This window comes from Panthera tigris, chromosome B3 (genome assembly GCF_018350195.1).
Source record: "Panthera tigris isolate Pti1 chromosome B3, P.tigris_Pti1_mat1.1, whole genome shotgun sequence".
Classification (NCBI taxonomy): domain Eukaryota; kingdom Metazoa; phylum Chordata; class Mammalia; order Carnivora; family Felidae; genus Panthera; species Panthera tigris.
Window position 1 is genome coordinate 70,060,688 of NC_056665.1, and position 72,089 is coordinate 70,132,776.

Sequence of the window (72,089 nt, forward strand, 5' to 3'; positions counted from 1 at the left end):
ATGCCAATTTACACTCTCACCAATAATACATAGGGAGGGTTCTTTTTTCTCCACATCCTTGCCCAAACTTGTTATTTCTTGTTGTTTTGATTCTAGCTATTCCAACAGGTGTGAGTTGATATCTCATAATTTTGATTTGCACTTCCCTGACGATTAGTGAGTGAGCATCTTTTTACTTGTCTTTTGGCCATTTGTAGGTCTTTTTTTCAAAAATATCTATTTGGGTACTTTGGTGATTTTTTAAAATTATTTGTTTTTTTGGTATGAGTTTTATAAGTTCTTTGATATTTTTTGATATTTTTTGATATTAACCACTTGTCAGATATATTATTTACAGATATCTTCTCCCATTCATAGGTTGCCTTTTTTGTTTTGTTGATGGTTTCCTTCATTGTGCCAAAGCCTTTTAGATTGATGTAGTCCCAATAGTTCATTTTTGCTCTTATTTCCCTTGCCTGAGGAGACATATCCATATGCATGTTGCTAAGGCCAATGTCCAAGAGATTACTGCCTATCTTTTATTTTAGGAATTTTATAATTTCAGGTCTCACATTTAGGTCTTTAATGCATTTTGGGTTTATTTTTATGTATAGTGTAAGAAAATGGTCCAGTTTCATTCTTTTGTATGTAGATGTCCAGTTTTCCCAACACCACTTATCGAAAAGATTGCCTTTTCCTTATTATCGCCTCCTTTGTCAGAGATAAATTGATCATATAATTATGGGATTATTTCTGGGCTCTTTATTATGTTCCATTGACCTAATATGTCTATTTTTGTTCCAGTTCCATAATATTTGATTATAAATGATAGCTTTGTAGGATATCTTGAAATCAAGGCTTGTGATAATTCCAACTTTGTCCTTTTCTCGAGATTGTTTTGGCTATTTGGAGTCTTTTGTGTTCCATACAAAGATTAGGTTTATTGGTTTTAGATCTGTGAAAAATGCTATTTGTATTTTGATAGGCATTGCTTGAAATCTGTAGGTTTCTTTGGGTAGTATGGACATTTTAATGATATTAATTCTTCCAGTGCATGAGCATGGTATATCTTTCCATTTCTGCATGTTGTTTTCAATATCTTTCTTCAATGTCTTATAGTTTTCAGAGCACACTTCTTTTATCTTCTTTGTTACATTTATTCTTAGATATTTTTTCTTTTGGGTGCAATTGTAACTGGTGTTTGTGACTTAATTTCTCTTTGTTACTTCATTATTAGTGTATACAAATGCAACAGATTTCTGTATATTAATTTTGTTTCCTGTTACCTTACTGAATTGATTTACCAGTTCTAGTAGTTTTTTTGTTTTTGTTTTTTTTTTGAGTCTTGAGGATTGCCAATGTAAAGTATTATGTATCTGCAAATAGTGACAGTTTTACTTCTTTCTTATCAATTTGGATGTCTTTAATTTTGTTGTTATTGTTATTGTTGTCTGATTGCTGTGGCCATGACTTCCAGTGCTATGTTGAATAAAGGTAGCACTAAGGGACATCCTTGTCTTGGTCCTGTTGCTAGAGGAAAAGCTCTCAGTTTTTTTTTTTAATCATGGAATATGCTGTTAGCTGTGTGTTTGTCATATGTGGCTTCTATTATGTTGAGGTATATTCTATCTAAACCCACATTGTTGAGAGTTTTTATCAGGAACAGATGTTCAATTTTGTCAAATGCTTTTTCTGTATGTTTTTATATGATTATATAGTTTTAATTCATTTTGTTAATATGATGTATTATGTTGATTTACTTGTGAATATAGAACCATCCTTGCTTCTGTGGCATAAATCCCACTTGATTGTGGTGAGTGATCCCTTTAATATATTGTTGAACTCAGTTTGCTAATATTTTATTGAGTAATTTTGCATGTCTATTCATAAGGAATATTGGCCTATAGTTTTCCTTTTTAGTAGTGTCTTTGGTTTTGATATTGGGGTAATGCTGGCCTAATAGAATGATTTGGAAACCTTCCTTCCTCTTGTATTTTTTGAAATAGTTTGAAAGAAATTGGGATTAAATCTTTAATTGTTTGATAGAATTCACTTGTAAATCCTCTGGTCCTGGACGTTTGTTTGTTGAGAGTCCCCCCCCCCCCCAACTCAGTTTCATTACTAGTAATTGGTCTATTCAGATTTTCTATTTCTTCCTGATTCCATTTTGAAAGGTTGTATGTTTCTAGGAATTTATCCATTTCTTTTAGCTTGTCTAATTTGTTGGCCTCTTTCTATCTATTTTGAATGTACCTTCTGGAGAATTGTATTAGTTTGTACTACCATTATCAGTGTATGAGTGTGTCTGATTCCTCACAGCCTCATCCATGACAATCATCATTTTTTTTAAACTTAGACGATTTGTTAGAACTAAATAGCACTCTAGTGTAATCTTATTTACATTTATCTGATTACTGAGTGTTTTATTTTTCATGATTATGATTAATGGGCATTTTGCTTTTGTCAATAGTCTTCATATGTTCTACTCATTTTAAAATTGATATATTACATTTTGAAATGTATTTGGAAGAGGTAATTTCATATTACAAATATTAATCATCTGGGAGTGCCTGGGTAGCTCAGTCAGTTGAGTGTCTGAGTCTTGATTTCAGCTCAGGTCATGATCCCAGGCTAGCGAGACTGGGTCCTGTGTTGGGCTCTGAACTGAGTGTGGAGCCTCCTTAAGATTCTCTGTGTCTCCCTCTACCCCTTACCCTGCTCGCATGCACATACTCTCTCTCTAAAAAAACAAACAAACAAACAAACAAATCTATTTTCCACAGTGTTTTTACTTTTATTTTTATAGCACTTTTATCTTCATGTAAAAATACCTATGTGTATATCTATATATACTGTCCTTCTATATCTGTGTATATTGACATATAATGTGATTTTGATTTCAATGTCTCGGTTACTGTCAACTATTTCCTCCTTGTTTTGTTAATGAAGGGTGTTAAGAATGAATTTTCCATCTTAATGTTTGTTTTTAGTATTTATATATTTCTTTTGTTTTTTTCTTAACATTTAAGTATTCATTAAACATTTCCTTATGTTTATGTTAAAAGGCAAAGATCTCCATTTATCCAAGTTCCATCTGCTGTTCCAATCTTGTTGGTTGAATACTTCACCCTGTCCACACTGATATGATTCTTCAGTAGTCTCACTAAGTTTACTTTAGGCCTTTCATTCAATTCCTTACATTGAAGCCTTGTGACTGTTTGACAGCAGAAATATATCAAGCTACTCCTTAAAATCCCTAATAATTCTCTATTGCTCATAGGATATAAAGCAAAGTTCAATTTATGGATACAAACTTTCATCCTATCTGGCCTGTTACTCCAGCCTGATCTCAATTGTTTATCCCTTTGCCCTGCTAACCTTCCTGTTTCATGATCTTTGAACTTGGCATTTACATAGTGTGGGCTCTACTTTTCAGTAGTAACTCCCTGTTAAGCAGAATCTGATCAATCACCACTTGGATGAGCCACATTGTCTTATGGTACTCTGTTCTTTAAAGGAAAAGAGGGCTCTATCTGTCTCTAAAGCTATTTAATGTCTAGATCCACCATTAGCCTGTAAGCCTCCTAAAGTCAGGGTCAGTGTTTTACCTCAAAACTGGACATATGGTAGCTTTCAATAGGAATATTAGTTATACTATGTGTGTATATTAGCTGAACAGATAAATTAACATGATATTTTAAAAACACCTGTTGCCTGTTACTAAAGATTTCTTCTTAAAACCAGATTTAATGAAAGCTTAAATCTGTGTTTTAAAATAATAATTTTTGGTAAATTCCTTACTTATTGTTTTGTTTTTGCTCTTTTAGGTATCACCAGGTAAAGCCAATGTTTGAAACAAATTACTCTGAAGTGTCTCAATTTGTGTTGCTGGGACTTTCTACCTATAGACCAGTGCAGCATTTTCTCCTTGCTTTCTCTACCGTGTTTTATGTAACAATTGTTCTGGGAAACCTTTTTGTTGTGTTTACAGTGACTTTTGACCCATACTTACATTCCCCCATGTACTTCCTTTTAGCCAATCTCTCATTTATTGATTTGTGCCTTTCTACCTTAACAGTTCCTAAGATGATTCATAACCTATGCTCTGGGTACAAAACCATATCCTTTCAGGGCTGTGTCATCCAAATATTTGCCCTTCATGTCCTGGGTGGATCTGAGATGGTCCTGCTCATCACCATGGCCTTGGACAGATATGTGGCCATATGCAAGCCCCTCCACTACCTGACTACCATGAGCCCACAGATGTGCATTTTGCTTCTGTCCGGTGCTTGGGTTATTGGCCTCATTCATGCAGTGGTCCAGGTAGCTTTTGTTGTCCATTTGCCTTTTTGTGGTCCTAATGAGATAGATAGCTTTTACTGTGACCTTCCTTGGTTTATCAAACTTGCCTGCACAGACACCTACAGAATGGAATTCATGGTTACTGCCAACAGTGGGTTCATTTCCATGGGCACCTTCTTCTTATTGCTCATGTCCTATATCTTCATCCTGGTCACTGTATGGAAACGTTCCTCAGGTGGTTTGTCTAAAGCCTTTTCTACTCTGTCAGCTCACATCACTGTGGTGGTTTTGTTCTTCGGACCGTGCATCTTTGTTTATGTGTGGCCATTTCCCACAGTGCCAGTGGATAAGTTTCTTGCCATTTTGGACTTTATGATCACACCCATTCTGAATCCCATTATCTACACATTGAGGAACAAGGACATGAAGATGGCAATGAAAAGACTGAGTAGTCAATTCCTGAGTTTGAGAATGATCTCCTAAATAGCTCATGGGAAAACAAGTGGTGCCTTCTGCAAGCAATACTGTATGGATAAGTGTTGAAGGGTTATATACTATCTTAAGACAATTTATTTTTCAGTAGAACAAAAATCTCAGATAGTTTATTCCATGTTAATGGTCAGTGGTGTGATTATATGCATATTTATTTATCTAAGACCATTTTGCCTATTTTAAAATGTTAAAATACCGAAAACCTGCATTTTGTGTGGCTCATGAATTTGAAGTCACCATGCTGTATTTGCAGAGCAATGGTGTAAACAAAGTTTTCTGTGTTACTGGATTGGAATATATTCTCATGTAGACAGAATGATTGATTCTTACAACTTTTTTTTTTTTTTGGGGTGAACAAAGCATTTAAGTTGGTTCAGGTGTGCTGCTACTTTTTTCTTTTCTTTGTTACTTAGGTTAACAGATATACTCCATTACATGAATATAATTTTTGTCATAGATTATATATTGTCTGATATTCACATAAGCAGAAAACAACAAAGTGGGCAAAAAACAACAACAACAAAAAACAGTCAAACAGCTCTTAGTATTTGCAATCATATTAAGATCTGGTTTCCAAGTGGGCAAAGTTATAACTTCTTCCTCTCAACTCTGCTTTTAACTATTCCCTTTAAATGTGTACTGGTGTTAGAAAGATGTGAATTAAGAAATAACATACATTAAAGAGAATAGAACTAGGATGGGGTTTAGAAAACGTTAAAGACAAGGAACTCCTATGTAGTATTGCTACATACCTTTATGTAGCCTGGATACAATGCAATACTGAATACCACTCCATGCTCAAGCATTATGTCTGTGCTGTTTAGACTTACAGGCCTGACAGTTCACCACCCCACGAAGCAAAACGATGTGTTTTGAAAATGCTTACGTGTTGAAATTTTATTGTTTCATTTTGTTTTTAAAGTTTATTTATTTTGAAAGAGAGAGAAGGAGGAGCAGAGAGGGAGGGAGAGACAGAATCCCAAGCAGGCTCCGCATTGTTAGCACAGAGCCTGATCCTGCAGATAATGAGATCCTGACCTGAGTGGAAATCAAGAATGGGATGCTTAATTGACTGAGCCACCCAGGCACCCCTGACCTTTTATACTGATATTGAGATGGAATTTGCTTCCTTATGTATTTCATATTGTATTTCTTATTTGTAATCTAGAATTGTGCCTAATGAAATATCTTCCATAATGTCTCCTCCTTTTATGTCTGAAAATAAAAATGGCAATATAATATCTTCTACCGTTAAGATAAACATTCCTTCTGAGGCTACACATCTTAAGTCTTTTTAAGCAAAATTCCTCATTTAGAAATTTTCATGAGGGGTATGTATGTATGTATGTATGTATTTATGAGGCAGCCTGAAATGTCAACTTAATTTTCTGTTAAAATTTATTTCTTTTGGAATCTGGGCATAAGCTGATACTGATTCTAGCCACAAAACAGAGAAAAATTATATGATAATATTATATCATAAATGAAATGTCATTAAACCTGTAACACAAGATATATAAGAACATTTGGATCAGAAATTCAAAATCTCTCTGGGGCGCCTGGGTGGCTCAGTTGGTTGGGCGGCCGACTTCGGCTCAGGTCATGATCTTGCGGTCTGTGAGTTCGAGCCCCGCGTCGGGCTCTGTGCTGACAGCTCAGAGCCTGGATCCTGTTTCAGATTCTGTGTCTCCCTCTCTCTGACCCTCCCCCGTTCATGCTCTGTCTCTCTCTGTCTCAAAAATAAATAAACGTTAAAAAAAAATTAAAAAAAAAAAGAAATTCAAAATCTCTAACTGGAAATGAATAATTTGGAAATAAAAAGTAAGAGCCAACTTATACTCAGAACAAAATTTGAACAAGACAAAATCATTTCAGAAATGAGAAATAAACTACTAGGTACTCAAAAGAGACCAGAATGGCCAAAATTACAATGAAGGATACAGGAAACAAAGATGAAAAGAACCAAGAAAATAAAACACAGTTAAAGACAAAAGTAAAAAATTTTCAGAGAGAAAGTTGTATAGAAGTAGGCAAATGATATTCAATGTTTGTATAATTTGAAAATGAGACAATATAATAGAATTAACATTTCATACTGTTATTAATGTGTCAGAAATAAAAGACCAGAATCTGTATAATGAAATACCTTATAGTCTTCTTGGGAAATCTGATCCAAGATGGTCAATTTCAAGATGTATACTAATAAAATTATTGCTATTTAAAGTATTGTATCTTCTGAGCCTCCTTTCAAAGTAACTGAAGTAACCTAAATAGGACAGAAAATCAGGTTGGCGGCAATGTATAGTTGCCCTTAAGGTATAGTTAGTCCATCCTTCAAATCTATCAGTATTAAAGAAAAATGATGTTAAGAAAGTAACATTTTGTACAATGTTGGATGTATAGCAAAACAACAAAATAGGACAGATTTATTGACAGTCGTTGATAAACAGTGTTCAATCTAAGACAGGTCAAGTGGGAAATACAATAATTGAAAATTAAAATTATCAGAAATATGATCACACTAAGCTAGATGTTTTGGGTCTGTGGATATATATCAGATTTTTTAACCTAATTATAATGAATACACTTTTCAGGTGTACATGTAACATGTAACTGGATACACCAGTGAATGGTTATTTAATGTCTAGTTCCTTCACTAAGGAGTATACTTCCTGAAGGCAGGTGAAAGTTTTATGCCAGAACTTGACACAGTATCTGGTGTTTTTTGGGTATTTTCAGTAGGTGGTCAGGGATGGAATGAATGAATTCTTAAAAGCAGCTTGTTCCTGGTAATGAAGATTGTTTCCAATCGCCCACATTTGGAAACCAAGTGAGATCTTCTTTCAACATTTCTAACATACTATATTTCAGTTTTTTTTCTTTCATGTGAACATCCATGAATAGAGGAAATTAATTTGTGGTGAGTGAATTTACATTCCTGACCTTTTATAACTTTTGGCCAATGCAACACTTCCTATTTTTCATTTCCTAAAACATGTTCATCACCCAAAAATAAACCCCATACCAGTTAGTAGTCAGTCCCAATTCCCTTCTCATCGCATTTCCCGGCAACCATGAATCCACTTTTTGTCTCTATGGATATGACTATTTTGGACATTTCATATAAATGGAATTTTATGTGTTTGTGTGTGTGTCTGGCTTCTTTCACTGGGCATAATGTTCTGAAGGTTCATCTATATTGTAGCATGTATCAGAATTTCATTCATTTCAATGGCTGAATAATATTCCATTGTATGACCATACCACACTTTGCTTTTCCACTCATATGTTGACGAATATTTGGATTGTCTCTACCTTTTGGCTATTGTGAGTACTGTTCTACAAACATTTGTGCTATTTTTTTGTTTGCTTGTTTGAACACCTGTTTTCAATTATTTTGAGTGGAATTGCTGTCATATAGTAACTTTATGTTTAGCATTTTGAAGAACTGTTAAACTTTTCCAGAGTGGCTGCACCATTTCACAATCACATCAGCAGTGTATGAACATCCTCATTTCCCCATATCCTCAGCAACACTTGTTATTTTATTTTATTATTTTTATTATGGCCAATCTAATGCATATGAAGTAGGATCACATTGTCGTTTTGATTTGCATTCCTCTAGGTGTTGAGCATCTTTTCATGTGGTTCCTGGTTAGCCAGTTGTTCATCTTCTTGAGAGAAATGTCATCTCTTATCTTTTGTTGTTTGTGTTTTTTTTTCCCTTGTGATACATTTATTTCCCAAGCTTCTTTTTTAATTTACGTCCAAATTAGTTTTGTCGTTTGTGTTTTTATTATTGAGTTTTAAGAGTTCTTTATATTTAGACCTGTATTAGCTTTCTAGGGCTGTCATAACAAATTAACAGTCTTGGTGGTTTAAAACAGAAATTTGGTCTCTGCAATTTTGGAGGCTAGAAATCTGAAATCAATCTGTTGGCAGGGCTATGTTTCCTCCAAGGCTCCAGGGAAGAATCTTTCCTTGTCACTTCCAGCTCTGGTTGCTCCAGATGTTCCTTGGCTTGTGACTGTAAGAGTTCATCCTCTACCTCTGTCTTCACATGGTCTTATCCTCTGTATTCTTGTCTTTTCCGCTTTGTCTTTTATTAGGACAGTTGTTAATTAGATTTAGAGCCAGCCCAGGTTCTCCAAATTAGTATCATCTCGGCACCCTTATTACATTTGCAAAGACCTTTTTTTTTTCCCAAGGAAGGTCACATCAACAGTTTCAGGAATTGTGATATGGCATATAGACCTATCTCTTTGAGGGCCACCACTCCACTGGCTACAAGACCCTCATCAGAGGGTCTTACAACTACGTTCTCTCATCTGCAGGTTTTATTTTCACTTTCTTGAGTGGAGTATTTGACACAAATGTTTTTAGTTTGGATGAAGTCCAGTGTACCTATTTTTCCTTTTGTTGATTGTGCTTTGGGTGTCCTTGTGAAGAAACCATCGCCTACAATAAACAAACAGCAAATAATAAATATACTCTGAATTTCTAGGATTGTATCATCTGTGGTTTTTGTTTTGTTTTCCATTCATGGCCTGGAGAAGCTGAGATGATAATGAGGAGCGTGGTTTTGAGGTGTGTCTGCAGACAGAAACCACATTATGCAGGGCCTTTAGGTGTTGAAAAACATCACAGTTTGAACTTTATCCTAACAATAAACGGATGGCCTTTGGTAGCTTTCATAGTATGTATGTTTGCTTTGTGAAAGACACTGTTAAGTGTTTTATGTAACTTATGCATTTTATCCTTAACATGCTATGAGAATGTAGTGCTATTTTACAGAAACTGGTTTAGAGAAGTTATGCTTCTTGTCAAAACTCCTACACTGATCCCCTTTCATAGGTGTGAGTTTCCAGTGTGTGGGGTCCTCTAAGCTTCTGAGTTTTAATAATGCCAAACTCTCCCCTTTATTCCTCCAGCCCTGAAGCTGGTATTTTTTTTTCCTTCAGCTGCTTTTAAAATGATCCCTTAGTGCTTTAAAAAGTCTATTTTTAGTTCTTCAATACCTAGGTAACCATCTTTAAATGATATTTTTTTATTAAAAGAACAAGTATGTCTTTTTTTGGTGTGTTCTAATTTTAAATGTGTAACAGAATTGGTCCCAGGAAGCAGCTCCTTAAATATGGGGATTGGGAATTGGCTTGGTCTTGTCCTTGGGAATGAGCACAGCCTGAGATCCTTGCCCGTGGGAAATGGCATGCTAGTGACCCATTACCAGCAGGCAGTGGCATTGCAGATAATTGTGTTGATTGCATTGAAGGCTAACTGAAGCAAGTGGCTCTTGTACTTGACCATTTTGCTACTAATGATGATTATAACGAGTGTGGTGAGTGATGGATTCTTCTGAATACTTACAGAAAGAAATGACAAACTCAGATTTTTAAAAGTTGATTTCAGGTTGTAGTCTGAGAACCAGAAAAACATTATGGCAGCTCTTAAATATCTTACTTCTGTACATATAGATATGATCCTGCTGAAGTTGGCCACAAAATTTACTTTTGTAGTTTGCAGAATAACAATATAGTTTGTGAAATTTAGGGCATTACTTAGGAAGAAGTGGAAACATTTAGAATTAAACATGTAGGGGCATCTGGGTGGCTCAGTTGGTTAAGTGTCCAACTACGACTCGGGTCATGATCTCCTGGTTGGTTCATGAGTTTGAGCCTCCCTTTGGGCTGTCAGCATGGAGCCCTCTTCAGATCCTCTGATCCCCTCTCTCTTTGCCCTTCTCCCACTCATGCTCTCTCTCAAAAATAAATAAACATTAAAAAAAACATGTAGGGGCACCTGGATGGTTCAGTTGGTTAAGCATCTGGCTTCAGCTTAGGTCATGATCTCACGGTTTGTGGGTTCAAGCCCTGCATCAGGCTCTGTGCTACAGTTTGGAGCCTGGAGCCTGCTTGGGAGTCTGTGTCTCCCTCTCTCTCTGCCCCTCCCCCCCGCCCACACTCTGTCTCTCTCTCAAAAATAAATAAACATTAAAAAAATTTAAAAAAAGTGTAAACATTCTTACAAACTTCCAATTATTTCCCTCTTTTGTTCATAAAAATATGCAGCATAAAGCAGTAAAGTGTCCAAAGCTTATTGGAGGCAATCTTAGTGACCAGCCAACTATGTTATTTAAGTAAAATACATGGTACTATCTTTAAAAAAAAAAAAAACCAAAAAACTACCTCTTACATCCTAGTTAACAAGTGTATTTTTAGCAACCCTATAGGATATACAGATGCAAAAGAAGTTTCAGACATGCTGCTTGCTTTACAGTAGCTTAGCAACTTTTTAAACTTTTACTTCTGGTTTTATCCAAGAGGGGTTATTCAATTTTAAGAATCTCTACAAGAGGCATTAGCACATTCTATTAAAGCATGTTTGAAATTCTTAGCTGTAATTCAGAGAATTTTCACAAGAAGTGTAATAATAACTTTGGGAATAGTAAACTTGAAAAAACAGGGAAAGGAGACAAATTGAGTTACTCTTTTAGGAGTATTAAAATATAGCAACACATTTTCCATGCTCTTCTGGATTCAATGTTCATCCACTAAGATTTTTTTAAATAATAACTTTTCTAAAACTGTGAGAATCTTATCATTTATTTTTTTTCAAGGAGAGACTTGAACTCAGCGAATTTAATCATTGCCTAAGATACCCCCTTGGTGAGGTGTCCAGGAAGCAAGTCCAAGTTCCTTCTGCTAGCTTAAGGTGCTTTCCTTTTCTCTCAGGTTCTGAGTTTTATCTTATTTCTGTAGTAATTGAGTTTTATATCACTTCTCACCGGATATATATCTGTTTTTACTTCTATCTCTATGTTAAAAGTTGTTTTAAGATAAAATACTCTATCTGATGTGAAAAACTTTATCTTCTTAAATGGAAAAATCCACTTGAGTCAAGATAGCTGGAATTTGCTAATATCCAGTAGCCATCAAAGAATGGAGATCTTCCAAAAGCTGACCTGAGAACATCTCTGTGGTTCTGCATGATGATGATATGTACACTTTTGTCAAAGAGACCATAGAAGCTCCCATAGGAATAGGATGGGAGGAGAAAAACTATATTACCTTCTTTAAAGGTCAGAAGTTAAACAAGCCACACTCAACTCGAAGCAAGTGGGCATGGGTAATGCAGATACATACAGATATTTTAAAAATTACTTTAAGAAGAGAGTTACAGAGAACATGAGATAACTTACTAAACACAAATTTTCTCTAAGACCAGATTGCTATTTCCTCTTCTCTTCTGATTTATGCTTGAGACGACATCCGCAGTTGGGTGGAGACAGTATCTGTAGAAGTACTTTCCCTCAGGCTGACACATATTCACCACTAGAAGGAATCCTTTGGGTGAAATTCTCCCATTCTGTATTCTGGGAAGAAGAAGAATCATGAAAATAATTTACATTGGACATCTCTTGGGGAATTCTTTGTCAAGAAAAACTTTTTCATATTCTAGAAATCAGAACAAGGAGACAAGACAAATTACACTTTAAGCAGCTATGCGTTAAACATTAGTGAAGTTTTAAAGTATTTTTCATTTAACATATAAGTACTCAGGACATGTCTTTGGCAATATTAATCTCTAACTAGATTTATATCATCAAATGCAATTAAGGTTTTACTTCCAGTTGCAAGAAGAGTCATATCCTGACGGGTATGGTACATAACCAACATCATAGGTGACCTCATGATGAGAAGCTCTCTGTACCCACCTGCCCAATCCTAAAGTTAATACAGAGGCCTTAAGTGGATTCAGCCATGTATAGTGTCCTGACAGTCTCAACACCACATCACTCTCTCAAGGCTGTATCCTTGGGGCAGCTTCTGAGAGGGAGGAAGGTACGTGGAATGCACATTCCAAGTACAGGGGAGGTGGGGGGAGCCTCCCATTGCCCAGTTCTAACTCATGGGTCAACTGGTGGTCATGTCCTCTCGATGACCTCCCCTTCCAATTCTCTGATTATATTTTTAAAAATTATTTCCCCTTGCAGCTCTATCAGTTTTTGTTGCATATATTTTAAAACTCTGTTATTTGGGACATAAATAATTAAAATTGTTACTACCTCCTGATTAATTGATTTCTTTCTTAGTATGAAATAACATTCTTTATCCCTGGTAATATTCTTTGCTCTGAAATATACTTTGATACTAAAATAGCCACTGATGATTTCTTTTGATTTGTGTTCATATGGTAAATATATATCTCATCCTTTTATTTAAATTTTTAAATGGACTTTTTCTTTAGAGTAGTTTAAGATTTACAGCAAGATTGAGTGGGATGTACAGAATTCCCATATACCTCCTGTACTCCCACATACACAACCACCTCCACAGTCAACATTTGATATTACAGTGGAACATTCCTTACAATTAGTAAATCAACACTGACACATCACTATCGCTCAAAGTCCATAGTTTACATTAGGGTTCACTTTTGGTGTTGTACATTCTGTAGGTTTTGGAAAATGTATAATGACATGTATTGACCATTGTAGTATCATACAGAATAGTTTTACCTCCCTAAAATCATCTGTGCTCTGCTTACTTACTTTTCTCTCTTTCCTAACCCCTGGAAACTACAAATTTTACTGATTCCATAGTTTTGCATCTTCCAGAATGGCATATACTTGGAATCATACAAAATATACCCTTTTCACATTGGCTTTTTTTTTTTTTTTTAGTAACATGCATGTAAGTTCTTCTGTGTCTTTTTGTGGCTGGATAGTTTATTTACTTTTAGCACTGAGTAATATATCATTGTCTGGATGTAATACAGTTTATATATCCATTCACTGTATGAGGCAGATCTTGGTTGATTCCAAGTTTGGGAAATTTTGAAAAAAACCTCCGTGAACTTCAGTATGCAGGGTTTTGTTCCAATGCATTTGGGTAAATAGCAACCAGCACAGCTGGATTGAATTTGGTAAGAGTTTGTTTAGTTTTGTAAGAAATTGCCAAATTGTCTTCCAAAGTGTCTGTACTGCTTTCCATTCCCAATCAGGATTGGAGTTCCTGTTGCTCCATATGCTTGCCAGCGCTTGATGTTGTCAGTGTAGGTAGTAAGTAAGCCTAATAAGTTTATTGTGGATCTTGTTTTCATTTTTAGTTCTCTAATGATACATGATGCTGAACATCATTCACATGCTTATTCGCCATCTGTATATTTCTTTAGTGAGATGTTTGATCAGGTCTTTTGCTTATTTTTTAACCAAATTGTTTTCTTATTGTTGTGTTTAAAGAAATCTTTGAGTATACTGGATAATATTCCTCTCTCAGATATATCTTTTGCAAATATTTTCTCCAAGTCTGGCTTGTTTTCTCATTCCCTTGGCATTGTCTTTGGCAGAGAAATAGTCTAAATTTCCATGCAATCCAGACTGTCAGTTACGTCTTTCGTGGACTGTGCCCTTGGTGTTGTATCTAGAAGATAATTGTCACATAAAAGGTCATCTAGATTTTGTCCTATGTTATCTTCTAGGAGATTTATTTTTTTGCACTTCACAGATCTGTGATCTATTTTGAGTCAAATTCTGTGAAATGTGTAAGGTCTGTGTAGATTATTATTATTTGTTTTTTTTTTTTTTGCATGTTGATGTCCAGTTACTCAAGTGTTATTTGTTGAAAAAACTATCTTTGCTCCATTTCATTGCCTCTGCTACTTTCAAAGATCTGTTGCCTAAATGTATGTGGGTCTATTTCTGGATTGTATATTTCATTCCACTGATATTTGTCAATACCATATTGTCTTGGTTACTGTAGCTGTATAGTAAGTCCTGAAATTGAGTAGTGTCAGTCCTCTGACTTTGTCCTTCTCCTTTTCTTTACATGTTTAACCAATCTGTCTTTATATTTAAAGTGGGTTTCTATGCTGTAGTATATCATTGAGTCTATATTGATGGAAGATTGGTTTATAGTTTTTTTGTTTGTTTGTTTTTATTTTGTGCTCTTTTTGTCTGGGTTTGGTATCTGGGTAAAACTGCCCACATAGAGTGAGTGGGCGTTCCTCCATTTTCTGGAAGAGTTTTTGGAGAATATGTCTTATTTCTTCTTTAAAAATTTGGAGAATTTATCAGTGAAGCCATCAGGGCCTGGAGTTTTCCTTTGAAAAGTTTTAAAATTATGAGCAAAATGTCTTTATTTTTTATATGTCTCTATAGATTTTCTATTTCTTATCGTGTCTTTTAGGCATTTGTTCATTTCATATAAGTTATGTAATTTGTTGGCATATAGTTTTCCATACTATTGCTTTAAAATAGTTTTTATTTTTTTTAGGGTCCCTAGTGGTGTTTCTTCTGTGACCTTGATTGTTTCAAACAATAGGCCTTGGACATAGATTTTCTGCATTTGTCTCCAAATGAAGTCCCCTCCCTCAGGCGGGGCTTCCAGACCCCTCTTGTTTACAATGTTCACCCTGGGCATCTCTCCATATCATGAGGCCAGAGCCAAGAGGGGAAATGGGAGCCACTAGATATTAAGGCCACAGCATTTGCTTACTTTGTGTCTCTGTGTTATATGTTGGTAATTCTTACAATATTTAAACTTTTATATATTTGTTACGGTTATCTGAGATCATTGATCTTTGTTGCTTTCATTGTAATTTTTTGGGGTATATGAACCATACCCATATAAGATGGCAAATTTAATTGGTAAATGTTTGTGTTGACTGCTCCAACAACTGTTTCCCCATCTCTCTCCATCTCCACAGGGCTACCTATTCCCAGAGACAAACAACATTGATATTAGGCCAGTTAACAATCCTACAGTGGCCTTTAGGTGTCCAAGTGAAAAGAAGAGTCACACATCTCACCTCAAATTAAAAGCTAGAAATGATTAAGCTTAATGAGGAAGGCATGTTGAAAACTCAGACAGGCCAAAAACTAGGCCTCTTGTGCCAAACAGCCAAGTTGTGAATGCAAAGAAAAAGTTTTTGAAGGAAATTAGAGGTGCTATTCCCAACAACACATGAAATAGTAAGAATGCAAAACAGCATTTTTGGTGGTAGGCAGAAAGTTCTCGTAGTTTTGGATAGAAGATCCAACCAGTCTCAGCATTCCCTTAAGCCAAAGCCTAAGCTAGCACAAGGCCCTAACGCTCTTCAATTCTAGAAAGGCTGAGAGAGGTGAGGAAGCTGCAGGAGAAAAGTTTGAAGTTAGCAGAAGTTGGTTCATGAAGTTTAAAGCAAGAAACTATCTCTAAAACATAAAAGTGCAAGGTGAAGCTGAGAGTACTGATGCAGAAACTGCAGAAAGTTATCCAGAAGGTCTAGCTAAGACAGCTGATGAAGGTGGCTACACTAAACAACAGAATTTCAATGTAAATGAAACAATCTTATATCTAAAGAAGGTGTCATCTAGGACTTTGACAGCTATAAAGGGAGAGTCAGTGCCTGGCTTCAAAGCTTCACAGACAGGCAGACTTTCTTTTCAGGGGCTAATGCAGTTGGTGACTTTACGTAGAAGCCAATGCTCAGTTACCATTCTGAAAATCCTAGGGCCCTTAAGAATTATGCCAAATCTTCTCTGCTTTGCTCTATAATTTCAACAACAAATCCCGGTAACAGCAAATCTGTTTACAACATTATTTACTGAATACTTTAAGCTCACTTTGAGACAACTCCTTAGAAAAAAAAAGATTCCTTTCAAAATAATACTATTCATTGACAATGTACCTGGTCACACAAGAGCTCTGGTGGAGATGTACAATGAGAATAATGTTGTTTTCCTGCCTGGCAATGCAACATCCATTCTGTAGCCTGGGGATCAAGGAGTAATTTCAATTTTCAAGTCTTATTATTTAAGAAATACATTTTATAAGGCTATGACTGCCACAGATAGTGATTCCTCTGATGGACTTAGGAGAAGTTGATTGAAAACCTTCTGGAAAGAATTCACCTTTCTAAATGCCATTAAGAACATTTTTGATTCATGAAAAGGTCAATATAGCAACATGAACAAGAGTTTGAGAGAAGTGTCAACTCTCATGGATAAATCTGAGGAGTCCAAGACTTCAGTGGGGGAAGTAACTATAGATAAAGAGCAAAATAACTAGAATTGTAAGTGGAGCCTGACAGTGTTACTGAATTGCAACAATCTCACAATAAAACTTTAACATGAGGCTTTGCTTCTTATAGATTAGCAAAGAGGATCTATTCTTGGTAAAGATACTGTGAAGATTGTGGAAATGACAACAAAGGATTTAGAATGTTACATAAACTTAATTGATAAAGCAGCAGAGCTGGGGAGGATTGACTTCAATTTTGAAAGTAGTTTTACTGTTGGTAATATGCTATCGAAACGCATTGCATGCTTCAGAGAAATCATTTGTGAAAGGAAAAATCAACCAATGTGGAAAACTTCACTGTTGCATTTTTTTTTTTTAAGAAATAAAATTGCCTCACCCATCCCAACCATCAGCAACCACCACCCTGGTCAGTCAGCAGCCATCCACATGGAGGCAAGACCCTCCATCAGCACAAAGATTACAACTTGCTGAAAGCTCAGATGCTGGTTAGCAATTTTTAGCAAAAGGTTTTTTTCACTTAAGGTATATACATTATTTTCTTTACATGTAATGGATGCTATTACACACTGAACAGACTACAGTATATTGTAAACATAACTTTTATAGGCATTGGGAAGCCAAAATATTCATGTGACTCACTTTATTGCAATGTTTGTTTTATTGTGATGGTCTGCAACCATCTCTCAATGTCTCCAAGGCATGCTTTTATGTGTTCTGTAGTGTATTATTTTTAAATGCAGGAGCTTAAACTTTATTTCTGAATTCATAGTTTTAGATGGAACTAACACCTGTCAGCTTTCAAGATTCCTCAGTGCTCGAAGACTTCTCCAGTCCCAGTAATTGTTCCCTCCCTGCCTCCCCCAAGCACTCCCAACTATAAACATTATGTTGCTCTTTTATTGACTCCCATTCTTTTCCTCATTCCTCAAATGGTAAGGTCCAATTTGTTGTTTTCTTTACTTTGACCTAGTCAGTCTTCCCAGAGCCCCCTTTCCTTTCTTTGTTTTCTAGCTCAATATACAACGAAAAGAAAGTGGGTGATGAATTTTTGCTCTTCCCACTGAGGATAGGAATTGGACAGGGCTGCTGAGCACATCATACAGAAAAGGGAGCCCAGGCTCAGAGAAGTAGAGGTAATTATGGGTGAGGTCACTGGAATTAAGCTGATCCCAGGTGATCTCATTTTGGTTGTTTATGCAGGTTCTAAGAGTAGTTCAGGGCAGGTCTGTATTGTATAGCATAGTGTTATACTTTCTAAACTCTTTGTTCTTTCTAGCTGCACAGGAACAGTTCCAAGATCAGCAATACATCTCCTATAATTTCTTTATTGGAGCTGGTGTAGTCTAAACAACCACATCAAAAGAAAACCCTGAATAAAGCTATCTGTTTAGGTACAAAAATGCTTAAATTTTCTTAAATTAGCATGGGTTATTGATAGCTGGCTATAAGTTTTAATAGCTTAATTTAGAAGCAGCCTCACTCTCTTTGAAAAGGCTTGTAAAAAAGATAGATTCAGGAAATTTAACTCCATATCAAGAAGAGATACATGTACCTACATAAATGAATCCTCTTGACTTTATCGCTCTTTTGCTTTGTCCTTAATGCCTACATAAAATTCTCAGTGGATCTTTTCCTAACAAGTTGAGTCATAATTAATGCTTCTCATCTCTGTGCCCTCATGGTACCTAGTGATATAATTATTTGTATATATATAGAAATATATATCTTTCTTCAAAGACTATAAATTTTTAAAATTTATTTATTGTCATGTTAGCTCCTAGCATGCTGCCTGGCAAAAAAATATTTCCTCAACGACAAATGCAGTCATTTATTGAGATTCTGCTATTTGCCATATTATGTTTTTAGGAAATTCATGTAAATTATCTCTCTTAATTCTCATAGCTCTGAGTTAAATTTTCTTTCTACCTCATCCAGAATCTCCGACACATCGTTCCAAACCTGAGTGTGCTTTTCACTACTGATTATAACAAACTCAGCTAACATTTGCTATTTTGTGTGAGTTTTAACAGGCAAATGGTTTGACTTTATTATCTTTGCAACATCTCTTTTGCTTACCAGTTCAGAGACAGTTACAGGCAATGTGTTGAGATGGGAAAATTTCTAGATGGCTGCGAATCTTCTGAATTCATAGTTCTTTTAGAAGGAACAGGTTGATAAGATGTATAAACTCCAACCTAGATTTCTGAATATAGTTTCTATTGGTATCAGGTAGTGTGTACTAGAAAATTCTCAGAATCTTCAGTAGGTGATTCTATTGGGAATTCTGTCTGTTGAGAGAATAATGCTTCACAAAAATGTGTTTTGTGATGGTTTCATCTTTTAGAGCAGTAACAGTTTGAAAGGACAGATGAGGTGAGACCACTAGGGAGATTAGGGATATTTTTAGAGCTGGTGGCTTACTTTCTTCTCTTGTCTTCAGGTGGCTATGCAACCATTAAGTTTTAAAAATTTTTTTGGTTGTAAAATAATCAGATTAAGCAAATGTTGTTGCTTCTGGTGCCAGCAAAATGAATGACTATTACTAGCCTTAGTATCTACATGATTCATTTTCATGTAAAACTCTCCCATGGATAGAGATATGAGATGGATGGAATATAAGTCATGTACTTGCATCTTGGCTGTGAATCTGGTTGAGAAATATAGTTTGTTTTTATTTTATTTTATTTTATTTTATTTTATTTTATTTTATTTTAATTTAATTTAATTTTATTTTATTTTATTTATTTTATTTTTAAATGACTTTTTAATGTTTATTTGTTTTCGAGAGAGAGAGAAAGAGAGAAAAAGGCAGAGGATTCAAAGAAGGCTCCACTCTGACAGCAGACAGCCCAATGTGGGGCTCAAACTCACAAACCGTAAGATCATGACCTGAACTAACTGAGCCACCCAGGTGCCCCAGGAAATATATCCTTAAAAAAATCCCTTATTGGCAAGGCAGTTACACTAATGGGATTACCAAAATGTGAAGGTGTTCAAAGCTTTTAATAGAAGACACAAAACATAGAATTCTCTACATATAAATCATTTGCAATGAACTCGGATATTAATGCAAAAACATGTCACCTCCTTACCCCAGGGAAGATGTGATCGGATTACTTCCCTAGAATTTAAATGTGGTTCAATCCCTCTCTGTCTAAGTGTCCTACAGTGGGATAGGAGAGGTGGGGAGCAAGTTTTCAGTGTTTGTATTTTGAATCAAACCTCACCAGCAGAGAATATGGAATTCATACAGGATGCTGTTATAATGTAACTATGAAAACAAAATAATGACATCCCTGATATATTGGCATCCAGATATTAGTGAATATAGACTGTTTAATTGAGGTCAAACTCTGGTGACACCGATATGAGAAGAAAGTGAATGATCTGAGAAACTAGAGTAAAATTTATGAGAATATCTTGAAGCATATGGTAGCCCTGATCTGACATGAATACTTTAGTCCCAGGCAGATGAGGGCTTGTGAGGGTTGTGTGACAAGCTGCCACAGAACATTTTATTTGTGCTGCTTTTCTTTTCTTTTTTCATTATATTTAGTAGAATATTTGATACACACAGCTGTGATGAAGAATGGGAAAGATCTTTATGACCTGATAGGGAGGTCATGTGACTTGACATTTCTAGGATACAGTGTCAAATGAAATGACCAAAATAATGTCTATGGTACGCAAGCAAAGAGGAAAATAAGGGGGGAAGGAACCATATATCTTCACATTTGTGCAAAATTAAACATAGGAAACAAACCACTAAACAATGAGATTAGTTACTTACAGGCAGTGAGTGCATGAAAATTAAAGGAAGATTGAGGAATTGTTGGAGATTACTTTAAAAAAAGAGGCATGGCATTGGAATACAACTTGTCATCCTGGATTGGTCCTGGACCACATACTTTCTTTTCTAAAAGGACATTATTGCCATAATTTGCAAAAAAAGGAATAAGTTTGATAGATTAGATATCCATATCATATTACTATTCATTTCCAAATTTGAAAATTACATTGTTTTAGAAAATACATACTGAAGTAGCTAGAGGTAAAAGAGCATTATGTCTAGAACTTACTCTCAAAATTCAGAAATAAAAATATATGTGTATACATATAATATACATATATCACATATGTATTATATACATATGAATATATACACATATAATTGTATCTCTATACACATATAATTTAATATATGTAAATATCTATTTATATTATATTTACATAGATTTATATATGCAAATATATTTTTTGTATACCTATACTATATACCTTTATATGTACCTATAAAAGCACTGTTAAATATTATTAATATTATAGCAGAAATGAACTTTACTAATTACCTATAATAGGCAAACTTAAAATTATGTTTGCAAGTTGAAAATATGGATGATACTATGGAAAAAATTAAAACCTCTGTTAGGAGATAAGGATTACAATTTAATTAAATGGAAGGACATATCATGGTCATAAATTGAATGACATAACATAGCAAAGACATTAGTATTGTCCTAAATATATGTATTCTACTGCTAAATACTGTCCTAAATATATGTATTCTTACCTGCTTTTTAATTAAATTTTTTATTTAAGTTTATTTATGTTGAGAGAGAGAGAGAGAGAGAGAGAGAGAGAAAGTATGAGTGGGGGAGAGGCAGAGAGAGGGAGAGGGAGAGAATTCCAAGCAGGCTTTGCACTGACAGTGCAGAGCCCAATGTGGGGCTTGAACCCACGAATGGTGACATCATGACCCCAGCCAAAGTCAAGAGTTGGATGTTAAACCTACTGAGCCGCTCATGCCCCAAAACTTAGCTGTGCTTTAAATGAGCTCACAGTGAAACCTACATAAAGGTGCATGATTTTCTAAGTGAACTGTGAATAGAATAACAAAGCGGGTGAACATATCAACTAAATATTAAACCATATGTCAAGTGAGAGCACCAAAAATAATAAGGTGATGATAAAATAAAAGATGAATAGATGGAACTGAGTAGAAAACTCAAGTCATGTATGTATATGCATACAAATGTCTTCTGAGATACATATATGTAAGAGTGTACATATGAGATATACATATACAATGTACATATAAACATATATACACACATATGTACATATTTACACACACACACACACACACACACACACATACTTATGTGATGACCAAGCAGAACACTAAAGAAAGGACAGATTGATTTGTAGTTGCTTCTGAGACTAGTGGTTAACTAAGAGGAGAAGAATAAATTTGGGTCCCTACCTTTCAAATATACAAAGGTGGTCTGCCGAAATATTTAACCACAAAAATGTGAAAAATATGATCATAATAGAAGAAAATGTTGAGGAATATCTGTGTGGTTTATGGTTGAGGAAGAATTTCTTATAATCATATCTTTTTTAAATGAATAAAAAGACAAACATTTAATAAGTTCCTGAACACAAATTTTTATCCAGTCAAGGAAACTAGAGACAAGAGTAATGCATGAGAAATTCAAAAGAAATATTTGTAATCTATTAATTAAATTAAAGTGATATTAATATCTAATCACTTTTGCCAAATAGAACTTTCTATGATAATGAAAATGGTTTATACCTACCTGTCTTGTCCCATTTGGTAGCCACTATTTACATATATCTATTAAACACCTGAAGGAGACTAATATGAGTTAGTCTCCAATTTTATTTCAATTTATTTATTTTAATTCATTCAACTTAGAATTTAAACAGACATATAAGGGGTGCCTGGGTGGCTCAGTTGGTTACGTGTCTGATTCTTGATTTTAGCTCAGGTCATGATCTCGTGGTTTGTGAGATCAGCCCCTAGTTGGGCTCTACACTGTGCTGACAGTGGAGCCTGCTTGGAAGGAACTCGCTCCCTCTGCCGCTCCCCTACTCGCACTTTCTCTCTGTCTCAAAATGAATACAAAAACTTAAAAATAAACAGATATATATGTTACCAGCTACTGTATTGAACAGTGCAGAAGTACAGCATGCAAATCAACAAGAAAAGCTCAAAAACTTAAGTCGGCCAGAATCTTAAAAGAATAGCCATAGGAAAACTTGAATAGCTAATAGGTATGAGAGGGGTACCAAATTCACTGATAACCAAAAAAAAAAAAAAAAAACAAAAACAAAAACAAAAACAAAAACAAAAAAAAAAGGCAAATTAGAGCAACAAGGTATTATTTTACATTTAAACAAAAATTTAGAAAGGCTAATTACAGTAAATTTTTTAGTGGGGACATGAGCAATGGGAACTCTTGCTGTGTAGCTGGAGAGTCACCCTGGAAAGCAGTTTGTAATATTTAGTGAAATTATGTGGGTAAATGCTTTATTATCCAGTTTTGGTTCTTCTGGGTGTTTATCTTAGAGAAATTCTTACACCTACATAGGGCTGTTGGACAAATATTAATCATGAAATCATTTATGGTAATAGGAAATCATAAGCAGTTTAGCTGTCCATCATTTGATGAGTAGATAGTACAGAGAGTTTACTAGTGAATAATAACAATGCTTTGAAGTGATGAACTTTCATCGCTTCTCGGCCTTTTGGCTAAGATCAAGTGAAGTGATGAACTCTCTTTGTATTAAAACAATATGAATTGTATTCAGAGGAAAAGAAAATAGAATGGCATTTTTGTAAATTAATGCACATAGATTTATAAAATAAGGAAATTGTCATATTTAAAGGGGAATAAATATATTTAGAATGAGATAATTTCAGTGAAGAATTAATTTAGGAAGAAAAGATAAAAATAAATAGACTCTTATGTACAATAAACTGCGGCATTGTTTTTATCTCGATGCTACATAAAGGATACTATAGAAAAGGGAAAAACAACTGATAAATGACATCTGGTGTTCTAAATCTTTTCCTCTCTGCATGATATAAAGAAGCAATTAATTAATTAAGTCCTGTCATGAAGAACAGTGTCTCTCAAATTTTGGCTACAATTTCCCTTAAAAATTACAAGGAAGAATGAGCTTATGTATTTGACAAGGTAAGTCAGTGACACCTGCAATCTAATCAGTCACTCAGTCAAGCAGTGTTTATTAAGTAACTACCGCATGGCAGACATGCACTAGGGATGTTCCAGTGAGTACGGTAGACATGGTCCTTGACTTCATGATTCCTTTATGTTCTATTGGGAAATATAGATAGATGTAAGCATTTGATTAAATAATTTACAGTATGACAGACACTAAAAAACAGCAATCTAGGCTGCTTTGGAGTCCTGCAACAGAGAGTTCTGCTCACGTTTGCAGGATTAGGGAAGGCTTCTCTCAGATGAAGTCGGAGCTCTCCCTGAAGATGAGTAGGTGTGAGTTTAGAGAAGATGGTGGTAGGTGAAAGAGCTTATAGTCAACTTTTAAAACTGAGCTATCGTTAATGTATTTTAAACCTTTTCAGAAAATAGAAAGAGAAAGTTATACAATGAACAATTCTAAAACAAACCAAAACAGAAATAACTGGTAAAATAATTCTGATAAGATGAAAAGCAAAATAAAATCCATATTATTACAAACTGGAGCTTCAAGTACAAATTCAAGGACATGTTGACAATATTAAGTCAATCCACTAGTGTAACAGATTAAATGAAGAAAGATACAATTATCTCAAAATGTGCATAAATTTTTCATAAATTCAACAATCATTTATGATTTTAAAAGATTGGAAATTAATAAAAGAGACATATCTTAATTTTAAAAAATATAGTCCATGATATTTTGTGAACAAACGCTGTAAATTCAGGGTTAAAAAAATGCCTTCCCTTCAGCATTGTACTGAAGGTTTTAGCCAAATTAAATCCAACCTACTAAAATATCACTAAATATATTATAAAATAAAATATAACAAAATGAAAGATATGCTACACTGATGAACTAGAATAATAAAAATTACAAAGTTGTTAATTTTTTCTAAGTCTATAAATTCTGATTTCAATTGCTATTCTAAATTGTTTCTCTAGAATTTGGTAAGTTATCCTAAAATCATCTGAATGAGTTGATTGACAAGAACAGGGATATATTTAAAGTAGAGCATTTTGAGGGTGCAGATTCCCTATGACAAATAGCAACTATGTTTAAGATTGTGTAGTGTTTTCCTTGAGAAACAAAATGTCCATTGGAATGGGTGACAGAGGCCAGGAATGGATGCCTGGATATTCGGCATATGGCAAGGGTAACAATCAGTAGGGAGAAACTATTTAGTAGCTGGTATTTGGATGATAATTTATATTCATATAAAAATAAAGTAGATTCCTATCAGATACCAATATAAAATTTAACTTCCAGTCAGATTAAATAATTAAATGTGATGAGAAAAGTTTAAAATTATAAAAAATAAAATAATATTTTGGGCTATCAAATGTAAAGATGTATTACATAAAAGACAGAATCATAAACCTAAAGGAAAAGATAATTAAATGTAACAATTTTAAATTTTATAAATTTATAAACATCACAAAGTGTTAATATAATCTGTAGGAGTGAAGATGCTTTCATTTCATGTAATGTATATATATATATATATATATATATATACACACACACACACACACAGTATATACATATATATTCACTATATATATATGTAGTGAAAAGGCAACCCATAGAATGGAAGAAAATATTTATAAATTATATACAATGTAACATTGTGTATCAACTATATTCAAATAAAAAATTTAATATCCACAATATATAAAGAACTTCTATAATTTAACAACAACAACAACAAACAAACAGTTTAATGGGCAAAGGATTTGAATACATATTCATCCAAGGAAAATACACAAATAGCCAACAAGTATATGAAAAAATGCTCAACATCACTAATTGTTAGAAGTGCAAATCAAAACCACGCTGAGGTATTACTTCACACCTCTTAGGGTGGTCACTATCAAAATAAAAACAAGAAGAAACCAGAAAATAACAAGTGCTGGCAGGGATGTGGAGATGTGGAAAAATTGGAACCTTCTGCACTGTTAGTAAGAAAGTAAATGGTGCAGCCACTCTAGAAAACTATGGGAAGTTTCTCAAAAAATTAAAAGTAGAAATACCATATTATACAACAATCTGGCTTCTGGGTATATATCTAAAAGAATTGAAAACAAGATCTTGAAGACATATTTGCACACCTGTGTTCATTGCAGCATTATTCCCAATAGCTTAGAGGAGGAAACAACTTAAATATCCATCAGTGGAGGAATGGATAGAGAAAATGTGGCATATATACATAATGGACTAGAATTCAGCTTTACAAAAGAAAAAAAAAATCCTTACATGCTACAATATGGTTAACATTCGAAGATGCTATGGTAACTGAAATAAGCCAAGCACAAAATGACAAATACTGCATGATCCACTTACATAAATCTCTAGTAGTCAAACTCTTGGAAACAGAAGGTGGAATGGTGTTTGCCAGGAGCTAGCAAGATGTGCAAAGGGGAGTTTTTGGTAAATGAGGATAGAGTTTTACTTTTGCAAGATGAAAAATTTCTAGAAATCTGTTGCACAAAAAGGTACACATAGTAACAATACTGTACACTTAAAAATATTTAAAATGTAAAAAAAAAATTTAAATGTTGTATGATTTTTGCCACAATAAAAAAAATAACCAGAGAAGCACATATTTAAACAGATAAATCATCAAAACAAACTGAGTAAAAAAATACATTTTAGAATAATAACATTTATATAAATTCCATTTATATCAAGTTAAAAACACACAAAATGTTTTTATGCACAGTGTATGAAATATGAGGGAAATGATTTTAAGAACATACAAAGGAATGATACTTGTGGAGTTGATAATGATGACCTTTGCTACAATAAAAGAACTGGGTGAAGATGGTTGCTTGGGGTCTTGATTATCTCTAATAAAATATTTTGGTAGTAAAAGAGAATCTAAAATGTGGCAAAATGTTAGAAATTTGATAAAACTACATGCTATATCAATGTCTACCCTTAATTCTACAATTGAAATAATTCATAAGAAATAAATACAAATATACCCAAAGAACCCAATGAACTTTAGGGACCTGGTTCCCTTAGGTTTTGAAAATAAAATTTTAGTCTAAAATATAGCATGCACACATGGCTCAGAATACTATCTTTAAAGCACGCTTTAATCTATAATTAGTATATTGCACATATTGCTTAAGAGGCAATGAAGAAAGAATTGGGTAAAAGCCTCTAAAAATGTTCCTGGATGTTCAGAAGAGAGCAGAGCATTTGGATTTGATATCAAAGAGGCTATACAATGTCATTTTATTCTAATATCCATGAACCATAGATGAAACATTATAATTTAGTACACTTTATACAACTTGGAGAGCTTGCATACTTCTTGTTTTGTTGTAATGTGATTTCCTGGAACATAAGGGGGCTTCTTCATTTTCCCTTGTCCATGGGGATTAACACAATATTAATGCTCTTACTGGATTCTTGAGAGATACATGAGAACAAATATGTGTATAAACATAAATGAAAGAATAAGGTAAAATGAGCTATAACATATATATCAGGTAGAATTTCTATTTTTTAAGAAAGAAATATGTGTTTCTTGTAAGTAGATGACAGATCTATCTTCATAGAAACTAGCCTGTTTGCCTTGTTAAAAAAGTAATAATTCTTACACATATTAGGATCCACAAAAATCTGAGCTTGTGTGTGTGTGTGTGTGTGTGTGCGCGCGCGCGCGCGTGTGTGTGTGTATGTGTGTGTGTGTGTGTGTGTTTAAGAGTTTAGAAGAGTTGGAGGGTGCCTGGGTGGCTCAGTCGGTTGAGCCTCTGACTTAGGCTCGCAGTTCATGAGTTCGAGCCCCATGTCGGGCTCTGTGCTGACAGCTCAGAGCCTGGAGCCGGGTTAGGATTCTGTGTCTCCCTCTCTCTACTCCTTTCCCGCTCATTCTCTGTCTCTCTCTGTCTCTCAAAGATGAAGAAATGTTAAAGAGTTTAGAAGAGTTGGGATGAGCACGAGGTGTTGTATGGTAACCAATTTGACAATAAATTTCATGTTTAAAAAAAAACCCAGTGTTAAAAAAAAAAGAGTTTAGAAGAGTTCATACAATCTTATGCACATTTAGTCAACTAGAGAATTTAGCTGAAAGTGCCCTAATTCTGAATTAAAAATAGATAAATAAATTCCTATTTAATTCCTCTTTATTTAAAAAAAATTTTTTTTAACATTTATTTATTCTTGAGACAGAGAGAGACAGAGCATGAACGGGGGAGGGGCAGAGAGAGAGGGAGACACAGAATCGGAAGCAGGCTCCAGGCTCTGAGCCATCAGCCCAGAGCCCGACGCGGGGCTCGAACTCACGGACCGCGAGATAGTGACCTGAGCTGAAGTCGGACGCTTAACGGACTGAGCCACACAGGCGCCCCAATTCCTCTTTATTTAATGAAATTTAGTCTTGGACATTTCTAGGTTTCCGACTATACTTAGTGAACCAGTTTTTTTCTTTTTAATTCTTTATTACATTGAAAAATGATTAACCCTACCTGGATTGAATTTTAATTAAAACAATTATTCTTCCAAAAAATAAAACATGTTATAGAAATGTTATAATGGAACATTTGATATTTTTAATATACATTATGAATATTTTTAAGTCTACAAACAAAATGAATTAATATCAACTTATTCTGAGATGTACATGAGTTTTGCATTGAAAAGCTTTATCATCATGATTGTTGCCTAGAAGATCTGTCTGGATCTGACATGTTGGGTCCTCAGCCTATTCATGGCTGCTTTCATCTCCTTATTTCTCAGAGTGTAAATAATGGGGTTCAGTAAAGGTGTAATAATTGAATAAAACACAGAAAGAAATTTATCCACTGAAAAGCTACTGACAGGCCAAGCATAAATGAAGATACATGGCCCAAAGAACAGAGTGACCACAGTAATGTGAGCGGACAGTGTTGACAGAGCCCTGGAGAGTCCACCAGAAGATCGACGTCGGACAGTTACCAGAATGACAGTGTAGGAAACGAGCAAGAGTATGAAGCAGATGAAAGACAACAGTCCACTGTCAGCAGTTACCAGCAACTCCAGAACATAGGTCTCAGTGCAGGCAAGTTTTAGAACTAGGGGAAGGTCACAAAAAATATCGTCCAATATATTGGGACCACAGAAGGGCAAGTTGATAGTAAAAACCATCTGGCTCATCGTATGCACAAAACCGACAACCCAGGACAGCAGCACAGAGCCCGTGAGGACTCGGCGGTTCATGATGGATGTGTAATGAAGAGGTTTGCATATTGCAATGTACCGATCAACAGCCATGACTATGAGAAGAGTCATCTCACTGCCCCCTAAAAAGTGGAGGAAGAACATCTGAGCCATACAGCCCCACAAGGAAATAGTTTTGTTCTCCTTGAGAAAATCTGTGACCATCTTAGGGGTTGTGATTGTAGAAATACACATATCCAGAAAGGAGAGATTTCCAAGGAGGAAGTACATTGGTGTGGAGTACAGATGTGAGTCAAAGGTTACGGTGACCACGATGAGAAAGTTTCCTGCCACAATAGCTGCATAGGCCAACAAAAATATGAAAAAAAAGAAAATTTCAAGTTCCCAAATGTTGGTGAGTCCTAACAAAACAAACTCTGATATCATTGAGCTATTCATTGTATCCATCTAGTCTATATAGGGGTTTTCAGAAAGTCATTAAAATGTAGAAAATCTGAAAAAAGTGATGATTTAAACTTTGATAGTTTTGAAGATATGAACATATAGAAAGTAGCATTGGATTCCTATAGAAAGAGAAAAGATGAACATTTCTCAAAAAATACATTCAATTTATTGATTCAAGCAACATTCACATTACCAAATTTTTTTCAGCCAGAAAAGCACCAAAGATAAGAAATTTATTGTAAAATTTTGTAAACAGTGTTTGCAGGTATAGAATGCATCTCCACGTTGATTTGTTGTTTCTATCATGAGTTTATGAGTTTATGAACCATGAGTTCAATGTGTCAATGAGTAAAAGAGCCAAATGACCATTAGTCAAATGATTTAATTCAAGTGGGTAGTAATACAGTCGTATAACTTTGTGGTGATGGTGCTTAATATTTGATCTTTTGCTTCTTTCCCCTTCCCTAATATAAAATATTCAGATGTGTGCATGTGAGTTGATATATTTTTTTCAGCAACTTGCTTTAGGGTAATTTATTATATCAATTATACTATATCATCACCCCTCCCTTTTATCTTAAAGAGGTATAGCAATGATTTCGCTTATTCCTGAAGCTATAATCTGGTTATGGATTATCATATGTTCTTATTGCCCCCCTAAATTATAATAAAACAAGCTTCCTAGGAAGTTTCCAGGCAAGGCCATAAATGTTTCTCAGTTTCCAGGTTTCTCTCTTTCTCCCTTCCTCCTTCCCTCCCTCCCTCCATTCTTTCCTTCCTCATTCCCTCCCTTCCTTTTTTCCTCCTTCCTTCCTTCCTCCCTCCCTTCTTTCCTTCCTTCCTTCCTTCCTTCCTTCCTTCCTTCCTTCCTTCCTTCCTTCCTTCTTTCCTTCCGTCTTCATTTCTTCCTTCCCCTCCTCCTCCTCCCATCAATGTTGTCCTCCTCTTCCTCCTTCTTCTGAATAGCGTTGTGCATTCAGAACAAAACTTGTGTCCTCCACTGCTGAGCCTTTTCGCCTATTTTCCTGAATGTATTATTGCTGGGTTCTTGGCTGGAGTTTTTATTTTTTCCTTGTCCCTTTATATTGTGTATACAGATGGTCTTTACAAGTAGTGTTTATGTTTCCTTGGCTCCTAAATGCTTATCATTATTGCACCCAGTGCTTTCCTCTGACACTGTTTTGCACTTGTGTGCAGACTGACTCAACTCTTATCTTGGCTCCTACATCCTTAACACTTGTACCCCGTATATGTATCCAGATTGGGCTGACACTGTTGGCTTACTTTTATCTACTTTTAATTTTGATTTAGATCTTTTGGTCCTAGCATGTTTTTCTTTCTTCTTAAAAAAAAATCTATTAGTGATATACACCAAACACAGAGGTGGAGGCTCATACATATACAAACAAAAAGCATGATACTTACAGCACATTCTAGTCCTGGAGCACCAAAACAGAGCATGCAAAACCTACTCTGAATTTCTTTCTTTTCTTTTCTTTTCTTTCTTTTTTTTTTTGCTTAATAGTTCAGGAAATATTCAGAAGTTTTTGTTTAGCCTAACTATCAGAATTAAGGAAAGAAACTGAATCAAGAATAAAGATTTAAATTCTGCCCCTGGCCTCAACATTTACTAGAGATGTATACTCTTAACTTTTGAACATTGATTTATTTTTCCATAAAATCAAATAATACCTACTCTACTACCTCATAGATTGTTATGAGACCCCAGGGTAACATATTTGGAATATATTTGTATATTTTATTAAACAACCATAGATCCTACATAGGTACAATCACATAATTCTATCTGTAGCATTATCTCATTTTCTGATGATTTTAAGGATGCTCAAACCAGTAAGAACCATAGAAGAATCTTACCATGTAAGACTTGGTAAAGAAGACAGTGTCAAATTATTTTTCTCTATAAATATAAATGATGTAATTACCTTAGTTGTCTTCATTATAAAGATTTAACACCATCATTGTTATTCCATTTCATGCAGTACTTGAGTCTGCGTACTAGTTATGTATAGCTTCAAATTATGCATTTCTCAGTCTTATGGTACTAACAGGAGAAAATCTTGAGAATTATAAAAGCAATTTTGTAATATTTTAATATGTAAAATTGGAAAATTAAAAGAAAAAAATTGATATTTATTTAGTTTTTTTAACAATTTGCAAGCCTCTTCATTAAATATATCCATCATATAGATGGATTCTATTCTGTTAGGATAGATGAAATCATTCATTATGACAATTTATACACATGATCAAAGATAAAATATCTTTAAAATCTATGTTTTTCTGCTCAGACACAGACAAAAATAAGATAGAGTATGAAAAAGAAAATAATTCTTCTTAACGTAAGTCACAGTTAAACCTTAAGTGGAAAGTTTAAACTTTTGCATGATCTGTATTATACAGACGTGATGAGCTGAACAGGAATGAAAAATAATTGGATAAAAGTGGATAGGGCCTGGTTTGGTTTCTCTGTAGCAGGAATTTGTCTGAGAATGGGATGCTTGACCTGTGACTGGAGAGCCTGGCTCTTTCTGTGCCTTTTTTGTGACTAAAGGATGAAAACGTACTGCACTCTTTTCCACTGAGGGCACTTGTCTGGGGAAGAAAAGCTGTGGGATGTCCAATACTGAGTCTCTGTATTCAGTAACAAAGTCTTTTCCATACATTTCCACAAATGCACTTAAACAATATGTGTGGAAATGTGTAACTGGCAGTTCTTTTAATAAGAATAAAGGCTGTGCACTTTTTAGTGATCTTGAGGGTTTTTTTAAATGAATCATCTTATGAGAGAATTAGGCCGTGCGTAGATTATCTAACCCAAGGGTAATATTCACTTTTATAGGCAAAAATCAAATTCTGCCAAAATAGCCATTATAAATATTTTCCTGATTAAAAAATAAACTTTTACAATTAATAGAAAAAGACTTAACATTATAAATACACAAAGGACTTTATTCTCATATATTGATCAAGTTTGAAATATTAAAGTAACTTTTAAATGTAGGTAGGGGGCACTGGGTGGCTCAGTTAGGTTAAGTGAGAGACTTGATTTGAGCTCAGGTCATGATCTCATGGTTCTTGAGTTCGAGCCCTGGTGTTGGGGGTCTGTGCTGACAGCACAGATTCTGCTTTGGATTCTCTCTCTCTCTGTCCTTCTCTCTGCCCTTCCCCTGCTTGTACACACACTCATTCTCTCTCTCTCTCAATACACACACACACACACACACACACACACACACACACTCACACACGTTGGAAGAAGACCAGTGGACTTAGAAAAATAGAAGATAGTCCTTGGCTTGCACAATTACCAAAAACAAATATATTACCAGTACAATTAGATAATTATATTGAATAGAAAGTTATATAACTTCAGTGAAGAAAATACTTGTAGACTTGAGGGAGAAGATTTTTTTAAAAAATACTGATTGAAATTAATCATTGCTGTCACCTAATGTTCCCTAAGTGTTTTCTGTGTTGAAATACATACTGAATGTATGAAGGTAAAAACATATGTGAGTAAATTAATATGAAAAAAATAAGTCATATTTCCCATTTTATTATTTGAAGTGTTGGTAGATTACATTTTAGACTTATCACAGATGCTAAACTTAGCCAAGTAAGAATCCGATTTTTCCATTATTTTACAACATTCTAAATTCTTTTAGTTTTTTTTTTATCCCAAACATATTAAACTAACCCAAGTTTGTACTGCAAAAAATAAACTCGAACTGTAAAACTGACCCCTAAAATCAGGAATGTGAGTGCTATTTATCAGTCAGACTAGCTGTTCCTCTTACTGAAATTAGATACATTTGTGCAGTTGCTAGTTGACCCAAATTATCTTTTACTGTGGCCCTCATTATCAGATAATATGGTTATCATTCAGTTCTAAGTTTCTGTGAAATTCAGTTCTGAGTTTTTCTTTTATTAAAGGGTGCAACTGCAGTTTGGTGTTAGCACTGCTATCCAAACCTACCAGTTCTAGCTGAGGAGTGGTCTCTTTAAAGACGGGCAGACACAGTGAGATCCTGAATATATATCTTGTTTACACCATGAATATATATGACCATCATTTGCAGTTTTTTTAAAAAAAGGACAAGAATCATATACATAAGGTATAGGCTTGTGATCAACTCCCAAAGGGAATTATTAAAATAAATATGCTAGGGTTCCCTAGAGTTCAGAGCAAGGACCTCTTCTCTCATTATTTAAGTGGATTGTGTATTCATGAAGTATATCAGCCATGTGAACTTTCTCTAGAAAGTGCTTTGTACTAACTCAGGTGTTTTGGTTGGGGCAGGACAAGCACATTGATAGAAAATTGATCTATTATAGATTATAGTCTTGAGGAAATAGTAATTCTATTAATTTGATTTCCTCAATCTGAATATTTGTGATTAATTTGGTAATTGAATGTATTTATTCAAGTAAAGTTAAAATATTACCCACACTGAACAAAGCATATAAGGAAATTCACAAGTATAGGCCAGTTCTTAGCAGAGAAAAATCTCCTTTTAACATGTAAAGGGAGAGAGAGAAAAAGAGAGAAGAAAGAGCTTGAATGAGCAAGCTGGGGAGGCTTTCACCATGGTAATCGATAAAGGAATAATGGTAATCAATAAATGATTGGTTAGTGGAGTTTTGCAATCAACCATTCTAAAGATAGAGAATTTTGCTAGCTCTTTATAATTATATAGAACTTCATGGTAACTCAAAAGTATTAAAAAAGATCTGTAGCAACACCTTTACAAAACAATGTAATTAAGCAAATAAAATTCTTAAAGCTATCAGTGTAACAATATGATTGCAGATGAGTTCATATGGTACAGAAATTTTTCTGAATACTCTTAAATATAACTCTTCCATGCTTGTCCAATTAAAAGCCTCTTGAAAAGATTACAAGAAAGTGAGGGTAACAAATATATGATACGTGTGGTGCCACATTAATTTCCAAAGGCCACAGCAGACATTGTTAATAAATTTTTCACACTTTTTGATTGAAACCAAGAATTTGTTTTTTAATTTAGTTCCTTATACAGCCACAGCGATTAAAATTGCCATGAAAAATAAACCTTTTAAGAATATTTATGGTGAGTAAGTGTGTGTCACAGTTCAGTGTGGCATTTGAGATGCTTCAAGAAGAAGCCTCTTAAATATAGAAATCAAAAGATAATATTAGAACAGTATTATGTGCTCTGACCTAATTGTCCAAACCAGTTGGAAAGGATGGCATGCATAGAATTTTTCAGAATAAATCTGAACTGTTAGAAGCACACAATCTGGAGCCAAACTAAAGTAGGACAAATATATTTTAAAAGGATGAAGAAGGGGATAAACAGGAAAAATATCTAAGTTTGATATGCAAAGTACATTGTAAAGCTTTTGCACTGCAAAGAAAACCATCAACAATACAGAAAGTTATTGTACTGGCTGGGGGAAGGTTTTTGCAAGTAATATATCCAATAAGGGGTTGATACCCAAAATATGTAAAGAATTCATACAACTGAACACACAAAAAGGAAAAAATCTGACAAAAATGGTCAGAGGACCTGAACAGACATTTTCCAAAGAAGCCATATAGATGGTCAACAGGCTCATGCAAAAGTGCCCAACATGACTAATCATCAGGGAAATGCAAATCAAAACCACAATGACATAATACCTTAAACTTGTCAGAATGGCTAGAATCAAAAAGACAAGACATAACGATTGTTGGTGAGGATGTGGAGAAAAAGGAACCTTGTGCACCTACCTCTGTTGGTGGGATGTAATGTACAGGCACTGTGGAAAACATTATGGAGATTTCTCTAAAAATTAAAAATAGAATTACCATGTTATCTAGTAATTCCACTGTTGGATATTTAACCAAAGAAAATGAAAACACTAATTTGAAAAGATTTATGCACCCCCTACATTTATTGTAGCATTATTTATAATATCCAAGATATGGAAGCAACCAAAGTGTCCGTTACTAGATGAATGGATAAGGAAGATATTATACATGTGCATGCACACACACACACACACACACACACACACAGACAGAGAGAGAAAGAGAGAGAGAGAGAGAGAGAGAGGAATATTACTCAGCCATAAAACAGAATGGAGTCTTGCCATTTGCAACAACATAATGATCTACAGGATGTTAAGTGAAATAAGTTAGAGAAAGACAAATGCCATATGATTTCACTCATATGTGGAATCTAAAAACAAAATAAATGAGTTAAAAAAAAACAACAAAAACCAGAATTCGACATATAAATACAGTGAACAAACTAATGCTTGCCAGAGGTGAGGCAGGTAGGGGGATGGTGATGGTAAGTGGGAGATACAGGTTGCCTGTTATGGAAAGAACAAGTCACAGGAATAAAAGGCACAGTATAAGAAATACAGTCAATGAAATTACAATACTGTTTTATGGTGACAGATGGAGCTACACTTGTGTTGAGCATAGCATAATGTAAAAGTTTGTCAAAACCCAGTGTTGTACACCTTAAAGTAATGTAATATGTGTGTCAACTATACTCAAAGAAAAATTTTCAAACAAAAATATTTTTATTTTATTTTATCAAAAACTCAAACAAAAATATTATTATTTTTCTAAACTGAGACATTTAGGGGCACCTGGGTGGCTCAGTCGGTTAAACATCTGACTTTGGCTCGGGTCATGATCTCATGGTTTGTGGGTTCGAGCCCCATGTCGGGCTCTGTGCTGACAGCTCCGAGCCTGGAGCCTGCTTCAGATTCTGTCTCCCCCTCTCTGTGCCCCTCCCCCCCACTTGTGCTCTGTCTCTGTCTCTCAAAAATAAATAAATATTTAAAACAATTTTTAAACTGAGACATTTAAAAATGTTTAAAACGACTTCAAAAAAGATGTCCCCAAGATGTTCAAATACTTTTAGGTTTTCTCTTTGCCTTTGGAAGTCTTTACAGTTTCCACATACTCATTGTTTGTGTTTATTTAAGAAATTCAGGTTTACTATCTGAAACAGCCCAAAAACTATTCCCTTTGCTTTCACTTTTGATGCATTATATTCTCTACTTATGAGGACTGAGGTATATACCAAACTGTAATAAATATGGCATCCCCTCCTTCCCTTTCTCAAAACACTTCAATGGCTTTACATTGGCAATAAAAAGGAACCCATTAGGCCTGAAAACTCTGGTCTCTTCCCTTCTATAATATCTCAGCACAGGGGTGCCTGGGTGGCTCCATGGCTTAAGCATCCAACTTCAGCTTATGATCTCATAGCTCGTGAGTTCGAGGCCTCTGTCAGGCTCTTTGCTGACAGCTCAGAGCCTGGAGCCTGCTTCAGATTTTGTGTCTCCATCTGTCTCTGTTCCTTCCCCCCTCACACATACTCTCTCTCTCTCAAAAATAAATAAACATTAAAAATTAAAAAAAAATCTCGGCATAGATCTTTTCCCTTTTATTCATCCATCTCGTTCACAAGGTTTACTTTTAATACTTACAAACTCTTTCTCACTTCACAATGTCTATGTATACTGGCCTTTTCCTGGAATGTTCTTTTCCTTGCACAAATGTCTAATGCTAGGGCTTTCTTAATGTGTTGGTATAAACATCTCTCCTTAAAATGATCTTCTGAGACAACCACTCCTGACATAGATCTCTCGCTTTGATATTCTCTCCAGAGCAGGGACCAGGTCTGTGTCTATAACCATAACCATATATCTGTATTGCTTTGGACAGTGCTTGGTACCTAGTAAATATTTTTTTACTGTTTCATAAATGACTGAATTCAGTTGAAAAATCATTGTGTTTATGTTATCTGGTACAGCAAGCTGCACTGAGCAGTTCATGGTTTTAATCTGTAATATTTGTGTTGATATTGATTCTTAGAAAACTATTTGAGTACACAAAGGTATGTTGGAAACATTTATTTTTAGGCATATTTTTTACATTCTACTAAAGATGATTAGCATATTGAGGCTATATAGTGAGAAAGTATTCTTATCCCCATTCAAATCACAATGCCTCTGTGAAGACTCCATATGGTTAACAAATATTGATGGATGGTTTAACACCTATGAAGTTACTTAATATAACTTTAGAAATAAAAATTGATAATAAACACCGTATAGTGTGCTATCTTACTAAGTTTACCCATTTTTACATACTGGGCCATTAAAACTATAAAATTTTTGTAAGAAGACATATGATTGGATATTTTAAACAGTCATCAGGGTCGTTTCCCTGACTTCTAAGAAAAGAAAGTACAAGGAAGTAATGAATGCACACTAATTTATGTATTAAATTACTGCTATGAACATTTTCCATTAGATTTTTAATAAAACTGACCTTAATATTCCATGAATTTTGAGGGAGGAAATTGAAAGTCTTTAAATTTTTAATTTTGATTGTTCTGATAAATATTAAATTTGATATTTAATATCAAAACCCCAATAGCAGAGAACACAAAACAATCAGCTGTTATAAACGTTCTTTAGGAAGTGAGCCAAGAGCCAATATGCTGGCTGCTGAGTCTCTTAATGGCTGCTTTCATTTCTTGATTCCTCAGAGTGTAAATAATTGGATTAAGGAGAGGGGTGATTATAGAGTAAAACACAGAAAGAAACTTATCTACAGAGTAACTCTTGAACGGGAAAACATAGATGAAGATAGCAGGACCAAAGAAGAGAGTGACCACAGTGATGTGAGCAGACAGTGTGGACACTGCCTTAGAGGATGCACTGGAGGAGTGCTGCCAGATGGTGACCAGCATGACAATGTAGGATATGAGCAGGAGAATGAAGCAGATCAGGGACAGGAAGCCACTATTTGCAATCACCAAGAGCTCTAGGATATAGGTCTCAGTGCAGGCAAGCTTGATGACCAGGGGAAGGTCACAGAAAATGCTGTCCACAACATTGGGACCACAGAAGGGTAAACCTACAGTGAAAACCATCTGGCTTGTGGTATGTATGGACCCAATTGCCCATGAGAGCAGCAGAAACCCAATGAGCACCCTGCGATTCATAATGGTCTGATACTGCAAGGGCTTGCATATGGCAACATACCTGTCTATGGCCATAGCTATCAGAAGAGACATCTCTCCACCCCCAAAGAAGTGCATAAAAAACATCTGAGCCATGCAGCCCCACAGGGAGATGGTCTTGCGTTTTCTAAGGAGGTCTGCAATCATTTTGGGAGTTGCAGCAGAAGAAAGACATAAATCAAAAAATGATAAATTTGCCAGAAAGAAATACATGGGGGAGTGAAGATGCGTATCAACTATCACGGAGATCACAATGAGGAGGTTTCCTACTATGATGGCTACATAGACAAGGAAGAAGACTGCAAAAAAGAATATTTGAATTTCTCGAGAAGTGGAAAGTCCCAGCAAGATGAACTCAGACACACTTGATCTGTTGTTGGGGACATCCATTCATCCTTTTGTATGAGTTTATCAGAGGTTGCCTAGAAGAGGGAAAAACACACAGAATGTCATAGGGACTGACAAGTCCATAAACTTGATCTTTACTCACATACTGTCTCTTATCCAGGCAAACAACCCTGTTGCTACTATGACTACTTCTTTCGTATTTTACAGGAGATATTTCACTGGACCACATAGTATATAAACTGGAGGGAATGGAGACAACTAAATAAAATGGGTGTATTGGTTGGTAGGGGCAAGGTCAGTTGGACATTAGAGAAAACCTCTCCTTTCTTGTTCAGCTGCAGATCAGACTGTGTGTGAGCATTTAATTTATTAGAATGATATAAAGGAATTTTGGAAGGCAAAAGCAAGATAAATTTTATCTCTTGCAGGAAGTGCATTTACTGACATTTTTTGTGACATTCCAGTATGCAGTAAAAAGTTTGCCATATTAAATATTGCTGAAATCACATAAAGTGCATTATGCTTCTTGAAAAGCACTAATTATACATCATGAACATATTGTTCATGAACATATTGTTGTTAGAAGATTGAATGCGGAAACAGTTATATCATTAACTGAGATCAAACCCAATTACTGAGGAAAGATTAAGGTTTTTAGACTTGAATGACCCAGATTGACTCTCAAAACTACAGATGCTCATCTAAATATTGCCTAACTCTTCATTTCATATGATCAGACATAAAGTGTCCCATCTGTGCATTCTTATCCCGTTGTTGGAAAATTGGATCAAATAACCATTTTTATGTAATATTTTTTATTCTTTATTTTTGAGAGAGAGAGTGTGACCAGGGGAGGGGACACAGAATCCAAAGCTAGCTCTAGTCTCTGAGCTGTCAGAACAGAGCCCAATGCAGAGCTTGAACTCACAAGCCGTGAGATCATGACCTGAACCAAAGTCAGATGCTTAACCGACTGAGCCACCCAGGCAACCCTCTGATATTTGTTAAGTCATATGTTATAATATATCTGAGTGTATAGAAATACCTAAATCACTACTAGTAGGACTAGTGAAGTTTTCCTTTGTAGTCTTGTTCCTCTTTCCTCCATTAGTGAGGGATAAAGAGTATGGTGAAACATTTTCTTTGTAAACATGACCTAACAAAACTGAAAATGTGATATATTCTTTGAAGAGAGTACTGTCTTGGATTACTTAGCCTACTTGAACTTGTACTTCCTCACAATTATTTTCTTTAAAGTTCTTTTAACTTTTACCTTTGTCAAACATGGAAAAAAGTCATAGATATTATGTTGCTTGCTGCCTGAAGTGGATTCAGCCAAGCTAAATGAACTTTCAAAAAATACACACAAGTAAAAAGAATAGGTCAGTGCTCAATCAATTTAAATTCACCTACTTAAGACCTTCCTTGTTTGGCTGATTTTAGCTCTATTTTTCAAGTCTTATTCCAGGCATGTTGTTGATCTTGAGTCTTTTCCTTGCTTTTATGAGAGCCTAGACCCAGGGCTAATGCAGATTGTCAGAAAAGAAAATAGAATATACGTGATTTGGGGAGTATATTTCACCCTTTTAGTTACACAGTTAAAATTTTTAAGAATATAGTATATCTAGATAACCATAATAAACATTTAATCATATTCTCTAGTCTATGCATGGTTACTATCACTAACACACACAGTTCTTGTAAATGGCCCATAATCTTCCATTTTTGACACTATCATTCAGAATAGCATAAAAATTTCTTCTTTAACAAGGTAATAAAACAAAAATGGACATCTTAGTTCTCATTCACAGATGTGAATCTATATTTCTTATTTGTGCTTTGCACTCATCTGTAAGACAATGATCTTATCTAAACTATAGTCCTGGGACCTTCCGTATTTCTCTGAAGTATGAAATAAGTGCAGCTTTAGGTACACAAGGGTCTGGCAAAGACAAAGTTCTAGACAAGATGCTATTTCTAATTTTTTCTGGCTTATTAAGTGTTTAACTACTTGGTCATTTCCAGACTGTTAGCATAGGAAAGTTGCATTTTCTCATATGCTTTTCTAGCAATTTCTAACAAGTATAATGATACCACCAATATTTTATGAGTGGTGACATTCTATTATTTTCAAAGTCATGAATCGAGCGTTTTATCCTTGCATTTTTAAAAACAACAAAGGAACTTTCTCTATATTTCTGCTATAACTGAAAGAATAAATTAATTCAACCTGATATGCATAGCCAAAAAATTAGAACATACCTAGATTTCTCTTCTCTAAGAATAATTTATTTGGCCTGGATTGCTGGATCATAATCTTACTTTCCAGTAATTATTGGTATAGTATTTTCTGATTTTTGTATTTTTTTTCAATTGTAACAAGATCAGGTTGGTTCCAGTTTAATTTTCCCCTTTCAGTCCTCCCCTCAGTTATCATTTTTGGCATATGTGTGTATCATTTATGGACACATTTAATGTTACTAATGAAAATAATGCGATCAGCGTGGCATATTGGTAGAGTAGCATGTCAGGATTATGTAACCTACCAGTATGCACTTGGACCTCAGAAGTAACATCAGTATGAAATGGATGCTTAATCTTCATCATTCAGTGACTTTATTTTCTTCTCTGGACTTCAAAAGACAGCAGTATATATGTGTATCCCTTGGTAGGAGGCACAAAAGAGAGAACTCATTTGATTGTTTTAGATTCCTCAGAGACTGGCAGTAAAATAGTAATTGGGATTATTAAAAAAGACTTTTCACATTACAGAAATGAGATGCATTTTTCATCTATAAAATTGAAAATATTTTAAAGGCAACAATCCATGACTCAGGTGGTAGTGGAGAGATAGAAATAGAGTTGAATTATGAAAATTTTGCATGATGTTCATTCTTTTCCTGTAGTTTGCTTTCTCCAAAAAGCATTGATAAATGTGATATTTAGGAAAAATATAAATATTCTAGATTATTTAAATTCTACATTTTATTAAGGATGAGATTTTCACATTTAAACTTGAATCTCTCTGGACTTTTGAGAAATAATGTGAAATGATTTTCCATCATTGCAATTAAATAATACTTCATTCCACTAAGAATTTGTTATGCTTTCTTTATAACCTTTTTAAATTTCCTGATAGATCAGACTCTTCTTCAGGTGCACCCATTTACTGTTTTGTTTCCCTGATAATTTTTGAGGAGGTACTATATATTTTATTACTCATTAGTTTATAGTATAATTAATGTATGGAAAGGCAAGTCTGATCTCATTGCTTTTTTAATTCAGAGTGATCTTGACTATTTTCATAATGTTTTATTCTAAATTAAATTGGTTTATTTTCTAAGTTTAAATAAGTTCCACTGATGTTTTGATTTCACAGTATTAAACAATATGAAAGGTAGAAAAAAGAAACAGAATTACAAAATTGAGTCTTTCTTCCAGAAGGATTATATGTCACTCTAAATATCTACCTACTTGTATGACACAACAAAAATTTCCCATGTTGATCATCAACACATTTTGGGGGGGGGGTAGTAACACGTGTTTTGTTAAATGTAAGTTTGCATATTTTCTACTTTGATGCCCTACTTAATATGGTCTTTTCCTTAAATATAATTGATTTCATTGCTATTGTTTCCATTTTTTTACATATTTACATGGTACATGGTTTCTTTTTTTTTAATATGAAATTTATTGTCAAATTGGATTCCATACAACACCCAGTGCTCATCCCAACAGGTGCCCTCCTCAATGCCCATCACGCACCCTCCCCTCCCTCCCACTTCCCATCAACCCTCAGTTTATTCTCAGTTTTTAAGAATCTCTTATGGTTTGGCTCTCTCCCTCTCTAACTTTTTTTCCCCTTCCCCTTCCCCATGGTCTTCTGTTAAGTTTCTCAGGATCCACATAAGAGTGGTACATGGCTTCTTGTGGAAAGTTCTTTTGTAATTTTTACCCCAGTTCATTGTCTTCTTTGTTTTAGGTTACTGGTAAAAGGATCAACAAACATTAATAACATTTTTCTAATACATTTCTTGTGCCATATTCCATTAACTAGAATTTTAGAGTAACTTGTTAGTTTCTCAAACATGACACTTCCATCTTTCTTGAAAATGAAAGCTCATTTTCTTGGAATCAGGTGTCTGTGCACTTCCATGATGTTTCCAGCACTGGCCGCAAGGCTGCATCTCACTAACCTGCGCTAATCACAGTTCTTCATTTTCCTTACCAGTGCTCAGTTTAGCAATGTGTCCAGCCCATGTATGCAGTCTGGTGAGTAGATTTCTCCCATCCTTCATTAGTAACAGATGCCTGAATTCATTAAGTGACACTGTGCTACCTTCCTTACAAGTAGAAGTGGCAAAGATGTAAGTAAGTGGTAAGATGTAGGTAAACAGTATTATCACGCAGCTACTTGGTGAAAATTTATTGTAAGGGCTCACTCCTGAGAGAGTTATGCCCTTTGTCTCCCAACTTCACATTTTCTCAAGTCTAATTAGAAATGTGTTAGTTTTTATACTAACATTTAGTAATGTAAATAGTTATAGTTAAAACGCTGTCAGTTAGACAATATACATATATAAAACGGATGTTAAGTGACAAAGTGACAGAAGGATGTCAAGGACTCAAGTGACAAAATATCTGAGTTGTTAACAGTAAATGTTCAGGGAAACCAAAGATGATCATCAGCAGGAACCTACAACCAAAACTAAGCTGGAGGGGCAAGAGAAGATGCAGTCTTACCGCACGCAGCCCAAGAGTGTGATCATGTATTCATTTTCTTCTTCTTGCTTAACACATTTCCATAAAGATAGGGACTTCTTTCAACACAAATTTATTATTTTACAGTCATGTAGGTCCAAAATCCAACATTGGTCTTACTAGGATACAATCAAGTTGTTGGTAGGACAATATTCCCTACTGGAGGCTTTGAGGGAGAAACCATTCTCAGACTCATACTGGCTATGGGCCAAATTTAGTTCCACATTGTTGTACAATAACATCTCCATTTCTTTGCTGATTTTTAGTCAGGGGTTATTCTCACTTTCTAGACATTGCCTATATTCCTTGGTCATGTCTTCTTCCTCTTCAGAGCCAGAAACAGTGAATCAAAGCTTCCTGAAGTCTCATCCTTCCTGGCTTCTTTTTTCTTTGGATTCATGAAAAGTTCAATGCTTTTAAATATTCATGCATTACATTGAGGCCATCCAGACTATCCAGGATAATCTCCCCATCTCAAGGTTTATAACCAATCATATCTTTAAAGTTCTATTTGCCATATTAGTTAACATATTCACACGTTTCCATGATTAAGGTGTGGACTTCTTTAGGAGAGAGTTATTCTGTGTATAGCGTCTTGTATACAAAGGTGAGAAATGTAGTGGCCAATTTCACCAGGCGAACTAGAGTCACAGAAGTGTTGCTGAGTTCCAGAGTGAGCCAAGGAACTGCAGACATTTGGGCTAAGGCAGCGTGTGTGTGTGTGTGTGTTTGTGTGTGTGTGTGTGTGTGTTTTTATTCTCCTTTCCTCCCACTCTTTATTAATCTAACATTGATACCCATTTGTAACCATCTGGAGGTCAATTGACTTAGCGTGCTGGAAAAGCCTTCTTCATGGATTAGGGCTTGCAGTAATACAGAGCTAATTTGTAGAAATGGAAAGAATGGATTGGAAGGAAAATGGGTCTGTAATGGCACACATCCTTTTCTTATTCATTCTGTCTGGAATATTAATATGGCGTGTGGAATTTTTACAAATATTTTGTGACAAACTATTTTATTTTATTTTTTTCAATATATGAAGTTTATTGTCAAATTGGTTTCCATACAACACCCAGTGCTCATCCCAAAAGGGTGCCCTCCTCAATACCCATCAACCACCCTCCCCTCCCTCCCACCCCCCATCAACCCTCAGTTTGTTCTCAGTTTTTAAGAGTCTCTTATGCTTTGGCTCTCTCCCACTCTAACCTTTTTATTTTCCTTCCCCTCCCCCATGGGTTTCTGTTAAGTTTCTCAGGATCCACATAAGAGTGAAACCATATGGTATCTGTCTTTCTCTGTATGGCTTATTTCACTTAGCATCACACTCTCCAGTTCCATCCATGTTGCTACAAAGGGCCAGATTTCATTCTTTCTCATTGCCACGTAGTACTCCATTGTGTCTATAAACCACAATTTCTTTATCCATTCATCAGTTGATGGACATTTAGGCTCTTTCCATAATTTGGCTATTGTTGGGAGTGCTGCTATAAACATTGGGGTACAAGTGCCCCAATGCATCAGTACTCCTGTATCCCTTGGGTAAATTCCTAGCAGTGCTACTGCTGGGTCATAGGGTAGGTCTATTTTTAATTTTTTGAGGACCTCCACACTGTTTTCCGGAGTTGCTGCACCAATTTGCATTCCCACCAACAGTGCAAGAGGGTTCCCGTTTCTCCACATCCTCGCCAGCATCTATAGTCTCCTGATTTGTTCATTTTGGCCACTCTGACTAGCGTGAGGTGATATCTGAGTGTGGTTTTGATTTGTATTTCCCTGATGAGGAGCGACGTTGAGCATCTTTTCATGTGCCTGTTGGCCATCTGGATGTCTTCTTTAGAGAAGTGTCTATTCATATTTTCTACCCATTTCTTCACTGGGTTATTTGTTTTTCAGGTGTGGACTTTGGTGAGCTCTTTATAGATTTTGGATACTAGCCCTTTTACTGATATGTCATTTGCAAATATCTTTTCCCATTCCGTTGGTTGCCTTTTAGTTTTGTTGGTTGTTTCCTTTGCTGTGCAGAAGATTTTTATCTTCATAAGGTCTCAGTAGTTCATTTTTGCTTTTAATTCCCTTGTCTTTGGGGATGTGTCAAGTAAGAAATTGCTACGGCTGAGGTCAGAGAGGTCTTTTCCTGCTTTCTCCTCTAGGGTTTTGATGGTTTCCTGTCTCCCATTCAGGTCCTTTATCCATTTTGAGTTTATTTTTGTGAATGGTGTGAGAAAGTGGTTTAGTTTCAATTTTCTGCATGTTGCTGTCCAGTTCTCCCAGCACCATTTGTTAAAGAGACTGTCTTTTATCCATTGGATGTTCTTTCCTGCTTTGTCAAAGATGAGTTGGCCATATGTTTGTGGTCTAGTTCTGGGGTTTCTATTCTATTCCATTGGTCTATGTGTCTGGTTTTGTGCCAATACCATGCTGTCTTGATGATTACAGATTTGTAGTAGAGGCTAAAGTCTGGGATTGTAATGCCTCCTGCTTTGGTCTTCTTCTTCAAAATTACTTTGACTATTCGGGGCCTCTTGTGGTTCCATATAAATTTTAGGATTGCTTGTTCTAGCTTTGAGAAGAATGCTGGTGCAATTTTGATTGGGATTGCATTGAATGTGTAGATGGCTTTGGGTAGTATGGACATTTTGACAATATTTATTCTTCCAATCCATGAGCACAGAATATTTTTCCATTTCTTTATATCTTCTTCAATTTCCTTCATAAGCTTTCTATACTTTTCAGCATACAGATATTTTACATCTTTGGTTAGATTTATTCCTAGGTACTTTATGCTTCTTGGTGCAGTTGTGAATGGGATCGGTTTCTTTATTTGTGTTTCTGTTGCTTCATTATTAGTGTATAAGAATGCAACTGATTTCTGTACGTTGATTTTGTATCCTACAACTTTGCTGAATTCATGTATCAGTTCTAGCAGACTTATGGTGGAGTCTATCTGATTTTCCATGTATAATATCATGTCATCTGCAAAAAGTGAAAGCTTAACTTCATCTTTGCCAATTTTGATGCCTTTGATTTCCTTTTGTTGTCTGATAGCTGATGCTAGAACTTCCAACACTATGTTAAACAACAGCGGTGAGAGTGGCCATCGCTGTCGTGTTCCTGATCTCAGGGAAAAAGTTCTCAGTTTTTTCCCATTGAGGATGATGTTAGCTGTGGGCTTTTCATAAATGGCTTTTATGATCTTTAAGTATGTTCCTTCTATCCCGACTTTCTCGAGGGTTTTTATTAAGAAAGGTTGCTGAATTTTGTCAAAGGCCTTTTCTGCATCGATTGACAGGATCATATTATTCTTATCTTTTCTTTTATTAATGTGTTGTATCACGTTGATTGATTTGCGAATGTTGAACCAGCCCTGCATCCAAGGAATGAATCCCACTTGATCATGGTGAATAATTCTTTTTATATGCTGTTGAATTCGATTTGCTAGTATCTTCTTGAGAATTTTTGCATCCATATTCATCAGGGATATTGGCCTGTAGTTCTCTTTTTTTTACTGGGTCTCTGTCTGGTTTAGGAATCAAAGTAATACTGTCTTCATAGAATGAGTCTGGAAGTTTTCCTTCCCTTTCTATTTTTTGGAACAGCTTGAGAAGGATAGGTATTATCTCTGCTTTAAACGTCTGGTAGAACTCCCCTGGGAAGCCGTCTGGTCCTGGACTCTTATTTGTTGGGAGATTTTTGATGACTGATTCAATTTCTTCGCTGGTTATGGGTCTGTTCAAGCTTTCTATTTCCTCCTGATTGAGTTTTGGAAGAGTGTGGGTGTTTAGTAATTTGTCCATTTCTTCCAGGTTGTCCAGTTTGTTGGCATATAATTTTTCATAGTATTCCCTGATAATTGCTTGTATCTCTGAGGGATTGGTTGTAATAATTCCATTTTCATGATTTCATGATTTCATGATTTTATCTATATGGGTCATCTCCTTTTTCTTTTTGAGAAGCCTGGCTAGAGGTTTATCAATTTTGTTTATTTTTTCAAAAAACCAACTCTTGGTTTCATTGATCTGCTCTACAGTTTTTTTAGATTCTATATTGTTTATTTCTGCTCTGATCTTTATTGTTTCTCTTCTTCTGATTCTATTTCCTTTCGGTGTGCTGTTAGATTTTGTATTTGGGATTTTTCTTGTTTCTTGAGATAGGCCTGGATTGCAATGTATTTTCCTCTCAGGACTGCCTTCACTGCATCCCAAAGCTTTTGGATTGTTGTATTTTCATTTTCGTTTGTTTCCATATATTTTTTAATTTCTTCTCTAATTGCCTTGTTGGTCCATTCATTCTTTAGTAGAGTGTTCTTTAACCTCCATGTTTTTGGAGATTTTCTAGACTTTTTCCTGTGGTTGATTTCAAGCTTCATAGCATTGTGGTCTGAAAGTATGCATTGTATGATTTCAATTCTTGTATACTTATGAAGGGCTGTTTTGTGACCCAGTATGTGATCTATCTTGGAGAATGTTCCATGTGCAGTCGAGAAGAAAGTATATTCTGTTGCTTTGGGATGCAGAGTTCTAAATATATCTGTCAAGTCCATCTGATCCAATGTATCATTCAGGCCCTTGTTTCTTTATTGACCCTGTGTCTAGATGATCTATCCAGTTCTGTAAGCGGAGTGTTAAAGTCCTCTGAAATTACCACATTCTTATCAATAAGGTTGCTTATGTTTATGAGTAATTGTTTTATATATTTGGGACTTCTGTATTCGGGGCATAGACATTTATAATTGTTAGCTCTTCCTAATGGATAGACTCTGTGATTATTATATAATGCCCTTCTTCATCTCTTGTTACAGCCTTTAATTTAAAGTCTAATTTGTCTGATATAAGTATGGCTACTCCAGCTTTCTTTTGACTTCCAGTGGCATGATAAGTAGTTCTCCATCCCCTCACTCTCAATCTGAAGGTGTCCTCAGGTCTAAAATGAGTCTCTTGTAGACAGCAGATAGATGGGTCTTGTTTTTTTATCCATTTTGATACCCTATGTCTTTTGGTTGACGCATTTAGTCCATTTACATTCAATGTTTATAGAAAGATATGGGTTTAGAGTCAATGTGGTGTCCTTAGGTTTCATGCTTGTAGGGATGACTCTGGTACTTTGTCTCACAGGATTCCCCTTAGGATCTCTTGTAGGGCTGGTTTAGTGGTGACAAATTCCTTCAGTTTTTGTTTGTTTGGGAAGACCTTTATCTCTCCTTCTATTCTAAATGACAGACTTGCTGGATAAAGGATTTTCGGCTGCATATTTTTTCTGTTCATCACATTGAAGATACCCTGCCATTCCTTTTGGCCTGCCAAGTTTCAGTAGAGAGATCAGTCACGAGTCTTATAGGTCTCCCTTTATATGTTAGAGCACGTTTATCTCTAGCTGCTTTCAGAATTTTCTCTTTATCCTTGTATTTTGCCAGTTTCACTATGATATGTCGTGCAGAAGATCGATTCAAGTTACGTCTGAAGGGAGTTCTCTGTGCCTCTTGGATTTCAATGCCTTTTCCTTCCACAGATCAGGGAAGTTCTCAGCTATTATTTCTTCAAGTACCCCTTCAGCACCTTTCCCTCTCTCTTCCTCCTCTGGAATACCAATTATGCATAGATTATTTCTCTTTAGTGTATCACTTAGTTCTCTAATTTTCCCCTCATACTCCTGGATTTTTTTATCTCTGTTTCTCTCAGCTTCCTCTTTTTCCATAACTTTATCTTCTAGTTCACCTATTCTCTCCTCTGCCTCTTCAATCCGAGCTGTAGTTGTCTCCATTTTATTTTGCAACTCATTGATAGCATTTTTTAGCTCCTCCTGGCTGTTCCTTAGTCCCTTGATCTCTGTAGCAAGAGATTCTCTGCTGTCCTTTATACTGTTTTCAAGCCCAGCGATTAATTTTATGACTATTATTCTAAATTCCCTTTCTCTTGTATTGTTTAAATCATTTTTGATCATTTCATTAGCTGTTGTTATTTCCTGGACGTTTTTCTGAGGGGAATTCTTCCATTTCGTCATTTTGGATAGTCCCTGGAGTGGTGCGGGACTGCGGGGCACTTCCCCTGTGCTGTCTTGAATAACTTGCGTTGGTAGGCTGGCCACAGTCAGACCTGATGTCTGCCCCCAGCCCACCGCTGGGGCCACAGTCAGACTGGTTGTGCCTTCTCTTCCCCTCTCTTAGGGGCGGTATTCACTGTGGGGTGGCGTGGCCCTTCTGGCTACTTGCACACTGCCAGGCTTGTGGTGCTGGGGATCTGGCGTATTAGCAGGGGTGGATCGGCAAGGTGCACAGGGGCGGGAGGGGCAGGCTCAGCTAGCTTTTCCTTCAGAGATCGGCTTTGGGAGGGGCCCTGCAGCACTGGGAGGGAGTCAGACCCGCCGGAGGGATGGATCCACAGAAGCACAGGGTTGGGTGTTTGCAAGGTGCAAGCAAGATCCCTGGCAGGAACTGGTTCCCTTTGGGATTTTGGCTGGGAGATGGGCGAGGGAGATGGTGCTGGCGAGCGCCTTTGTTCCCTGCCAGGCTGCGCTCTGTCGTCCGGGGCTCAACAACTCTCCCTCTTGTTGTCCTCCAGCCTTCCTGCTCTCTGAGCAGAGCTGTTAGCTTATAACCTTCCAGATGTCAAGTCCCTCTTGCTGTCGGAACACACTCCGTCCATCCCCTCTACTTTTGCAAGCCAGACTCGGGGGCTCTGCTTGGCTGGCGGGCCACCCCTCCACCCTGGCTCCCTCCCTCCAGTCCATGTAGCGCGCACCGCCTGGCCGCCCTTCCTACCCTCTTCCGTGGGCCTCTTGTCTGTGCTTGGCTCCGGAGACTCTGTTCTGCTAGTCTTCTGGCAGTTTTCTGGGTTATTTAGGCAGGTTCAGGTGGAATCTAAGTGATCAGCAGGATGCGCGATTAGCCCAGCATCCTCCTATGCCGCCATCTTCTCTCTCTCTTTTTAAAAATAAATAAATAAATAAAATAAAATAAAATGACAAACTATTTTTAAAAAGAGCATACATATAGGAAGTTTTGGAGTCTCTGGTGATATTGTGACCCTGCCATGCGAACATTGGACTAAAATGCTATGATTTCTTTTACCCTAGGGAAAAAAAGAACTTCTATTTAATTTAATTGAAACACTATAGTCATGGTTGATTACTAGCAAGACCAACAGCTACAAATACAATTCTAGTCAAGGTCATGTGATGAACAGTTACCTAAAAGGAAGTTAAGTGAAATTTTCAATATTCCTATGATAGGGCATAAGAAAAATAACATTTCCTCTCCCCAGATTAAGTGAATGTAAAGGATCAAGTGTGAGGATAAAAACCTCATTCATTTAAGATGGCAGGTAATGCCACATTTATGAAGTTTTGGAGAGTTTATACAGGGCAAGGATGCTGAGGCATCACTTTAAAAGTTAAAGTATTGCATCTTGTACCATCACCATACACTAAGAAGAAAGCATAATTTCTGGTAGTCCTCTCCAAGTTGGCAGTATATTCTAACTTGTATATATTACTTATTTATTGATTGACATGAGGCTTCCAATTTTGTGAACTTAGTTCAGGAAAGACATCTTTGCAGATCTAGTACAGAGTAAATGCAGTCTTACTACTAAGGCCATATATCCAGGTACATCCAACAGTATTAAAGTTACCTAGCTAGAAAATAGACCTTTTATAAGTTATGCCATATCCTAACAGAATCACAATGTAGTTTCATAGGATTATGTAGCATGGCTCTGCCATGTGCAACAGAGAACTTTACATGAGTTGGAAATCAGCTCATAGCATTCTACTATGCCCTAGTAGATATGGACCACCTGATCATGGCACTTCAACTGACTATAGGGATGGAGCTGTCATGCTCTGTGTCATTTTATATTAAGACTGATTAGAGAGCATCACAATTTTTAGATTGTATCCTGCTATCTTGATATGGCATCTTCTAGAATGTAGTGTATGCTCTTACTTAATGGCATTATATGTATTCTTTCTCCCAGTAATAAGATTCTGCAGGCTTGGGAGCAAGGATATTCCTCATATAGCTTCAATCCCTGTAAAACACTTGTACAATTTATGCTTTATTTTCCCACAACTTCATGCTCTCTAGTTCTAGAAGAACTCCTTTCACCAATGACACAGTAAGATTTCCATTAACTTCAGGCTATTGCTGCTACTCATTCACTTTGCATTTTTCTTTCTAAGAGACATGAAAGCAAGGAAAGGTGTCACCATCTTGTAAAGGGTAATTTACTGTAATCATCAGAAGAGATAGTACTGCTACTATACAGTGATTAAGAATGGTCATGGAAGATTTTTTTAAATCTGAATTGAAATATGGAATTGAACTATTGTACTTCTCAAGTGAAAAAAATGCATTGGAAGGTATTACAGAGATGACAGTGAAGAGGAAAAAAATTAGTGAACGTGAAGGCATAGCAATAACATTATACAAAATGAAACATGAAGAGGATAAAAATAGTTTTTATTATACAACTCTCTTTAAAAGGTAAATGTCAGTACACAGTGAATGTAATAACAATATGTTGTTGAATGTATTATCTCAATAGGTAATAGTACTCATTAATATAAAACAGCACAAACAGGCAAATGGAAGTACAATGTTATAACTTTCTTATATGATACCTGGAAATATGTAATATTGAATTTAGACTGTGATACATTAAAATGTACAGTATGTATTATCACCCTAAAATAAACACTAAAAGCTTCAAGAAAAGAGATAGCTAAGAGGTCAAGATTATTACTATGAATAAATTGAACTCAATAATAAATATAAAGAAAGGAAATATAAATAACACTCAGTGTTCAACAAAATACATAAAGAAGACAAAACTGGAAAAAACAGATGAAACAAATATAAAATAAAAAGATGGTCAATTTTAACTGAACTATGTCTATCTATTATCATGATATCTGTAAATGACCTAATAACCTATTTAAAGGCAGAGATTATTGTATTGGTTAAGATATATGTTACATACAAGAAACTGTATTAAAAATAAAGAGCCATACAATGAGAAAGAATGAAATATGGCCCTTTGTAGCAATGTGGATGGAACTAGAGAGTGTAATGCTAAGTGAAGTAAGCCATACAGGGAAAGACAGATACCATATGTTTTCACTCTTAGGTGGATTCTGAGAAACTTAACAGAAACCCACGGGGGAGGGGAAGGAAAAAAAAAAGAGGTTAGAGTGGGAGAGAGCCAAAGCATAAGAGACTCTTAAAAACGGAGAACAAACTGAGGGTTGATGGGGGGTGAGAGGGGGGGAGGGTGGGTGATGGGTATAGAGGAGGGCACCTTTTGGCATGAGCACTGGGTGTTGTATGGAAACCAATTTGACAATGAATTTCATATATTGAAAAAAAATAAAATAAAAAAAAATAAAGAGCCATATAGATGAAGAGTAAAAGGATAGTAAAAGAAATACTATGTTACTATATTACTATTTAACCAGACTGTGTTGTCTCTATTTACTATTATATCTTAACGAATTACCCCAAACTTAATGACTTAAAATAGCAAAACTTTATTCTCATATAATTCTTTAAGTCAAAAGTCTGATCCAACTCTCACTGGGCTATACTTGGAGAGTTGGCAGAGTTCCATTCCTTTCCGGAGACTATAAGAGTATCTGTTTCCTTCCCTTTTTCAATTAAACCAAAATGAAGCAGAGAATGTGAAAAATATAAATAAACATAAAACATGTGACAAGAAAGAAAATTTTAATCCAGTCTATATTAATGATAATCCTATTATGTGTCTATCATTTTTTCATGACTATTGTCATGCATTTACACACACACACACACACACACACACACACACACACACACATACAAACCCTAAAAGACGTCATACCATTTTTTTGTACAGTGTTCAGTACATATATATTTACATATATCAACATATTTGACAAGCTACCACATTTCTCTTTGTGATATTCAAATGTACCAGTTAATAAAATCTCTGTGCCTTTGTACTAGTCATCTTCTCTGTCTAGAATTTTCTGTCCCTGGGAAATTGCACAGGTATTTCTCTCAAGTCACCTGGAATATCAGCTAACCACCACCAACAAGACCTTGCTTAACAACCAAAAGCAAAGTAACTTCCATCTCCTGTCAAACTCTATCATGGCAGTATTTTCCACTTGCTTCAGAGCACTATCTCTCTTGGATATTATGGGGGTTTTTTTGGCCAATTTAATACTTTAATCTGTTTTTATCTATTTCAATATAACCCCAAGAGACCTAGAATCTTACCTGCCTTATTCACATACCTAGAATAGTGCCTGAAAATTGGAATTGCTTAATAAATTCAGTATTTCCTAAAATGACTGACTCACATAGTACACTAATGAATAAATGATTTAATTAATTCCAACTGAACTTTCTCCTTTGTTGCATGTCTCACTCTTCTATTCCATTCAGCAAACCATGTGACGACTCAGTAACCTCCTCATGGAAGCTTTCACTTCCTGGTTGCGAAGGGTATAAATCACAGGGTTCATCAAAGGAAAGATCACTGTGTGAAAGAGAGAAACCACTTTGTCAGCTGGGAAAGCTCTGAAGGGACGAGTGTAGATGAAGATGGCAGGTCCAAACATGAGAAACACAATGATAATGTGTGTGGTACATGTGGAAAGAGCCTTGTGTTTGCCTTCAGAGGTGTGTCCCTTCACACGATAGAGGATGACAGCATAAGAGGCCAGAAGCCCCAGGAAGCACAGCAGGGTAAGCAGGCCACTGTTGGAGACCATCAGGAGCTCCACCACAAAGGTGTCTGTGCAGGCCAGCTTGATGACCTGTGGCACATCACAGAAGAAGTTATCCAGCTGGTTTGGGCCACAGAAGGGCAAGTGGAGAATAAGGGCTACTTGCACAATGGAATGAGTAAAGCCCCCAAGCCACAGAGCCAACAGCAAGGCATAGCAGATTCTAGGGTTCATAACAGTGGTATAGTGCAAAGGATGACAAATGGCCATGTAGCGGTCAAAGGCCATCACAACAAGAAGGAACATTTCCCCTGCCCCAAGAAAGTGCAAGAAAAAAAGCTGAGTGATGCAGCCCCTGTAGGAGATTATTTTCTTCTCAGAGAGGAAGTCCATCAGCATCCTGGGAGCCACAATGAAGGAGTAGGATGCATCCAGGAAAGCCAAGTTGCCCAGAAAGAAGTAGAGGGGGGCTGTGAGGCCAGGGTCTGATCTGATGGTGAGGATGATGAGTAAATTTCCAGGGAGGATGGTGAGGTAGAAAACTAAGACTAGCACAAAGATCAGGAGTTGAGCCTGTTGAGACTGGGTGAGACCAAGGAGGATAAATTCTGTCACCACTGTGCTGTTCTCCCTCTCCATCTCTCCTCTGTCTGCAACATAACAAAGAACAAAATATCTGTTATAACCACCTTTTCATCTACTCCATAGCTCTTTTCAGATAAAAGCATTTACCACTTCTAACACTTGCCTAGCAGAAAAAAACACATGCCCGTAATTGTCTTATGTCTTGAGTTGACCTTTCTACCCTTCATTTCTTGATTCCCCCCTAAGCCATTGTTCTTATAACCACTCTCATTCCCATTTAACCATGAGCTTCTATGTAATGTTCTCCTCTAGGACTCTGGGCTAGTTTGCTTGAGGTATAGTTGAAATTTCCTCATTAAAAAACTTTAATCATTATGAAATTTGTCAGGCTTGTTGTTCTTTTGGTTAGTGGTGGTGCACTGTCTCTAATGTTATAATAGTTGCTGGCTTTTGGTCACTTCTTATTCCCACAGACCAAAGTACTTTGGCAAATTCTTCTTTCATTTCTTTCCTGTAGACTCCCTAGTTCTATGCCTTCTTTTCTAAATGTGTTTCTTACTTGTTCTGCTTTGGTGTCCTTGTGCACCTTTATTCCAAAATGGTTTAGGGTCTCAAACAAGAATCCTACATTCTCCTAACTTAGAGGTTTTCCCCTAGTTACCCTCTTGGTTGGTCCCCATCCTGAATCTACTACATACCCTGTTCTTAAATCCTAATTAATACTAACCCAGTTTTATTTGCTCACCATGTATCCATAACCTCCTTTTCCCTCAGATCTCAGAATGGTAGGCAAATGACATCCTTCCCACAAATATTTTCATGTAAAACTTATCATAATATATAAAATATTTTCAATATCTCAACTAATAAATCAAAGCATGATAGAGTTGGAATTGTCCATATAGAACATAAAGTATGATGTACTCATTGGACAGATGAGAAAAATAAAGGAATTGTAGTTAAGATTTTAATTTTGCAGCAACTTCTTCATTCTCATTTGCAAGTAGAGTAGATAAAAATAAGAGGTATGTATTTCTTAGTTTAAACTGATTAGTACATTATTAATCAGAGTCTGTAAATTGGTATTACTTAATTGTAATATTGCTTGCATAAATATTTACCCTTTCAGGCTGTAATCTGGTCTAAATAAGAACTCTACTTAGAATTATATTTGTGGTTGTCTTCTAATTTGTATGTTACTATAATAGTAGAAACATACTTTATAAATAAATACTCATATGTTTTGATATCTCTAGATGTTTGTTGGCACGAATGACTTAAAAACGGAAGATTGCTAATTGTAACAAAATATTATAATGTGACATATAACAATATTTCCCTTGATTTTTTTAATTTTTTTTTAATGTTTATTTATTTTTGAGACAGAGAGAGACAGAGCGTGAGTGGTGGAGGGGCAGAGAGAGAGGGAGACACAGAATCTGAAACAGGCCCCAGGCTCTGAGCTGTCAGCATAGAGCCTGATGCAGGGCTCAAACCCACGAGCTGTGAGATCATGACCTGAGCCGAAGTCGGATGCTTAACCGACTGAGCCACCCAGGCGCCCCTCCCTTGTTTTTTAATTACATGCAATAGTTGTTTTTAAAAAATACTATGGATACAATGGAATATAGTTTGGCAATAAGAAGGAATGATGTATTGCGACGTGCAGAAACATGAATGAACTCAAAAACATTATGCTATGTGAAAGGAACCAGTCACAAAGGACAGCATATGTATAATTCAATTTATGAAAATCTCCAGACAAGGCAAATCGTTAGAGACAGGAAGTAGAAGAGTGGTTGCCTAGGACTACGATGCAATGGGGAGTAACTGCTAATATGAGTTTTCTTTTTGGGGTGGGGAAAATGCTCTAAAATTTATCATGATGATGATGATACTTTCATAACTCTGTAAATACATTTAAAACCATTGAATTATGCTCTTTAAATTTTATGGTATGTTGATTATATTTCAATAAATCATTTTTTAAGTGCCATTTGATGTGGTGGGAAAAACTGGAGAGAGAAAAATTCCCAATTGAAATTTGTCACGAATTTTTGATAGCATCCCCAAAAGAGAAGGTAGGAAGAGAGGGGAGGAAAAGGAGAAAGACGAAAGAAACCTTAAGAAGTCCATAAAGAAACTCACGGGACACTTAGGCAATATGCTGGTATTTTAGGGCACAATTATTAGGAAACATCAGAACCTGTGATGTTCTATGTGATCAGTAACATTTGTAACTAGCCGCTAAATATTATAGAAAAGGAATTTATAACATGTGTACACATATTTGTACATACAGATACATGTTCACATAGGTATCAACACACACATAGTGAATTTGAGAAAGCAAACAAATGAACAAAGGGGAAAAAAGAGGGAGAGAATGAGAGGCAGTCTGAGAAACAGACCCTTAACTATAGAGAACAAACTGATGGTTACCAGAAGGGGATGGGGTGGGTGGGTTAAGTAGGTGATGGGGATTAAGGAGTCCACTTAGTGTGATGAGCAGCTGGTAGTGTGTGTCAGTGTTGAATCACTATATTGTACACCTGAAACTAATATTACAGTGTATGTTAAGTAACTGGCATTTAAATAAAAACTTAAAAAAAAAGAGGAAAAAAATATCTTTGGTGTCCTTGAAATTAACTTAGAAGTTTCCTTCTGTCTTTTACCCATGTGGATGCCTATTGGTCTCCACCTTTATTTCTTACTCTGCCTATACAAACCTGTTCTTAGGAAAGTAAGTCCACAGCACCCTCTGTCTATTTAGGTTTTGGGCATCCCAGGTAATCACTTACAGTAATTTCATGCTTTGGGGGGGTTGACATTTCAAGATCCAGGGAGCACTCTGAGAGTTACAGTCTCCCACTCTTTTTCTGCTTTTATTTTTCCAGTATCCATCTCTACTCCCTGTTACTAAAAGATGGACTTGCATATCACTTCACGTCTTTAATCCACTTTCTTCTCCCATTCCCATTTATATACCTTCTATTCCCGTGATTCTCAAATTGTGCTCATGATAGACACTGAGGACAGACATGCATCCAACGGACATTACTCTGCATAAAATGGATTCCTGAAAGAAAAAAAAAAGCCCCAGGCAATGATTCTCACAGGCACAAGCTTTTGTTGTAGTCAGATAAAGCAAAGAAGTATTGTCAGTGTAGGCTAAGACACAGACCTGAATGTTTTCATCACCCCTATCCTTCCTTAATAAAAAAAACACATCTGGCATTTTAGTGCATCTTTAGATGCACAGAGAGGGTGCTGGTACCTGTCCCTCTTACTCAGAGTGCAGACACACTGCCTCCACAGGTCACACTGAGCATGCCTGGACTCCTCCTGGAGCCAGGTGTTTGGGGACAGGTCACCTTCCTAGCATCTCCTTCATCTCTCCCCATGCATTTTCTCTTGCTCCTTTCTAAACGTTTCATATTTATCCATTCTCTTCCTACTAATTCTCTTTTATAGACCCACTTTCTCGAATATTCTTTTTACATTTGCCTTATTTTATTTTTCCTGTGGTTTCTCTCCACAGAGCCCTTGCTTTTCCTTCTTCATTACTCTTTCTTGTCCTTCCCTTTCTCTCATTTGCCCACATTCTTTTAGTCTTAATGTATTTTCACTTTGTTTCGTGCACACATTCTACATCATTACTTTCAATACCTGTCTTTCCATTAATTCTGAGACAATAGATTGCTCCAAGGTAGAGGGAGTATGGTAGGTGCTTCCTAAGTGTTCCATTCCAGTGGATTTTTCAACAGATTGAAAAGCTTAACTTGCTCTTCACTGCTAAGACTTTCTTCCTGAACATTAAACCTGCTGAAATTTACTTCGTCTCAAACACTCATTAGTTACTTCATGTTGTCTCAAATATTTTGTCTAACTCATTATGATAAAAATAAAGTGATTTACCTTTGTGCTTTGAAGTAAATCCCCTTAAAACCACCCCTGCCAATATGAATCCATTTAATGAAAGTTTGAAAATGACATTGTGTTTTCTGATACTATATTCATAACATTTTCAAATTATTAAAATACACTCTTATCCATTTCTATGAGTTTTGAAAACTGTGAATCGAACCGAAGAACATAAAAAATATTTAATCAATACTAAAGTTGAGGATTATATAAAACTTTATTCAATTGCACAAGTCTTCACCCAGACAATTGCTTATCAAATCAATGGGATGGCTACATTGGATGATGGAAACCTCTATTGTCCTTTAATATTTTCATGTTTTAGATAGTGTCATGAATGTTACAGATAGAACCCTGCTTTGGGAATTATTCTATCTTATTTAAGTTACTATAACTACAATTTGGTAGCTGTAAACCTTATGCAAATCATTTAGTCTTTTAAAATCTGAATTTTTTTTAATCTATAAAGGAGAAATAATATATCCACTCTTTCTACTGTGCAAGGTTGATATGAAGATCAAATGAGTTGATTAGTAGGCATATCACATCTACACAAACTGAACTGAGAAAGCACTCAGTGGGTAAACAAATTCTAGTAAAAAATGGTAAGTGGACCCTGTGTTAGTAGATTTTTGTGTCAGTGTGCTAGAGTTAATCCCAGAGAGGGTGACTGCTTAAATATGAGTCATTTCAAGGTAAACACTTATGTTGTTTCAAGGAAGGGTGCAAAGTTTTCTTACCTAATTCAGCTAGGATTGTGAATCAAGTCTTTCTTGTTTTAAGATCCCTAACTCTGAGCCATATGTAGTGTATCCTGGGACCATATGCAGGGAAAGAAATGCATGCCAACTGAGTGTGGGAACCAAGAGGTTTGCAAACTTGTGAAGTCGTGATGTTTGTGGACTCAGCCTATACCTTCTGACTTTACAATTCCTGACTTTCATTCTCCCCGTATCTCTGATTTACCATGGGGAAAACCTATTCATTTGTGTGATACCCAAATGGAAGTCCAGATGATTAATCTTCCTAAGATATTGGCATTTTCACTTCTTTATAATAATGTAATTAAAGATTTTAGCCCCCTTAATATAATACTATTCATGAGGAGGACAGACAGGAGGTATATTTGAGGGACAAGGTAGAAAATCCTATATGTCTGAATTTAGATCTTACCCTTTTTCTGTTTCTGCAGGATTATTAAAGCTTTTCTTGTGCATTTTAAGGCAGTAGGTGATGATTTTCTTATTCTATTCTTCCTTTCTGTTTCCTTTAAATATGAAGAATGACCAAAAATTTCACCTCCCTAAGGCTCCAGTGCTACTCTTAGACAAGGGGCCATCCTCTTCCTTCTGATGAAAAGGAGATTACCTGATCACTTCTGAATTTTTCCTTTAATATATATCCTCACGGTGGGACATCATAAATTCTGGAATCTGCTCTCTAATTTGTGATGCAGTAGGGAATATGCTTTGGAGTTTTTCAGCTACCTTAAGCATGCAGAGTGATTCCAGTGGGAATTATTAGAATGTCAAGTAGAAATAGAGAACATTTTAAGGAATAAAAATATTCAACAAGTGTGGCAGCTAAGTAAGGCCCGACTGGATCATGTCATCATTTTAAATTGGATGTTTTAACAGTGACAGTGTTAATGGACTGCCACACATGTTTATTAAGCATAATGAAAGTAGTGAGCCTGGGAAGGTTATTCTAGATCCTTCTATTTAATTCATGTAAGTGATGAGAAGGCATTGGTGTTTAAAGTGGTTAGTAGTGAGACTAATGGTAAGTATGTTAGTATGTTCATATTTTGGGCACAAAACAGAGATAAAAGATTTTTCAGAAATAATTCTCCTTAAATAAGAGAACTTCCTGATGTCTTATACACTAGTTCTTTTGATCTTAATATTTATAGTTACTCACTTTTTTTGAATATGTAGTTCCTATGTTCTGCCATAGCAAAATGAAGGTCTTTCTGCTTTTCAATTAAAGAATATTACATGAAAGAAAAAGTATTTAATCATAATAAATCCATTTAATATTGTTTCCTTGTTATACATTAAAAGGGAAGATAGGATAAATCTGAGTGATATTAATACTAAGGTAACAGGGGCACCTGGGTGTCTCAGTCAGTTGAGCGTCTGCTTCAACTCAGGTCATGGTCTCACAGTTTGTGAGTTCAGGCCCTGCGTTGGGCTCTGTGCTGACAGCTCAGAGACTGGAGCCTGCTTCAGATTCTGTGCCTCCCTCTCTCTCTGCCCCCTTTTCTGCTTGTGCTCTGTCTCTCTCTGTCTCAAAAATAAATAAAAATTTTAAAAAATTAAATTAAGGTAACAAACTTAAATTCTACAAAAGAAATAAAATATACAAATACACTTTCATTCAAATTTATGTCCGGTTCAGTCAGAGGTAGAGTGGGACATCATGAAAATGATGGGATGGAGATAATATTGTTGACCATTTTTTTTCTATTAAATTTGTGCTGCAAATAAATAACTTTGAATGTATGTCATTTTGCTTCTTGAAAGGATAAATTTCCAGAAAGACAGATAGCTAGAAATATAACATCAATGGAAGAGAGAGAACAGAAGGAAAAACATGACAGGACACAAATGGAAAAAATAGGAGAAAAGATAATGGGACAGAGAAACCATGATCACAGAGATACCTGTACCACAAAGCCACATGTACAAATACAGAAAAAGGTTGGGGGGAGAGGGAGGGAAGAAAGGGAGCAGAGGATCAGAGGAGAGAGGAGAGATCTTTGGAAATACAAAGTCTTTTTTGTTTGTTTTTTAATTACAAAACACCCAGGATAATATAGAGAACTTAACTAGTCTACAGTGGGCCTCTCATCTCAGGTGAGAAAGCATTTTAATCTCAGACAATTTTGTAATATTAAAAAGAAAGATGTAGGGGTGCCTGGGTGGCTCAGTCGGTTAAGCGTCCGACTTCGGCTTAGGTCATGATCTTGCAGTCCGTGAGTTCGAGCCCCGTGTCGGGCTCTGTGCTGAACGCTCAGATCCTGGAGCCTGTTTCAGATTCTGTGTCTCCCTCTTTCTCTGACCCTCCCCCATTCATGCTCTGTCTCTCTCTGTCTCAAAAATAAATAAACGTTAAAAAAAAGAAAAGAAAGATGTATGTGTGTGTGTGTGTCTGTGTATGTGTCTGTGTGTGTGTTTGTCTGTGTCCATGTGTGTTTTAAGAGGTGTATCTTAGGATGACCTGAACTAGTTTACTACACAAGGCATCCAGTAGTGATGAAAATATGAGACTGGAATTCAGAGGACAAGATTGTAGTCCTGGCTCCACCCACGATGGTTGTTTTTTTGGGAAACTGTTGCAGATTCCTCAGATATTTCCCAATCAGAAACCGTGGAAAGGAATTTCTTTCTTTTACAAAATGTTGTAAGTATCTATCATTTGGAAGGCTTAGTGTATGGATGGGTCAGCAATTCAGCACTAGTTATGCTACATGAAGTCCTTGCTCTCAGGGAGTTTATATTCCAGTGGAGGGAGCCAGTCAAAGAGCAAAGAGGATAGGTTTAAAACTGTCAAAAATGAAGAATATAACAGTGATGTGTTGGAGAACAAGCGGGGACAAGTAGGGTGTTCTTTTAGGTTGGGTATTAGAAAAGCCCTTTTTGAGGGGGTGACATTTAAGCTGAATAACTAGATAAATCTAGCTATGGGAGGTCTGAGAGAGGGCAGAACAGGCAATGGGAAGAGCAAGAACAAAGACCATGGAGGTGAAAGAGCTGGTGCATGGAGGAACAGAGAAGAACCCACGTGGTGATTAAGTCATGGGCAGACGGAGGAAAAGTATGAGGCCATGTCAGAGAGGTAGGCAGCAGTTGCACAGGATACGGCATGTAGTCATTCTTCTACCTGTGTACTCACAATTACAGTAGGGCTTTTGTAATCTGAAGGCCACTCTGGCCACTGTGGGGAAGAGGGATTTGAAGGAGGCAAGTGTAAAAGCAAGAACAGTTTCAAGATTTTGCAGTTCTATGCTCAGGAAAATTTGGGGACTTAGCCTGCTGGAGAATGGAGGAAGGAAGTGGGTAGCAGAAAGAATAAAGAGAACTCAACATGTATTTTTATGGTACAGTCATTTGGACTTGGTGATAGACATGATGTCTGAAAAGAGGAATCAGGATAACTCAAGAATTTGGAGGGATTAACTATGAATAATGGCATTGCAATTTAAAAACATGGAAGTGACTCAGACAAGATGAGTTTGTAATAGGAAAAACAGGAAATATGTATGCGTAGTTACACTTTTTAAGGTAAAAAACGATAAGTTAGGTGAGCAATCTTCCCATTGCAGTCTGTCATCCATACTCATCCTACCAGAAAGGAAACAATCAATTTCTTGTGTAAATTTTCAAAATTGTTACTGTGTAAATAATATTATATGTACATTTCCCCCTCTTTTAAACATATATTTGAAATATATCACACAATATCTTGTACTTTATTTTTCCCTTACAGGTTCTATTGGGAAAATTTTCATGTAATGCTTAAAGTATTTCCTAACTCTTTATATGGCTGCTTATTATTTAGTTTGTTTTTTCTCCTAATGGGGAAAATATAAGCTATTTACATTTTTTTGGGCTATCCCAATGTGTTCTGCAATAATTAAACCTAAATGTGTCACTTTTTGAATGCATGAAAGACAAGTCCTCAGAAATATAAGTAGAGGGTCAATATTAGTGTGTGAATGCATGTACTTGTTATTGTTTTCTGAAGTTTACTGAGTTGTAAGTTATGTACAATAAAATGAGCAAATCTTCAGTATACAGCTAGGGGAATTTTTGAGCATGTATATACCTTCTGACCATGACAAAGAACAAAATATGGAGTATTTCCAACATATCAGAAAGTTCCCTTGAAATTCTTTCTGGCCAATTACATCCCTGGAAATAACCACTATTCTTAAATTTATCAACATGGGTTAGTTTTGTATTTTTTTGAAAATAATATAAATGGGACCACAGAATATGTATTGTTTTGTGTCTGGCATTTTAAATTTATATATTTTTTGATATAGATCCATGTTTCTTTTTTTTTTAAATGTTTATTTATTTTTGAGACAGAGAGAGACACAGCATGAGCAGGGAAGGGGCAGAGAGAGAGGGAGACCCAGAATGTGAAGCAGGCTTCAGGCTCTGAGCTGTCAGCACAGAGCACGACGCGGGGCTGGAACTCACGAACTGTGAGATCGTGACCTGAGCCGAAGTCGGATGCTTAACCGACTGAGCCACCCAGGCGCCCCAAGATCAATGTTTCTTACTGATAAATATTCCACTTTCTAAATATATAGCAAGTGAAGAGGCTTTTTGCTTGAATTTAGAGGGAAACATAAATAAAGGCAACCAGAGCATTCTTGTATTAAATCTTTCCATGGACATTTGCTTTCATTTCTCTTGTGCACACACTTACGAGTTGGGTTGCTGAAACATAGGGTCAGGATATTTTTCATGCGTGAGAAATGTCCCTGCTTTTCCATAGTGGCTATGACATTTTACACCCCTGCTGTCAATATAGGAGAGAAACAATTGTTTTGTATCTTCACAAGAATTTGTATTTTTAGTCTAAATTTAGCAGTTCATTCAAGTTAGTGTGTAGTGGCATCTCATTGTAGTTTTGATTTACACATCCTGTTGAGGAATGGTAGTGAGCAACTTTTCACATTTTTGCTATTTGGATATCATTTTCTGTGTATTGTTCTTTCAAGCCTTTTGCCAAGACTCTGTATTTTCCACTCTGTCCTTTTTAGTCCAATTTAGCTATTGTGTTGCCAGAATAATTCTCTAAAAATTTTTTGTGTGTATACTTCATGCTTCAAAAGCCACATCCATAATTCTGTCTGAGACATATTTGTCTACTTTAAGTGTACTTGGCTAATGTGGACAAAACCCGTAGGATTCTTGATCTTATTTTCCAGCCATGATTCTACTAGGCACTGTGTCTAGTGTTTCTGAAGACTTAACAAAGGGGCTTGGAGCCTCATCATTGATTTATTCTTTATTCTGAAGCTTTTTCTTACATGAAGTTTTTATTTGTTTGTTTCTGCTATTTGGAGAGACTGTCATGGGTTGTCTACATTTCGTCTAAAATATTTTGAAAACTGATCCTAAGTATATCTTCTTAGGGTCTCTCTGTATTCCTGTACTTTATCCCACACAGTTCAAAATAATCATCTGGTTCTGTTAATATTCTGCCTAGAATACTCTTGAGCTGTATCTTTAAGGAAATTTGTACATTTTCCATTTTTATTCTGAAGACAGTGCATCTTGATTTAGAAAAATAAACTTTCTATTTTTACAAGATATAATAGCAAACAGTCTATCTTTTATATTCAGGTTAGCAAAGAAGGAATGACTAGGTAACAATAAAATTTTTAACATTTTAGATAAATCATAGAGCTCTTTTGATTTCTTTTCCTCTTCTTTTTTTTTCCATTGAGAGAGAGCATGAACAGTAAAGAGAGGCAGAGGGAGAAAGAGAGAATCTTAAGCTTGATCTCATGACCCCGGGATCATGATCTGAGCCAAAACTGAATCAGACTCTCAACAGACTAAGCCACCCAAGCGCCCCATAGAGTTCTTGATAGTGTAACACAGTGTGGCTTAAACTTTTTAAAATTTAATTATAAATTGCTGATATTGAAATCAGGAGACATCAGTATCTAGGAAAAAAGAGAGATGGCTAGAGGAAGAGAGGAAATCAAAAAAAGATTTAAAAAGGTGACAACAAAGGAGACAGGTGAGTTGGTTGGTAAGTTTGGTGTTTCACTGGCAGGTTTTGTGGCAGAGGTGGAGGCAACAGAGGAAATCCCAGGAATGGCTGTGAGGTTGTTCTCTGATACCTATTTCCCCTAGGCTATGCTGCCTTAACAGAGCTTCTACTAAGCCCATGTCCTCCATGATTCAGGCTTGCTCACTGCTTTCTAGCATTCAAAAGTTTTCTTCTGTTTTGTCTATTTTAGTTCCTGAATCCATATGTTATTTTGAATGTAGTGATACTTCATTATTCTACAGTTATGTTTGTTCTTGTTTAATCCAGTTGAAAAATTTTAAGAAAGTATCCCTCTGTAATAGCAGTATACTGGTTTTGAAGATCGTATCAGGCAGTGGTCTCTTTCTGGTAACTTTAACTCTCGTCATATGAAATATAGGGTGACAAAATAAGTTGAAGTTGAGCTTGCTTAGATCTGGAGATTTGATGTTAAGGTAACAGGACAAAAATAGATACCATCATTTTATTATTTATGTGTATATGTTTTTTTCTTCTTTCTCTCTCTCTTTTCTTTTTCTTTTCTTATTAGATGGATGTTTGATCTTATGGAGAAGTCAGTTGTTTTATCATTTCTAGGCAAAGAAGAGTCAATTCAAAATTCAGAAATTATAACTCAACATCAGCCTTCCAAATTCTTAAAACAAAAGCTGTATTACTATTGAGGAAAGAAATAAGTCATAATAGTAGATGATTCAGTATGAAGGAAAGAACCCTTTGCCTTCCACATTGCACTTTGACAGGCTAAATTCTCAATTAAAAATTAGAATACTTTTAGATGAATAGAACCTCTAGAATTCTTCTTGTTAGTCATTCATTTTTATTTATAATGAAATTGTGACAAATTTATTTCCCTGAACGGCTTGACACATTACTTTTTAAAATAAGAAGACTAAAGCTCGGTTGAGTTGTATGAAATGACCTATGACTTTGATGACTGTGTTCCTCTGTTTGAACTGAGAAGATGATGTGTATGCTTACAGAAACATGTAGACTAAATGTCAAATGTTCTAAACTACATTTTAATTTGTAAAACATGGTCATCCATTCAGGTGTTAGTGCCAGGGAAAAAGAGATTAGGTGTTAAATACTTCACTATAAATCAGATTATTTTGCTGAAAGGGACATATAAATTGGAAGACACTATTAATTATAGTGCACTGCTAGTTTACTTTTACACATGAGGTAAAATTAGGAAAAAAGAAGTCCACGAAATTCAGAAGACAAACAAATTTAAAATTTAAAAACAATCAAATAGCAAGATATCTGTTAAGCCCAGCCAACCTAGAACTCCTTCCCCCAGGTGACCTTTTACCTTGGAGAATATAATTAGACATTGGTTGTAAGAACTTACAACTGGCTGGAGACTCCACAAGGGAGGAAAAAGAAAAGGTTTCTGGTAAGAAAAAAAGCAAGATACTGCTCTATGATAATTAATATTATTTCCACAATTTGCCAAAGCATTTTCTTTTATTACCAGTACTGGTGATAGTGATGAGGTTTTTTGGGGTTATGGTGGAGCTTACGGGGTCCAGAGCCAATGGCCAAGAAAGAATTCTTGAAGACATTGTTGGTGCAAGAAGGTGATTTTATTAAACCATGGGAACAGGACCCTTGGGCAGGAAGAGATGCCTTGGGGCCATGAGGAGAGACTGGTTATATACTATAGAGTTGGGGGAGGTAAAGTCCAGGGGAAGTTTCCAAAGGGATTTTCATATGCTAAAGAAGACTCACAGGATACTGGAGGCCTCACTATTGTCAAGTTAAAGTTGTTTTCCCTATAGCAAAGCATTAGCATTGAGACTGGTGGGAGCCTTGGGGCAGGTGCTCAGGTCGTGATCTCCTGGTCTGTGAGTTCAAGCTCCTTGTCCAGCTCTGTGCTGACAGCTCAGAGCCTGGAGCTTGTTTCAGAATCTGTGTCTCCCTCCCTCTCTTTCTGACCCCCCACCCCTTCCCTGTTCATGCTCTGTCTTTCTCTGTCTCAAAAATAAATAAACGTTAAAAAAAAAAAAAAAAGACTGGCCGGAGCCTCAAGTATTTGTCAATGGGCTGCAGGTTATAAGGAAATTTAGTTTTACCTGCCATTTCCTTCTGCCTTTGTTTCCCACATCAATAGGGCACCATCCGAAATCCTACTTTAAACCACTTTATTTGTTTTTGTTATTTATTTTTTTAGTAACCAGTTCCTGTTTTTAATTCCCTTTATGTATGAGAAATATCTTGCAGGTGTTAAGATGAAATGATCTTAAATTATAGATTGAATTTTTTTCCTGTGTGTGCATCTATGAAGCTATTTAACTTATCAAATTAGAAAACATTTATCACACAAAAATTTCCCTTGGGCCCCTTTGTAGTAAATATTCACTGTTAGAGCTAAGGACTTCTCATTTCTGACACTAAATATCATTTTTATCTATTTTTAAGTTTCACTTAAATAAAATCTTACAATATGTACTCTTTTGTTTTGAGTGTCTTCTGACTAACATAATGTTTTAGAGATATATCTATGTTGTTGCATGTAGTAGCTTAAAAAATGTTTTAAAATTTATTACTGAGTAGTATTCCACCATGAATGCACCTTAATCCCATCTGGTATCTACTTCTTAGATGACTTAAACTAACATAATTAGTATTGGGAGTGGTCTGAGAGCACAGGTGATATATGGGTATTGTGGTCGGTTCACTCACTGCCTGGTGTGCAAATAGGACTCCATTACAATTGGTGTTTGGGACTAGACAAGTACTGGCATTATATAAATGTCCGATTGCTCAAGACTTCAGTGGTGGTGGGGTGTCTGGCTGGCTTGTCAATGGAGCAAATGACTCTTGATCTCAGGGTTATGAGTTCAAGCCCCACATTGAACTTGGAGCCTACTTAAAAAAACAACAACCACAACAAAACAAACAAACGAACACCTAAAGATTTCAGTGGTGGTGACCTGGGGAAACATCTTGTGGAAAATGAATGCTATTATAGGTGAATGATTCAGGCATTTAGTCATTTGTAAAATAAGGGGAGAAAAATTCCTACAAATAGAGGAGTTGTTTGCTGATTTTAAGTTGTGTTGATGCCTTGGAATAATATACTGAAGACCAGAACAAGCAGTTATAGGTTAAGTGTAGGGATCTAAATAACTCTTTTGTAGTTGACAAAGAAGTCCTTATCTCCTGTAGTGGGAATATCTTAGACAAGGAGTAGTCTGAAGATCTAACAGACTTACACAGTTCCAACAAAATATAAACACTCAAGCAAGGCATGTGTGTTACGGTAAGGTCAAGGCACTAGAAGGGAAAATCTAGGACCCTGAAATCTGGCATGAGTACCTCTGGATAAATGCCCCTGAAGACTTTGGCTCTGCAGTCTCCTTCATTTTTGTAATAGCAAGAACTTCCTCCTGCTCAAGGAAGTTCCAGAGCCTTTTCTCCTGTAAGGCAGCAGGTGACCCTGTAGGCATGGCCTAAGTTCCTCTCCAGGGAGATAACTACAGTTCCAGCCTGACTCGGGATACATTGGGCCTGATAAGAGGGGAAAGAAACCTACACAAAAGCAAGTTCAAGAATGAGCTTTCATGTATAAGCAAGAGCTATGTGACTTTTAAATGGGAGTATTGAAGTTACACACTGTTCTCTTGACCTTGGTGAGCATCATTATGGGAGTTGTTTTAATTCTCTGTCAGGTAACTCATATACCTCCATTTTATTAAGGTCAATTCCTGAGGATTTATCTTGTTCCTTTTTTTTGGAACATTGTGTCTGGTTCTCCACTTTCCTCAATTCTCTGTGTTGGTGTCTGCACACTGGACAACGTAGGCACTTCTCTCAGTCTTCACAGATCGGTTTTATGCAGGAAGAGATCCCCACCAATAAGCCTGGCCAGAGATTCTGGGGGGCTCTCCAATGTTTTCTCTCCCCAGGAAGAAGCAGCCTGCTTCTTGGCAGTGATTTTTGTTTTCTCACTCTGTGCAGAGCTTAAGGGAGCATGTAGGGGAAGCTCTGGCATCTATCAGCCCAAGCTGCATCTCTATTCTCCCCCAGCTGGTTAGACTATGCTAGAACCATCAGAGCTTCAGGATTGGTGAGAGAGATGCTAGTTGTGAAGCCCCATAGAAGTTAGGGTGCTGGATGCATGGATCAACTCCTGTACTCTCCTGGGAGAAGCTGAGAGCTGGGATTTTTTAATGTACTCACTTTGTGTTGAATGGGAAGGAAAATCAATGGCATCTACTAGCCCGAGCTACTGCCTCTGTTCTCCCACAGGCAGCTAGACTCTGCCAGACCTGTCAGAGCTCCAAGACTGGGAAAACAGAATCTAGTCCTCAGGGAGACCTCTCTGAAAAGCTGGGGCACTGAACGTGTGAATCAACTCCTTCCCTCCCCTTGGTGAAGCTTGGAGCTAGTGTATCTTCTCTTGATCATATGATACTGTGACAGGGAGGGACTCTGGTGAGAGGGTGTCCTGAAACTCCTTAATTGCTTCAGTGAGCCAAGTTTTGCATTCTCCTGGGGGGTGCAGGAGACTTTCAATTAGTTTTAGATTTTTCTCAAAAGGAATTTTTCCATAAATTGATGAACTGTTGTGTTTGTGGGTGTATGGAGGCATTTGCTACTCTGCCATGTTGCTGATATGGCTCTTAGCATTCAAGTATTAATTCATGCTGCCATCTGGTTTAATCTTAAAAACATTAGGCTAAAGGAGAGAAACTAGTTGCAAAAGACCATATCCTTGCTCCCCTCTCCCCACACCTAGGTAACCATCAATCTACTTTGTGCCTCTAAAGATTTGCTTGTTGTGGACACTTTATACAAATGGATTCATGCAATATGTGGTTTTCTGTGTCTCTTCTTTTGTATTGTCAAATTTTTCAAGATTCATGCATGTTATACCATGTATCAGTACTTGATTCCTTTTTGTTGTCAGATAATATTCCATTGTGTAGGTGTACTGTTGGGAAAATAAGTAAAGTTCTGCACCATAAGATGGCCAACGGGACTAAAACAAGCTCTAGTTTCTAGCTTAGAGAACCCTCTTCCGGGTTCTTCTTCCTGCCCTGTTGCCGTGTATGCCAAATTACTACTAATGTGGAATGCAGAAGTAACAGACTATAAATTGCCTCCCATGCTTGTGCTCACGGCTCAGATCTTTGGAGAAATGGTCTCCTCTGAGTCTGCCAGTGTTAAATAAATCTCCAATCCACCAAGATCTCTGAGTGCTGCTTGGTTTTTCCACCAGCGTTCCAGCCTGGTTCCATAACAATACCACCTTTGGTTTATCTATCAGTTAATGAACATTTAGGTTTTTAAAATTTTGTTACTATTATGAATAAAGCTTCTGTAACCATTCATGTTCAGTGTTTTGTTTTTTAAAGTTTATTTATTTTGAGAGAGAGAAAAACACAGCACTTGAGCCAGGGAGGATCAGAGAGAGGAGGAGAGAGAGATGCCCAAGCAGGCTCCTCACCAGCAGTGCAGAGCCCAACACAGAGCTTGAACTCACTAAGCATGACCTGAGCCAAAACCAAAAGTCAGGTGCTTAACTGACTGAGCTGCCCAGGCGCCCCAATATTCAATCTTTTGTGTGGGTGTGTGTTTTCATTTATTTTGCTTTTACATATTCAGAGTGAAATTGCTAGATCACATGGTAGCTCTATGTTAAACATTCTGAGGAATTGCTAAAATTCTTTCCAAAATGGTTGCACCATTTTACATTCCATCAGCAATGTATGAAGGTTCCAACTGCTCTATGTTCTCAACTGTCTTTTTGATTATAGCCATCTTGGTATGAAATGGTTTCTTACTGTGATTTTCATTTGTATAGCTCTAATGACAAATGATGTTGAGCATCTTTTCATGTGCTTATTGCCCATTCATATATCTTCTTTGGGGACCTTTTTCCTTAGATCTTTTGCCCATTTTTAACTGAGTTATTTGTCTTTCAATTCAAGAATTGTAAGAGTTCTTTATGTATTCTGGACCCATGTTCTTTATCAGATCCATGATTTCTAAATATTTTTTTCTCCCATTTCATGATTGTTTTCACTTTCTCCTGACTGTCATGTTTGCTGGGATGTTTTTGTTTCTTTGTTTTGTGATTTTTGATTGTGAATTTTTATTTGTAAAACCTTTCTTTGGTAGTTTAGTGTAGACTATTTTCAAGGAGCATTTTGCTTTTCAGTGAATATTTGTGTTTACCTTTGCAAATGCCTGAGCCTACATTCTTAAGTAGTAGGTTAAAATAAAACTGTAACTTTGATGTATGGGAACATACAAAGACTATGATAGCAAACCCAGCTTTTGTGAACGGCACATTATTGTCACTACATCCAGATTCAAGTTTGGGTGACATTTTTTTTATTGCTGTCGGCTTCCAGTAGGCAGGTTTTCTTCTAATAATCTCTTTTATTTTATTTTATTTTTTCAGAACCTGAGCACTCAGCATTACCTCCAGTCAGTTTCCATCCCTGTTCAGGACCAAAGCCCAATCTATAGT

General features: G+C 36.1%; 4 protein-coding genes across 4 annotated transcripts; 1 reads left to right on the top strand and 3 right to left on the bottom strand.

Moving 5' to 3' along the window:
- Nucleotides 1–3,825: 3,825 nt before the first annotated feature.
- Nucleotides 3,826–4,764, top strand: LOC102969581 (olfactory receptor 4F6-like). Its single transcript, XM_007087487.1, has one exon. The coding sequence runs from the start codon at nt 3,826–3,828 to the stop codon at nt 4,762–4,764; it is 939 nt and encodes a 312-aa protein (XP_007087549.1).
- A 23,735-nt stretch (nt 4,765–28,499) lies between these two features.
- On the bottom strand, nt 28,500–29,441 carry LOC102969280 (olfactory receptor 4L1-like). The gene has a single exon (XM_015539946.2). The coding sequence runs from the start codon at nt 29,439–29,441 to the stop codon at nt 28,500–28,502; it is 942 nt and encodes a 313-aa protein (XP_015395432.2).
- Nucleotides 29,442–37,927: 8,486 nt separating this feature from the next.
- LOC102968980 (olfactory receptor 4K13-like) lies at nt 37,928–38,869 on the bottom strand. Its single transcript, XM_007087486.2, has one exon. The coding sequence runs from the start codon at nt 38,867–38,869 to the stop codon at nt 37,928–37,930; it is 942 nt and encodes a 313-aa protein (XP_007087548.1).
- Nucleotides 38,870–54,007: 15,138 nt separating this feature from the next.
- On the bottom strand, nt 54,008–54,934 carry LOC102960546 (olfactory receptor 4N5). The gene has a single exon (XM_007087461.2). The coding sequence runs from the start codon at nt 54,932–54,934 to the stop codon at nt 54,008–54,010; it is 927 nt and encodes a 308-aa protein (XP_007087523.2).
- Nucleotides 54,935–72,089: the final 17,155 nt, after the last annotated feature.

What these genes read in the sequence shown, in the direction of transcription:
- LOC102969581 (XM_007087487.1), top strand. Translation starts at nt 3,826, where the DNA reads ATGTTTGAAACAAATTACTCTGAAGTGTCTCAATTTGTGTTGCTGGGA.
- LOC102969280 (XM_015539946.2), bottom strand. Translation starts at nt 29,441, where the DNA reads ATGGATACAATGAATAGCTCAATGATATCAGAGTTTGTTTTGTTAGGA.
- LOC102968980 (XM_007087486.2), bottom strand. Translation starts at nt 38,869, where the DNA reads ATGGATGTCCCCAACAACAGATCAAGTGTGTCTGAGTTCATCTTGCTG.
- LOC102960546 (XM_007087461.2), bottom strand. Translation starts at nt 54,934, where the DNA reads ATGGAGAGGGAGAACAGCACAGTGGTGACAGAATTTATCCTCCTTGGT.